Consider the following 70,548-nt stretch of genomic DNA (forward strand, 5'->3'; position numbering starts at 1 on the left):
TGGAAACGTGTTGGGCCAAGGAACACATCCTGCCTCTTTCCCTCGCACTGGCTGGAAATGGAGAGAGACGGTCGTGTTTGGTTTAAGCTTCCCGGCAGCAGCAGCAACAGTCAAAGGGGGAAATTCAATGTTTGTCGAGCTTTAAAAACATCTCTGGCTGAGCGGGTGGGGCGCCTGGCGCTTGAGCTTCCAAGCGAGTCCAACTGTGCCGTCCAGATGTTCGCCACAACAGGAGAGAGCGCGGCCCACCATTCTCTCCCGGGATGCGTCCCAACAGTTCCAATCACGTGGTCATTTGGCAAGGACGCTTGTAACATGCTCAGAGGTTCCAACGGCAGAAAGATATTAGCATTTTTGGATATTAGGATTTTTATTTTATTTTTTACAGTAAGGGCACATTCACACATGCTGAATAATGCACTTTCCATCCACTCTCAATGCACTTTAACGATCGTTTGCAAGTGGATTTTGCCGTTTCACACAGTAAAACCCAGTAGCAAAGTGCATTGAAAGTGGATTGAAAGTGCATTATTTGGCATGTGTGAAAACGCCCGAGAGTTATACGACAGTGGAATCAGCTTCCCAGGGAGGTGGTGATCTCCCCCTCACTAGTAGGGTCGCTAGCCTCCAGGCACTAGCTGGAGATCTCCTGCTATTACAACTGATCTCCAGCTGATAGAGATCAGTTCACCTGAAGAAAATGGCCGCTTTGCTAATTGGACTCTATGGCATTGAAGTCCCTCCCTTCCCCAAACCCCACTCTCCTCAGGCTCCGCCCCCAAAACCTCCCGCAGGTGGCAAAGAGGCGAAGCGGGTCAGTGCGTTTCAGATGACTATACTCTTAGAATCCACCACTTCCTGAGAAGTGGTACGTTATCTTATTCAGTTAGTCACCCACTAAGCAGGACTCAACTACTTTACTCACATAAAAATGAGTCTTTTTATTGAATTGCTTCAATGTAATTTAATGTATATATGTGTATATGCAAGTATTACAGTCTTAAAATTCAGTAACAATGTATACTATAAAGCAAGCAAGTTCTACATACTATTCAGTTTTAAAATCCAATACTTATAACAGTTAAAAGTCTGATTTAGTTCAAAAATTCTGGTTCACAATATCTAGAATAATATATTTAAATCCATACATACCCAATAGCCAATGTTCTGAGACCCTCTGAGAGAGGTCTGAGATTCTAGCCCTTCTGTGCCTTTATTTATACTGTTTAAGTCACCTTCGATGGGCTTGAACCTTGAGCTCGAGCAGGATACAGTTGTACTGCACATGCTCTGTGGCTTCCCTTTAGACTACCATATGAGGACTTCCCCTTCCACCAGGCTATTTTGCTAAACCTTAAGCAGTCAGTTTTGAGTCATGTTTTCTCTATATATTTTTAATTTTACCATCATTCTCATCTCCTGGATAATATGAATAAAATGAACCTATTTATAAGGTTCTACCATCATTTTATCATATTAAAACCCAATATAATGTTACAGTACATTAGTCAGCAAAATACAAGGTTGTAGGACAGGCGTTTTTGAAGGTGATGTCCTTTTGGTACAGGAATACAAGGGGAATTCCTGCATGACACTTCAAGGATAGAAGGCAAACAGTATTCTAGGTCCTTCAAGGATAAAGGACGAGCATTGAGCTCGGTGACATTTAAGTCTTTCAAGGATAAGGTGCAAGCATTGTTCTGGCTTGTCACATTTGTCCTTGGCCAAGAATGCGCAGGCTTGTATCTTTTTAAATGGGCTTTTATGAGCTGTTAGGGTTTTACATTGAACAATTCTGCACATGTACAACATTAATACAGTAGTTTATATGCCCTAATATGTCAAAGCCTGTAACAGAGGGACCTGGCAACCCTACTCACTGGCAGTCTTCAAGCAGAGGCTGATCCTGCATTGAGCAGGGGGTTGGACTAGATGGCCTCTATGGACCAACTCTATGATTCTCTGTTGGCTTTGCGTTACCCAGTTGCCCCCTCCACACACACACACACACGTTGACTCCCTTAAATAGGTGCATTAGAGTAATGCTCCCGTTTTTCAAGAAATGCATTGATGGCGTTTTCATGAGGCTGTTGGAGGGGGAAGAGCCCTGCTAAGGAACAGAAAGACCCTCCAAACCTTTTAGCATTTTTTTAATCTGCAAGAATTTTGTTTTAATTGTCCCAAACCAACAATTCTGGCTGTTTCCGCTGCAGTTGAAATGAAGCATTTCGCCCCACCCCGGCTAAGGAGATTTGCATGGGTGTAGCGCTTGCTGGATCAGGAACCACAGGCATGATTCGGCTGCTCAGGGGAACAGGCGCTCAGCTAGGAATGTGGCCGCGCTGTAATGTGTTGCTTTCAGCAGGATGCAACACGTCCCCTTTTGGTGCAAACGGAAGCGCATAAATGCATTTTTTAAAAACTTGCCTAGAGCAGGGTAGGCACATTTATTTATTATTTATTTATTTGGTTGTTTTCTCCCCTGCAATACAAAAAAAAAAAAAAAACTAGGTCAAGAAATAAGACACAACACCCCCCCCCCAAAAAAAAACAAGAAACAACCAAAAGAGCATAAACCAAAACTAAAGATACGGAAGAAAAGTGTTTGTTTAAAGAAAAACTTTTTTAAAAAAATCTGCCGTGGTGCTTTTCCATGATTGGCCACAAGAGGACAGGCTTGGCACAAAAGAAATCATAGACTCATAGAATCATAGAGTTGGAAGGGACCACCAGGGTCATCTAGTCCAACCCCCTGCACAATGCAGGGAATTCACAACTACCTCCCCCACACACACCCCTAGTGACCAGAAGATGGCCAAGATGCCCTCCCTCTCATCATCTGCCTAAGGTCACAGAATCAGCATTGCTGACAGATGGCCATCTAACCTCTTCTTAAAAACCTCCATGGAAGAAGAGCTTACCACCTCCTGAGGAAGCCTGTTCCACTGAGGAACCGCTCTGTTAGAAAATTCTTCTTAATGTCTAGACGGAAGCTCTTTTGATTTAATTGCAACCCGTTGGTTCTGGTCCGGCCTTCTTGGGCAACAGAAAACAACTCAGCACCATCCTCTATATGACAGCCCCTCAAATACTTGAAGATGGTTCTCATATCCCCTCTCATTCTCCTCCTCTTCAGGCTAAACATACCCAGCTCCTTCAACCTTTCCTCATAGGACTTGGTCTCCAGACCCCTCACCATCCTTGTTGCCGCCTCTGGACACGTTCCTGCTTGTCTACATCTTTCTTAAATTGTGGTGCCCAAAACTGAACACAGTACTCTAGGTGAGGTCTAACCAGAGCAGAGTAAAGCAATACCATCACTTTGCATGATCTGGACAGTATACTTCTATTGATGCAGCCCAAGACTGCATTTGCCTTCTAAGTTACCGCATCACACTGCTGACTCATGTTCAGTGTTTGGTCTACTAAGACCCCAAGATCCTTTTCACACACACTACTGCTCAGACAAGTCTCCCCCATCCTATCATTATGCATTTTATTTTTCCTACCTAAATGCAGAACTTTACATTTCTCTTTGTTGAAATGCATTTTATTAGTTCTAGCCCACTTCTCCAGCCTGTCAAGATCACCCTGCATCCTGGCTCTGTCTTCTACCGTTTTTGCTACCCCTCCCAATTTAGTATCATCTGCAAATTTAATAAGCATCCCCTCTATTCCTTCATCCAAATCATTTATAAAGATGTAGAACAACACAGGGCCCAGCACAGATCGTGGCAGAACAGCCATGTGACATCGCGCCCTCTGGTGGACACGTCTGGGATAGCTACGCTGAAGAGAAGGAGCAGCTAAATTCTGCAATCACAATCAGGTATATTTGCATAGATTGAAACATTTTGTAGAATTTATTCTGCTTTCAAGAGGTTTCACTGTGAGGGCTACAGAGCGGGGAGACATCCTGGAAGCTGAGTCAGAGATTCAGGGGTAGTCATTAGACACAACATACCTGCAGCTTCTTTATTCGTGTTTTCTGAGGATGGGAAGCTCTCGCACTCAGAACCTCTTCCAAGCCTCTACCAGAACCAGTGTGTACCTTCTGGCTAAACCTGTCCTATTGCTTTTCTAGGGAGGAGGAGGTGGAATTCGGTTCATTAGTCCTCCCTGCCAACCGGGGTGTCAAAGTCCCTAAATGAGGGTCTAACTGAAGCGCCTTCACAGTTCCACTGAAATTCCACAGGAATGGATTCCCCGCGCAAAGTTACGTTGGCAACTAGAAGGCTGTCAAATAGGGTTGCCAACCTCCCGGGGGTGGCAAGAGATCTGCTATTACAACTCCAGCCGGTAGAGATCCGTTCACCTGGAGAAAATGGTGCATAAGAATGGGTGCACATGCAAGAGAGAGAGCGATTTCTGCATATCCTTTTTAGAGATATATGGATATTCCTTTTTCTGGGCTGAAAACTCATGTCAGTTTAGGGGTTGTGTTTTGCACACAAATCCAGATTTGGTTTAAAAGATGGTTTCAACGACTGCATACCATTATATCCTGCTCCCCCGCAACGTCTAACATAAGTTGAGTGACCCCATGGGTTGCCAACCTCCAGCTGGGGCATCAATTTCTAACACGCCTCCAGGTAATTACTGCTGTGGACAATGCAATATGTGTACATTTGCCCTGCCTGTGAAAGAATTCAAAAATGCAAATTCTAATTTTTCTTTTAAACTTAAGCATTTTTCAAATTGTAATGGTTGGAATGTCCATGCGGATTACTCTATGTAGGAAAGACGACAAGACAAATAAAATTACGAGTGGGGGAGCACAGGTCACGCATCCATAATAATGTGATTGAAGCCCCGCTGGTCTCCCATTACAAAGCAATGTGCCACACGGACTTACAAATTCAATTTTTTGTTATCTGGCAATATGTATCCAAGCCATATACTAAACAGAACATAGACCGAATCCTTTCTCAGCAAGAATCTCGCTTTATTTTTCTTTTTAATTACAATTTCTCCAAATGGTTTGAATACAGCTTCTGATTATACTTGTTTTTGTAAAATATGATAAATAATAGCAATGACATTTAATGGTAAACCTATTGTATGATAGCCTTTGTGAGAAACTTGGGAACGTATACAAACTGGTAGTTACAGCCCAACATTGGGATATATCTTTAAATGATATTACAACAGCTCACACCTGTTTCAAATGAGCACAATAAATGGTTAACGTCTATGCTTGCCTAGTAAGAGTACTACAAGCTTTCCAAATGAATGTTGAGTTACAACTCTTGTTGGTGTTTAGGTATGTATTGCTACTCCTTGCTATGTAAAATAATGACCGTAAATTTAGAATGTAAAATTATTATTATGTTTGACAATGTTCAGACCTTGTCACAATTTAATTATTATTTATATAGAGATAGATATTCATCTCTCGCCTTTGAAAATATCCCGACGGACAAAGCTTTGGCGAAATAGGAACTTATGCCAGAATCCTATCTTGGGTTATCAATCTAACTTCAAAAAGAATACCAGCCTGTGAAATATCGGGTGTTGAGCTGGGCGCTTTGAAAAACGGCCCTGCGCGTGTCCGCTTGAGCCTCGACTCGAGGCTTTTTTCGCCCTTGAAATTTACACGCATCGGGGCTCAGTTCCTTCCCGGCTTTTTGGCTTCAACATCAACGCAGCAATCACCTTGAGTGAATATTTCGGGACTACCAAATCTAGTGAATGATAACTGGATTGGAATTGTTTCTATCTGAATAATATATTTGTGTTTCAGCCATCAGTGCTGGCTTGTTATTTTGTTCAGTACCTGGAGGCTGGCAACTCTACTTCCCCTGGAGAAAACGGCTGCTGTGGAGGGTGGACGCCACGGCATTGCATCTGTGCTCAGCTCCCTTCCCAGATCTCCAGGAATTTCCCAACCTGGAGGTGGCAACCTGAGTGATCCCTGCCCCAAGGAACTCCCAGGGTGAGATGTTGGGCATGGATTTGGGGGGCCGGGCCCAGTGGATGGAGGAAGGGTCGCCCTTCACTTGTTTGCCCATTGGGAGTTTTGCTTGCTTGCTTAGCCGTGTCTCTCCCCTGCCCATCCCCTAGGGTTGCCAGCCTCCAGGCGGGCCCTGGAGATCTCCCAGAATTACAACCCATCTCCAGACAACAGACAATAGTTCCCCAGAGAAATAGGCCAATTTGGAGGATGGGTCCTATGGGATTCTACCCTGCTGAGGTCTCTCCCCTCCCCAGACCCGTTCCTCCATCGGCTCCGTCTCCAAATCTCCAGGAATTTCCCAGCCTGCAGTTGGCAACCCCATCCCCAGGGCTGGACCGATGCACATCACGGCGTGGCACTAGGACCCAGCCCGGCCTGCACAGCCCTACTTAAGTATTAATGCTGCAAAACCTGTTTGGGACGAGTCTGGGCTCTAGCCGGCATCCCCGGACGTCCCCGTGTTGCCATTAACGCACCGGGCTCAGAAGAGAACGGAGTTCCAGCCGGGCTTCTTCCTTAAGGGCCAGGCCCCATGGGCTCCTACATGGGAGAGGATGCGGCGGTCCTTCTGTCCGGAAGGTGAGTTTGCGGCTTGGGAGTCAAGTGGGGATTTATCCTTGGCGCCCAAGGTTCGAATCAGGAACGGGCTTCTGGAAAGGGTTCCAGTCCTTCTCACGTCTGCAGGCATTTGGGGGTCAGCAGCAGAGAAAAATTATGTAAAGCTCATAGAATGGGTGAGGAAGGAGCAGTTTGTCTTGACAGGACTTTGGAAAAGTTTGGGAGGGCAGTGTTTGGTGGTTCACGGGCAGGCTCAGATTTTGGGGGCTCGGAAATCCCCATCGTAGAGATATTCTGTGTTCCAATGAGCCTTCAAAATATGGAGGACTTTGACGAACACCTGGGAACATCGACAATCCCAGAGAGATTTGAGGAATCTCGCTGGCGTTCGGAAACGAATGGCAGCCGGCGTTGTGTCCTGGATTCAAGTGTCCGACTAGGAGTGGGGAGACCTGCTCTGCCACCAAGCTCACTGGGCAACCTTGGGCTAGTCACTCTACCTCACAGGGTTGTTGTGAAGATACAATGAAGGCCATGAATTCCGCACTGGAGAAAGACAGGATTGTCCCGATAAAGATGGGGTAGATGCTGGCAAGCATTTGACACATTTGGACAATCCAGTGCAGCAGATACGGTGTGTGTGTGTGTGTGTGAGTGTGTCATTTTTAATAAGGTCTTTGACCCACTCAACTCACGCTGAAAGGTTCAAGTGAAGGCAATGGGGGTCTCTTTGGTTTGAAGCTGGCTTCTAGGCCCAGAATCTGATTTCATTCAGTGTTGAGGTCAGTTGTGGACAATGTGGACTGAGCAATGAAGAGTTCCTCTAAGCATATGTAGAGTGCAGCACTGGCCTCGAAACACTGAATATTAGAAGTGGGGTTCCCAGCTCAGGTCAGAAGAAAGCAATTTTCAGTGTTCCCGGAATGCCAAAGGGGAATTCCTGGTGTGGGTTCTCTGCAAAGGCAGCCTAGACATTTTCTAAATATATTTCAAAGCCCTGGTTAGAATTCCCATTATCTGTGAGCCGTGTGGATTCTCCTGCGTTACAAGGAGACGGGATGTTTGAACAGAGGGGGAATTTCTGCTCTCTGACCCAGATCTGTCAGGGAGCATCGATATCTCTGGGGCCCAGGATTCGACCTTCCACGGTGCGTCTTCCCCAGCAACTGCTGAAACGCAGAACGGAACAGTATGGGGACTGGTGAAGGATGGAGGAGCCCCAAGCGCTTTGCAAATCCACTCAGCTTTACAGCAGGCGTTTGCCCACTGCAAGCAGAGAATGACTCCTCGGCCCTCAGGGTCCCGCGGAGGATTGCCTCCCAAACTCAAGCGGTTCCTCCCGGTGGGCCGTACCCTCTGTGTTTATTTCATAGAAATCGCCAACAGATTTCTTGGGGAGGGGGCTCCCGAAAGCACACTCAAATCCGCCAAGGTTGCAAAAATGTCTGCGCCCTCCACGGATAAAACAGTGGTCTGAAATAAAGGAAGTGACTCCAAAAATACTCTTCAAGCGATCTCAGACTGGGAGAGAAAGAGGACAAAGGAGAAACAAGGCGGGCAAAAGAAAGCTGGCAAAGAAGCCGCCAAACCAAACAGCCCAAACGGGTGGATGGGGCAGTGGAAGGCCAATCGGTTTAGTGCCAGAGGTAATGGGAGGGTGCCATGACAGAAAAGGCCCTGTCCTCCATATGCACCCCACCCCGTTTACCCACATATGGGTCAGGGGCTGCTGTTTGGATGGAGGTTGAGCAGCAACTGGTCACTGTGGGCCAAGCTTGGCCTCCGCTGGCCGATATTTTAATCAAAAGACGCAGCAAAAAAAATGCTCTTGACTTGAAATATTTTTTGAGACATAAGGAAGGGAGAGATCCCACCAGTTCAATGTGACTTCTGTGATCCAAGCAAATGGCCTTCCTTCCTTCCTTCCTTCCTTCCTTCCTTCCTTCCTTCCTTCCTTCCTTCCTTCCTTCCTTCCTTCCTTCCTTCCTTTCTTTCTTTCTTTCTTTCTTTCTTTCTTTCTTTCTTTCTTTCTTTCTTTCTTTCTTCTTCCTTCCTTCCTTCCTTCCTTCCTTCCTTCCTTCCTTTCTTTCTTTCTTTCTTTCTTTCTTTCTTTCTTTCTTTCTTTCTTTCTTTCTTTCTTTCTTTCTTTCTTTCTGCCAGCGTGGTATAGTTGTTAAGAGTGGCAGACGCTAATCTGGTGAACCGGGTTGGTTTCCCCACTCCTACACATGAAGCCAGCTGGGGGACCTTGGGCTAGTCACAGCTCTCTCCGTACTCTCTCAGCCTCACCTTCCTCACTAGGTGTCTGTTGTAGGGAGAAGAAGGGAAGGAGATTGTAAGCCAGTTTGAGTCTCCTTACAAAAGGTAGAGAAAATCTGGGTATAAAAACCAACTCTTCTCCCTTCCTTCCTTCCTTCCTTCCTTCCTTCCTTCCTTCCTTCCTTCCTTCCTTCCTTCCTTCCTTCCTTCCTTCCTTCCTTCCTTCCTTCCGCATTTGTATCCTACCTTACCTGCTGGCTCATGGAAGCTTATTCAGTACATGGATAGGGTTGCCAGCTCCAGGATGGGAAATTCCAGGAAATTTCAGGATGGAGCCTGGGGACAGAAGGGTTTGGGAAAGGGGGAGACTTCAGTGGGGTATAATGCCCTACAGCCCGCCCTCCAAGGCAGCCATTCCCTCCAGGGGAACTGATCTCGGCAGTCTGGAGATGAGTTGTAATGCCAGGAGATTTCCAAGCCCTAGCTAGAGGCTGGCCACCCTGCACGTTCTGTGTCCACACGCACATATGTTTGCAGAACTGAGCGCGTGCATGCACTCTGTAACTGAGAATCCCTCACTGGTGGAGGGCACCAAGGTTACGCTGGGGCTGAGGCATTTCTGATTTGGGGGGCCCTGTCTGGAGTATCCAGGGACTCCTCCCGAGGGAGAGACTGTGGCTCAGTGGTCGAACCTCTGCTTGGCATGCAGAAGGTCCCAGGTTCAATCCCCGGCATCTCCAGTTAAAGGGACTAGGCAAGTAGGTGATGTGAAAGACCTCCGCCTTAGACCCTGGAGAGCTGCTGCCAGTCTGAGTAGACAATGCTGACTTTGATGGACCAAGGCTCTGATTCAGTATACGGCAGCTTCATGTGTTCATCTCTTTAGGGGAGGGGCGATGGCTTGGTGGTAGAGCATCTGCTTGGCATGCAGAGGGTCCCGGGTTCAATCCCCAATATCTCCAGTTAAAGGGACCAGGCAAGTAGGTGATGTGAAAGACCCCTGCCAGAGACCCTGGAGAGCTGCTGCCAGTCTGAGTAGACAATGCTGACTTTGATGGACCAAGGGTCTGGTTCAGTATAAGGCAGATTCACTTATGTTCAAGTGTCAACCATTCAAGAAATGGCAGTAGGTGATGTGAAAGACCTTTCTCTGCCTGAGACCCTGGAGAGCTGCTGCCAGTCTGAGTAGACAATACCAACCTTGATGGACCAATGGCTTGATGCTGTATAAGGCAGCTTCATGTTTGGGGAGGGCTCATGGATCAGTGGCAGAGGAACTGCTTGGCATACAGAAGGCCCCAGATTCAATCCCCGGCATCTCCAGTTAAAGGGACCAGGCAAGGAGGTGATGTGAAAGACCTCTTCCTGAGACCCTGGAGAGCCGCTGCCAGTCTGAGTAGACATAAGAAATTTATGAAAGGCCCTGCTGGATCAGACCCAGGCCCATCAAGTCCAGGAGTCTGTTCACACAGTGGCCAATCAGGGGCCTCTAGGAAGCCCCCAAAAAAGACGACAGCAGCAGCATTATCCTGCCTGTGCTCCACAGCACCAAATATATTCAGCATGCTCCTCTGATCATGGAGAGGTGTGCATCATGACTGGTATCCATTTTAACTAGTAGCCACGAATACCCCTTTCCTCCCTGAACATGTCCACTCCTCTCTTCAAGCCTTCCAAGTTGGCAGCCATCACCACATCCTGGGGCAGGGAGTTCCACAATTTCACTATGTGTTGCGTGAAGAAACATTTCCTTTTGTATGTTTTGAATGTCTCCCCCTCCAGCTTCAGCAGATGACCCCGCGTTCTAGTATTACGAGAGAGGGAGAAAGGCTTCTCCCTGTCCACTCTCTCCAAACCATGCATTATTTCATAGACCTCTATCACATCTCCCCTTAGCCGCCTTCTTTCCAAGCTAAACGGCCCGAAGTGTTTTAACCGCTCCTCATAGGGCAGCTGCTCCAACTTGTCCCCTAACTTGTCCCCTGACTTTGAGGTACCAAGGGTCTGGTTCAGTAGAAGGCAGCTTCATGTGTTCAAGAAGGCCTCTGGCCAGCCAGCGGGATCGAGCTCACCCGGCCTGGGCCGCCTGTCAAAACAAAGGGCCTCTTGGCTCCGGGGCCTCCCTTGTTTTTGGACGGAGATGTCAGGCGGAGGATCTCCACCTTGACGGAGTCACGGCACAGATGCGTCAGGACCTGTTCGGCAACGTGTGATTCATGCCTTGGAGGGCTGGAAGCGGAATCAGGAATGCGGAGCTGCAGCAACCAAAGGGACACGCTCTCTGCCGGGGCGGCGTTCCCCAAAGAAGAGGAGGAAATTGTAGGGGCATGCCCGGGTGGAAGTATCCGGCCCAACATTTCTTTTCCAGACAGTGGGGAGGCAGGTATGCCTCGGGAAGGCCGCAAGAAAGGCCTTCTCTTGTTTCAGGGCAACTCGCAGGTAGACTGGCTCTGTGCATGGATGCTCTTGAATTTAGCTGTCATTGTCGACAGGTTGGCAGAGACCTTTTCTGAGTTCACAAATCTGTCTAATCTGTTTTGTTAAAAACCAAAACGAACCTCGAGCGATTGGTCATCCCCGTCCCGCCTTGTGGCAGGGAGTTCGGTAAGGGAACGGCGTGTTGTGTGCAGGAGGACTTCCCTTGGTCGATCTGTCGGGGCAATGAAGACCATTTCCCCCTCTTCAAGGCATTTGGGATGTTTATCGTTAAATAGAAGAAGTGGACGAGCAAACCGAGCGTGGCCCCGTACGTAAAGACGGGCAGGGCTACGAGATAAAAAGGACCAGAAGTGGGAATTCTGTCAAGGCAGTTCTCTCTCCCTGCCTAACAAACACGAACACACATGAAGCTGACTTCTACTGAATCAGACCCTGGGTCCATCAAAGTCAGTATTGTCTGCTCAGACCGGCAGCAGCTCTCCAGGGTCTCTCAGGCAGAGGTCTTTCCATCACCTCCTTGCCTAGTCCCTTTAACTAGAGATGCCAGGGATCGAACCTGGGACCTTTTGCATGCCGAGCAGATGCTCTACCACTGAGCCACAGCCCCTCCCCAAATGGGCGGCAATTCTCCAGGGTCTCAGGCAGAGATCTATTCACATCACCTATTTGCTCGGTACCTTTAACTGGAGATGCCGGGGATTGAACCTGGGACCTTCTGCATACCCAGCATAGACTTTGCGCCATGGCACCTCCCCATGAAGCTGCCTTCTACTGAATCAGACCCTTGGTCCATCAAAGTCAGTCTTGTCTACTCAGACTGGCAGCGGCTCTCCAGGGTCTCAGGAAAAAGAGGTCGGTCACATCACCAACTTGCCTGGTCCCTTTAACTGGAGATGCCGGGGATTGAACCTGGGACCTTTTGCGTGCCAAGCAGATGCTCTAACACTGAGCCACGGCCCCTCCCCTAAACATCATTCATTCTGCTCAGCTGTTAAAAAAGAAGGAACTCTCCCCCCCCTTTGCAGTTGGCACAGGGAAGGCACTCTGCACATGATCAGAGGCCTTATTTGCCAGCTATGTCTCACCTGTTCTTCAGTTGTGAGCTGTGGAGCAAGAAATCCCTGGTTCAAGTCTCACTACAGAGATAGGGTCGGATCCTGGTTCTCGGCTCACAGTGGTGCTTTCTTCGGGTTGCCAACCTCCAGGCGGGGGCTGGCGATCTTCTGGAATGACAACAGATCTCTAGGTGGCAGAGATCAGTTCCCCTGGAGAAAACTGGAGAGGGGACTGCATGGAATTATACCTCTCTGAGGATCCTCCCCTCCCCAAATTCTGCTGTCCTCAGGCTCCACCCCCCCTTAAATCTCCAGGAATTTCCCAACCCATTGATGGCATCCCTACCCAGCACAAGGATCCGTTCCAGCCTCTTGCACTGGGGGAAAGGATCTGTGATCCACGGGGAAACGCTGCCGATCTTGGGGGGGGGGGGGGACCCAACCTATCATCTCTTCAATTATGCCCTTTTGGGCAAGTCACTCTCTTGCATCCCTAGGGCTGCCAACCTCCAGATGGTGGCTGGAGATCTCCTGCTATTACAACTGATCTCCAGCCGATAGAGATCAGTTCCCCTGGAGAAAATGGCCGCTTTGGCCATTGGACTCTATGGCATTGAAGTCCCTCCCCTCTCCAAACCCTGCCCTCCTCAGGCTCCAACCCCCAAAAATCTCCAGGTATTTCCCAACCTGGAGCTGGCAACTCTACAATAAGGGACTCATAATATCAGGCTACCTTAGAATCATAGAATCATAAAGTTGGAAGGTACCACCAGGGTCATCTAGTCCAACCGCCTGAACCTCCTGCACAATGCAAGAAATTCACAACTACCTTATGAATTATGCAGACCCTGCAGGGCTGATGTGGAGATTACTGCAACAATGGGCACAAAGCACATCTGTTAAGCTGCCTGTTGGCAAGAGGTGTCTTTTTTTTGCAAAAAGCAGGAGACAAAGACATGGATTGGATTGATCTGAAAAGCTCTCCCGCTTTCTCTCTCTCATTCTCATTTTGGTTCCTGAAAGCAGGAGATTAAAAATGCATAGAGAAGCTGGGCAAAGATGGTGGAGGAGAGGCGGAGAGCTATGGACTGTTCAGAGTCAGCCCACCTCCGAGTGCCAAGGGTTTGTGAACCAAGAAAAGGAGGCTGCTGGCTCCCTGCCCTGCGTGTGCGCTTCTGGGGGCATCCGGCTAGCCTCCGCTAGAAATAGGATACCAGGCTAGATGGATTGGCAATGCTTGTATTCTGAGATTGGGTCACCTAGCCGAATGGAGCCTCCAGCTGCAGAGGCAGGCTACCTCTGAATCGGGGCTGGTGAATAATTTTCTAGCAGTTAGAGCGGTTCCTCAGTGGAACAGGCTTCCTCGGGAGGTGGTGGGCTCTCCTTCCCTGGAGGTTTCTAAGCAGAGGTTAGATGGCTACCTGTCAGCAATGCTGATTCTGTGACCTTAGGCAGTTCATGAGAAGGAGGGCATCTTGGCCATCTTCTGGGCACGTAGGGGTCACTGGGGCTATGTGGGGGGAAGGTAGTTGTGAAATTCCTGCATTGTGCAGGGGGTTGGACTAGATGACCCTGGTGGTCCCTTCCAACTCTGTGATTCTATGATTCTTTGAGGGCAAGCCGTGAGAGGAGGCTGTTGCTGTCCTGCCTGGATCGTGAGCCTCCCGGGTCACCTGGCTGGCCACCGGCGGAGACAGGATGCTGGGTGGCTAGCGATCCCCTTGCGTTAGAGCCAGGCCAGGCCGCACGCCGGCTGCCTCCCTCGGCTCTGCTGACTTAGGCAAACAAAACCAATCCTCCTGCCCGTCTGGCCGGCGTTGCCAAGGGAGTGATGTGTTCCTTTGCTGGGCGTGCCACTCGACCGCAAGCCTGGGCTCAGCTCTGCCTGCCAGCTGGGGACGAACACCGTTGCTTTGGGGACGCAGGGATGGATGGAGCCGGAGAAATCCGCTTGCCCCAGCTGCCGGCTGGTGCTTTGGTCTCCCTGGCCCTCGTTTCGAGCCGGGCCAAATTTGCCGCGAAGGTAATTGTGGCTTGTTTGCAGGAGGCCCCTTCCGAGGAGTGCCAGGGACGGCTTGTTTGAACGTGGTGTTTAAATTTCTAACCTGCCCTTCATGGGAAGGGTTGTTCAAGGGTGACGGAGAGCCCGATCCAGGCTAAAGCGGCCTTCCAAAATGGACATTAGCAGACCACGAATCCCTGCCTGCTCCACAATGCTGTCTGCTTCCCTGGTGCTCTGCCAGGGAGAAACCCAACTGGTAGAGCCCTCTTGGGGCTCCCACGAAGGAGGAAATCTTCTCTGTTCCACTGTTAGGGAACCAATGGTGCAGCGCTGTTTGGTTGAGGGTGCATTAACAGAACTGAGACCGCCTTGCTGGGAATGAAGGTGGTCTACAAATGCAATAAATAAACTTCATAAGGATCAAAAACAAGGCCAGCTCGACCACTAGGCAAACCTAGAAGTCCAGCTAAAGTGCCAGATTTTGAGGGGCGCCAGAAAGGCGAGAGGGGTCTCCCTTGCTGGCTTGAAGGGAAGTTTGGCCTTCTAGAATCAAACAAGCACCTCTGGTAGGCATACGAGGCAGGGCCTTTTCAGTGGCAGCCCCATGATTATGGAAAAGCCTCCCCAGAGAAGTGTGCCTGACCCCATCGCTCTCGATAGTTAGGAAATCGTGGAAGATGGTTTATTTAGGACTCCATTTGATTAAAACAGGCCTAAACTGTCTTTTTAAATTTTGGTTTTATGTATTTTTATGCAGTCTATTTTATTTACATTGTAAGCTGCCTGAAGCTCCATAGGGAAGAAAGGCAACTGAAAGATGTCTGAAACAAACAAACAAGCAAAGAGAATCTCCTTATCTGTTCAGTCTAATCTTCTATAGCTGCCAAAGTGGTACATGAGGGGCTTTTGAATCTGTTTTTTAATGTCCGCGTGGTTCGTTTTGGATGCTGCACATTCATTCTCCACTTCTCCCTTCTCTCTCTCGATTGAATGGGGGAGCCAAAAGTCCTAGTTTTCCTAGGCACCCAAAGAAACTCAACAAGGTGCTTTGCTTTGGAGGGTTTCTCTGCTTCCAGGGTAGGGTTGCCAACTCTGAGCTGAGAAATTCCTGGAGATTTTGGGGATGGAGCCTGAAGAAGGTGGGGTTTGGAGAGGGGAGGAACTTCAATACCATAGAGTCCACCTTCCAAAGCGGCGATGTTCTCCAGGTGAGCTGATCTCTGTCACCTGGAGATCAGTTGTAATAGCAGGAGATCTCCAACCACCACCTGGAGGTTGACAACCCTATTCCAGGTAGAAAGGTCTTCGTATTCAAAACTCCACTCTTTCCCTGAGGTCAAGGGGCGGAGCTGATTCACCTTGAACCTGATGGAGCTCAGTTGTAGGGTGGCCAGGTCCAGGATGTTTTGGGGGTGGAGCCTGAAGAGGGCGGGGTTTGGGGAGGGGAGGGATTTCAATGCCATAGAGTCCAATTGCCAAAGCGCCCATTTTTCTCCAGGTGATCTGATCTCTATCGGCTGGAGATCAGTTGAATTAGCAGGAGATCCCCTGCTACTACTTGCCCGTTGGCAACCCTACTCAGTAGAGAGGTGGTCTTGATGAGTCTTGATGTCCTTTGGCCTTGCAGGGGTACGAGGAGCCCAGAGAAGCTGGTGGGCCTGGAGCCGAACGGAGAGACGGTCAATATCAGGGACATGGAGCTGAAAGAGGAATGGCAAGACGACGAATTCCCCCGGTGAGCAGAAGTCGGAGAGTATCGGATGAGCCCCGTCGGAGAGTGAGCATGCCTAATTCTGGCCACAGGGCCCACAGGCTGGGGCACAAAGGCCCTTCTCTGTTGTGGCCCAATAATTCAGAGATATACTGCCTCTGGTCATGGAGGCTCTATTTTGTCAAAATCTCCGCTGAGGATTCTGTCCTCCATGCCAGTAGCAGATGACTCAGGATGGGGTTGGGGCGGCATTCTCCCCATCTGTGCCCCTCTTTCTCTTGTCTTCGTATTCAAAACTCCACTCTTTCGCTGAGCCAGAAATTAAACAGGAGTGGAACCTCCATGCTCAGAGGCAGTCCACCTCTGAACCCCAGTTCCAGGAGGCAACATCAAGGGAAGGCCTCGGCCTCTATGCCCTGTTGTTGGACCTCCCGATGAACTGGTCGGCCACTGTGTGAGACAGGATGCCGGACTAGATGGGCCCTCGCTGGTCTGATCCAGCAGGGCTCTTCCGAGGTTCTTAGGGACTTGAGGGCTGGGATTTGCTTGCAAAGATTCGATATTCCCCCACCGATATTCCCCTCGCCTGTAACGGTCGCCTGTCTGCATTGTCAGAAAATAGCACGTCAGTGCTGAACTTGGAGTCGCGCTAGGGTTGCCAACCGCCAGGTAGTAGCAGGAGATCTCCTGCTAATTCAACTGATCTCCAGCTGATAGAGATCAGATCACCTGGAGAAAATGGCCGCTTTGGCAATTGGACTCTATGGCATTGAAGTCCCTCCCCTCCCCAAATCCCGCCCTCCTCCGGCTCTGCCCCCAAAATCTCCCGCCGGTGGCGAAGAGGGACCTGCCAACCCTCACGAGCTAGATTTCAGATTCGGGTATTGCCTTGAAAGCAAATTGAGAAACTTCTCTCTCTAGTCTGGAGATCAGTTGTCATTCCTGGAGATCCCCAGGCCCCACCTGGAGAGGCCACATCGGCCTCTAATAGGAGCGGGGCTTTCTCGGTAACAGCCCCAGAACTTTGGAACTCCCTGCCACATGCAATTGGCACCGTGCTTGCTGATTTTCTGTTGCTTTGGGCAGACTCATTTGTTTCCTGAGGCCTTTTGTTGATCCATATCGAGCGGCTGGATCCTGCCTTTCCATTCCGCTAATGGCAGCGCTTTCCCCAGTGCCAGGATTTTCAAGAAAGCACTACATCGGCAGTTCAGATCCATAGGATCAAACCCCGTAACTTGGCTTCTCAATGGTCTTTTTACCCCCCCCCCTTTTGGGAGAATTGTTGGGTGATGTGATGGTTTAATTGTTTGGATGTTTTTAACGTTCTGGGGATTTTAATTACGGAGGACATTTTCCCCCCCCTCATTCAGTACAATCTAAATTCAAAATTCAAAATATATACATTTTATACATTTTATATATACATTTTATACATTTCTCTGAGAAATAAAATCCAGTGGCTGGTCCAGAAAACCCAAACTCTGCCTCCATGCTAGGGTTGCAAGCTCCGGGTCAGGATTTTTTGCTCCCTGACTCGGGGGGGGGGGGGCAGAGCCTGAGGAGAGGGTGGAGCCCAAAGAGGGCGGGGTTTGGGGAGGGGAAGGACTTCAATGTCATAGAGTCCAATGGCCAAAGTGGCCATTTTCTCCAGGGGAACTGATCTCTATTGGCTGGAGATCAGTTGTAATCCCAGGAGACGGTGGCTGAGACTCTTGGACTCTGCTTGACACCTCTGGACTATTCTTTTGAGTTGATTATTTGTATATTACAGTCACATAGTGCATTCTGTAGTTTGTAGTAGTATATTGTTTATTGGAATTGTTTTCGTATTTTGATGAGTAAATGTATGAATAGCAATAGTAGAGCCTTCGTGTTGCTCTTTGGTTATTAACTAGGTTTATTGCAGCAAAGGTGTTTGTTGGTTATTAACCGTCGGGGGGATGGCAACCCTACTCCCCGCTGTCAACCTAGCTGCGAGGCCATACTGCCTCTTTAGCACTGAGAGCTTTTTCTTAGGGTTGCCAACCTCCAGGCGTCCTGGGATTAATGAGGGATATATTCCTTACACTTTTTGGTTGTTTTTGTCTACGGATCGACTCGAAGCTTGAAAAAATTTGTGAACTGGGAACACCACCGGGAACCCATTGCGTTTAATACAATTCTCCGGACTGTAGACTTACTTGCCTTATTGGAAGCTTTGTATTTATTGCCTTATATTGTGAGCAGTTTGTGCCTTACCTTGTATTGGGACCTTGTCCTTGTTGCTCTGTTGTGGGGTTTTTTCCCCCTTTTTGCCCCCTGTGGGCTTGACTTTTGAATATACCTTTGTTAGCAACCTTGTGCTTTATTTTTGTACTTGTATTGCTTTAAGTTCCAACCTCCAGGTACTAGCTGGAGATCTCCTGCTATTACAAGTGATCTCCAGCCGATCGAGATCAGTTCCCCTGGAGAAAATGGCTGCTTTGGCCATCGGACTCTATGGCATTGAAGTCCCTCCCCTCCCCAAACCCCTCCCCCTCCCCAAAACCTCCCGCCGGTGGCGAAGAGGGACCTGGCAACCCTAGTTTTTCTTGAGGAGCCCGGCGCTGTCCCTGGCTCACTCCTCTCTCCTTCCTTGCAGGCCCCTTCCAGAAGAGATCTCCGAAGAGGACTTTGAAGACTGCAGTTTAGACCTGAGCCCAGGTAAGGCCCAGGAGGGGCTGAGGAACGTTGTCAGCTCCAGCTGTGCCTCCTCCTCTAAACATGCTTTCATTTCTGGCTTCGGTGGTTTGCGCGGAACTCACCCCTGGCTCCTGTCCACCAGGCTTGGTAGCTTTTATCCTGGCCCCAATCCCTGCTCCTTGGGGAAGGTTTTGGAGATGCCTTTGGAATAAAGCAGAGGGGGGCAAATTATGGCCCAGAGGGGACCTGCATCCGTTGCATCTTCTCATCTGGCCTTTGAGCTGCAGCGGCCCGATAGCACAGCGTTGGCTCCTGGGCCGATGCGCCTGAAAAACAGTAAAAACTTTTGGAGGGTCTCTTAAGAACCCTTCACAGCTGGAGAGAAGGCATTTCTGGGTCTCTGCCCACTTTGGAGGGCTTCAAAATAGAGTCTGTCTCATTCGTGACGAGAGAGACAGAGAGAGAAGACTTTCTCTACCACTTAAGGAAGGATCAAACCGGCTTACAGTCACCTTCCCTTCCCCACTCCACAACAGACACCCTGTGAGGCAGAGGTGGGGCTGAGAGAGCTGTGACTAGCCCAAGGACCCCCAGCTGGCTTCATGTGGAGGAGTGGAGAAATCAATCCAGTTCACCAGATTAGCCTCCGCCTCTCACGTGGAGGAGTGGGGAATCAAACCCGTTTCTCCGGATCAGAGTTCACTGCTCCGAACCACCGCTCTTAACCACGACACCCCGCTGGCTCTGATGAGTTCAGGATGCCTTGTAAACTATTATGTCACCCAGGCTAGCCTGATCGTGTCAGATCTCGGAAGTTGAGCAGGGTCAGACGTGGTTAGTACTTGGATGGGAGACCACCAAGGAAGTCCAGGGTTGCTACGCAGAGGCAAGTAATGGCAAACCACCTCTGCTCATCTCTTGCCTTGACCTGGATGGCCCAGGCTGGACGGAGAGCCAGCGTGGCATAGTGGTTAAGAGCGGTGGACCCTAATCTGGAGAACCAGGTTTGATTCCCCACTCCTACACTTGCTGGGTGACTTTGGGCTAGTCACAGCTCCCTCCGAACTCTCTCAGCTCCGCTTACCTCACATGGTGTCTGTTGTGGGGAGAGGAAAGGAAGGCGATTGTAAGCCGCTTTGAGACCCTAAGTAGAGAAAAAGGTAGAGAAAAAGTGGGGTAAAAAACCCAACTCTTCTTCTTCTTCTTCCCCGGGCCTCACCGTTAGGGTTGCCAACCTCCAGGTACTAGCTGGAGTTCTCCTGCTATTACGACTGACCTCCAGCCGATAGAGATCAGTTCACCTGGAGAAAATGGCCGCATTTTCAATTGGACTCTATGGCACGGAAGTCCCTCCCCTCCCCAAACCCTGCCCTCCTCAGGCTCTGCCTCAAAAACTTCCCGCCGGTGGTGAAGTGGGACTCAGCAGCCCTCCGCACCGTGGACCAGGCTGTGCACACACACAGCTATGGGCACCATGGATTGGGAGGTCACAGATGCTCATTTGCTGCCTTCAGTACTCATGGCTGGGAGAGAGCCATGCCCTTGGGAATGCCTCATCATGTACCCTTGCCCATTGCTAGGAGAAATGGGACCCAGATCCTCCGCTCAGTTAGCATGATAAGCACAACCAGCCAGTGAGATAGTCACAGCCCGTTTTTGGGTCACAGCCAGAAGATTTCCGGAGGCAGAGATTCCTATCGAGCTCAGTGGAACATCCATGTATAGAGGCAGACTATCTACGCCGCCACCTTTGTTTCCTGTTTGTACCCTTCCTAGAGGCATCTCACTGACTTGATGATATGGGATACAGGATGCTAGAGGTGCAGGACCTTTGGTCCGATTGAGGAAGACAATTCCTGGCGTTCCATGCGCATAGCAACATGCCAATGTGCTCACAGCACACAAATGCCAGCACAAGGCATAATTAAGACCTGGAGTTCCTCACACAGGATATTACCTGCCCAACAGCCATGCACCAGCTGTGGAGGTGGAATTTTGTTTCCTTCCCCAGCAGGGGCCTTTGCAACTACTACACAGGAGATAAAACTGAGTGTATCCCAGGTTGTGAATAGTTTGGACAGGTGATTAAATGATTCATGGGGGTGGAACTACGTCTCCTGCAAGGCTGTTCAAAAATCTGCATATATGATATAATCTCATTAGCACAGATTTAAGATGGATCACGATGGGTAGCCGTGTTAGCCTGCAGCAGTAGAAAAGAGCAAGAGTCCAGTAGCACCTTAAAGACTAACAAAATTTCTGGCAGGGCACGAGCTTCCGTGAGTTACAGATCACTTCTTCAGATATCAGTCTTCAGATACGTATCTGAAGAAGTGAGCTGTGACTCACAAAAGCTCATACCCTGCCACAGATTTAAGAGGCATCAAATTGTGTGTGTGGGACTTAAAATAAATACAGTGTTTATCACCGATAGCTGTCTGACTAATTTTCTCACTGCTTGTTTAAATGAGCCCTGACCTGGATGGCCCAGGCTAACCTGACCTGGGCAGGTCTCAGAAGCTAAGCAGGGTTGGCCCCGGTTAGCCCTTGGATGGGAGACCACCAAGGAAATCCAGGTTGCTACGCAGAGGCAGGCAAATGGCAAACCACTTCTGCCCACACCTGGATACTGTGTACAGTACACAACTTAACTGACTGGGTGTCGACTAGCACACAGTGACAAAAGTCCTGGGGGTGGACAAAGCAGAAATGAGGACTGTCATCAGGTGTGAAAGAGTGGGGATTGCTCTGTCCTGTATGGTTTTTGAATCCATGAAAAGTAAAAGGCTCGAACTGGTCGCAAACAGCCAAACTGATCAAGGAAAAATGGGCTCCCTGCCCTGCTTGAAACTGGCAAACACCATGCGATCGGAAAGTGTGGGTGTTGTAGCATCCCAAGTTCAGATTGTTTCCAAGGAGGCCTGTTGGTAGGGGAGGGGATGTCTATCAATGGTAATTAGGTAAAATTGTTAAATTGAGCCTCCATCTAGGAAGGCAGTGTACCTCTAAATGCGAGATACCGGGTCCAAATGAAGAACATATGAAGCTGCCTTATACTGAATCGGACCAATGGTCCATCAAGGTCAGTATTGTCTACTCAGACTGGAAGCAGATCTCCAGGGTCTCTGGTAGGGGTCTTTCACACCACCTTCTACCTCATCCTTTAAACTGGAAATGCCAGGGATTGAACCTGGGACCTTCTGCTTGCCAAGCAGATGCTCTACCACTAAGTCATGGCCCCCTCCCCGAATTTTTAAAGGAGTCTCAAAGCGGCTTATAATCAACTGCCCTCCCCCCCTCAACAGGCACTTTGCGAGGTAGGTGACGCTGAGAGAGTTCGGAGAGAACCGTGACTGGCCCAAGGTCACCCAGCAGCAGGCTGCATGTGGAGGAGTGGGGAATTGAACCCGGTTCTCCAGATTCGAGTCCACCACTCTTATCCACTACACCACGCCATAATTCTCTTGTCCTGCCTGTGAATTCTTGTGATGGAAGCATCTGGAAAAGTGGAGGGGTCATAGATTCATAGAGTCGGAAGGGACCGCCAGGGTCATCTAGTCCAACCCCCTGCACAGGGCAGGAAATTCACAACTACCTCTCCCACACACACACATCCCCAGTGACCCATACTACATGCCCAGAAGACGGCCAAGATGCCCTCCCTCCCATGAACTGCTCAAAGTCATAGAATCAGCCTTGCTGACAGATGGCCATCTAGCCTCTGCTTAAAAACCTCCAGGGAAGGAGAGCCTGCCACCTCCCGAGGAAGCCTGTTCCACTGAGGAACCGCTCTGACTGTTAGAAAAACCTTCCTAATGTCTAGACAGAAACTCTTTTGATTTAATTTCCACCTGTTGGTTCTGGTCCGACCTTCTGGGGCAATAGAAAACAACTCGGCACCCTCCTCTGTATGACAGCCCTTTAAGTCCTTGAAGATGGTTCTCATATCCCCTCTCAGTCTTCTCCTCTTCAGATTAAACATACCAAGCTCCTTCAACCGTGACTGGCCCAAGGTCACCCAGCAGGCTGCATGTGGAGGAATGGGGAATTGAACCCGGTTCTCCAGATTAGAGTCCACCGCTCATAACCGCTACACCACGCCATCACTCTCTTGCCCTGCCTATGAATATCTTGCTGGTCTGTTGTTGTTTTTTAATTGGCCTGACCCAGGGCTCTTCTGAAATTCTTGTGATGGAAACATCTGGAAAAGAGGAAGGGTCTCGCCCAAGGAGATGCCGGAGAGTCAGTGGCAGAGAATCGGTTCCCACCCTGTGCTTTCCCCCACCTCTGTCTCCTCCACAGCTGTCACCCCCAACACCCTGGAGCTGTGTGGCCGTCGGCGAATGAAGAAACGCCTCCCCGCGCCGGATCTCGGCGAGGGCTCGGTGAAGTCCGGCGAATTCCCGCCGCACACGCCGGACGGCAGCCTGGACATCAACGTGGACGAGCTCGAGACGCCGTCCGATAGCGACCTGCAGGAGGGATCTGAGAATGGGCACGAGTACGAATGGGAAGGTGAGGGTCCGAGGAAAACCCCTCCGGAAGGGTACCCACCAGGGGACGGGTGTCTGTCCGGTGCGGGATGCTGATGGAAATATTTGTTCACAAGGGGGGTTGCTTCTGGGAAGAAATCGGTTTTCATCCTCACACCTCATCTGACAGATGCGCCACCTTCCAAAGGGAAGTGATAGAGGTCTATAAAATTATGCGTGGTGTGGAGAGAGCGGACAGGGAGAAGCTTTTCTCCTTCTCTCGTAATACCAGAACACAGGGTCATCTCCTGGAGCTGGAGGGTTGAGAGATTCAAAACAGATAAAAGGAAGTATTTCTTCCCACAATGCATAGTGAAATGGTGGAACTCCCTGCCCCAGGATGTGGTGATGACTGCCAACTTGGAAGGCTTGAAGAGGGGCGTGGACATGTTCATGGAGGGCTATCCATGGCTATATTAGTCAAAATGGATACTAGTCATGGTGCACGCCTATCCTCTCCAGGATCAGAGGAGCATGCCTAATATATTAGGTGCTGTGGAGCACAGGCAGGATGGTGCCGCTGCAGTGGTCTTGTTTAGGGGCTTCCTAGAGGCACGTGGTTGACCCCTGCATGAACAGACTGCTGGACTTGATGGGCCTGGGTCTGATCCAGCAGGGCTTTTCTTATGTTTTAAGATGCAGCCAACAGATGCAGCCAACATGTGTGGGGAGTTCCAGAAGCCCCCCACCCCCCGTGTTGCTCGAGCCGCTCGATCCTCCTAATAAGAACATAAGAAAGGCCATGCTGGATCAGACCCAGGCCCATCAAGTCCTAATGAGCCCCTAAGAGTTCAGAGCAATATTCCTAGGGCCGGGGTCCCCAACTTTTTTGAGCCCACAGGCACCTTGGGATGGCTGACACAGCGCGGTGGGCAGATGCCGCCAAAGCAACATTTTTACACATATGTACAGCCAATCAAATCTCAAATGGCCAATCAGATGCCTGGCTGGGCTAAAGCCCCCCCTTCTAAAAACACTTGGCACGTGTCACGAAAGGTGTTGTAGGTTCCATGGCGCCCATGGGCACTACCAGCGTGGCGTAGTGGTTAGGAGCGGTGGTTTGGAGCAGTGTGGTTTGGAGCGGTGGACTCTGATCTGGAGAACCGGGTTCGATTCCCCACTCTTCCACTTGAGCGGCGGAGGCTAATCTGGTGAACTGGATTTGTTTCCCCGTTACTGCGCGTGATGCCAGCTGGGTGACCTTGGGCCAGTCACAGTTCTCCCAGCCCCACCTACCTCCCAGGGTGTCTGTTGTGGGGAGGGGAAGGGAAGGTGATTGTAAGACGGTTTGAGTCTCCCTTAAGTGGCAGAGAAAGTCTGCATATAAAAGCCAACTCTTCTTCTTCTTCTACATTGGGGACATCCCTGTCGTAGAGTTGTCCAACTGCTGCAAGGAAGAGGCCTGTAGCCCTTCTGCGCCCTGAGTGTTGGAGGTTTAGGAACATGATCCGAAAGAGATCATTCCTTGCTGACCCTTTCCGCGGAGGGGATCGGCCCCTTCCCTGGTGAAATGGGGGTCCCGATCCGAGAGCGATGTGGGCTAGATGGCCTGATTGGCCCCTTCCAGCTCTATGATTCTATATGACTCCCCATCCTCAGATGACCTCCCCCGGGCCCAGCGGCTGGACAGCAACCTGTCTGAGAAATTTTGCTCTGACCACGTGGTGGACTTCAAGAGCGAGGACGGGCGGATGTGGCGGATCTTCCGGCTGGACGAGAGGGAAGAGAAAGTGGACTTGGGGGCCATCGGGCCCTACAAGAGGGTCATCTCCCACGGAGGTACTGGCAGGGAACCTTGGCTTATTGCTTGTGATGATTGTTCCTGGGATAATTTCAAAGGATATCTGTGTTGGTCTGCAGTAAAATGGCTAGACTTAAGCCCAGAAACACCTTAGAGACCAACCAAATTTGGGGAGTATTTATTGAGAGACAGCATGGTGTAGTGGTTAAGAGCGGTGGACTCTGATCTGGAGAACCGGGTTCGATTCCCCACTCCTCCACATGAGCGGTAGAGGCTAATCTGGTGAACTGGATTTGTTTCCCCCACTCCTCCACATGAAGCCAGCTGGGTGAACTTGGGCTAGTCACAGTTCTCTTAGAGCTTCATGTGTGTCCCCAATCTTTCTCCTCCAGGTTACTACGGGGAAGGCCTCAACGCCATCATTGTGTTTGCCTCATGCTACTTACCGGAGAGCTCCACCCCCAGTTACCCCTACGTCATGGAGAACCTCTTCAGGTGAGCGTCATGCCCTGCTTGAGACACGTTTGGTGAGAAGAACTTGGAGCTGGAGAGGGTGGGGCTGGAGAGCCAGCGTGGCGTCGTGGTTAAGAATGGTGGACTCTAGTATGGAGAACCGGGTTCGATTCCCCACTCCTCCACATGAGCAGCAGACTCTAATCTGGTGAACTCTGTTGGTTTCCCCGCTCCTCCACATGAAGCCTGCTGGGTGGCCTTGGGCCAGTCACAGTTCTCTCTGAACTCTCTCAGCCCCACCTACATCACAAAGCGTCTGTTGTGGGGAGGGGAAGGAAAGGTGATTGTAAACCGCTCTGAGACACGTTTACTTAAAGAAAACCAGGGTATAAAAAACAACTCTTCTTTTTCTCTTCCAATGGTACCATTTTTTTCCATGTAGAGCCACTTCCTATTGTTCAGTAGCACCTCAGAGACCAACAAGTTTTTTTGGGTATAAACTTTCGAGATCAGGTATCTGATAAAAGGCGCTTTGACTCTCGAAGGCTTATACCTGAAAAATCTTGCTGGTCTCTAAGGTGCTACTGGACTCGAATCCAGCTCTAAAACAGATTGAGAGTTTCTGCTCTCCGTCTCTTCTGCACACAGCCGCGGAAGGAGGGGCTGTAGCTAAATTCAGGGAACCTTAAATGGATTATTTATTTATTTATCAAAGACATTTCTAAGTCACCTTTCTACCTTGTGGAACTCAAGGCAGCTTAGAATACAAATAAAACAATTATCAAAACACCTAACAACCACGATTTAAAATCTCCAACTAGTACTGCCAATAAATTAAAACAAAGACTGCAATCCTAAGAACACTTTCCTGGGAGTAAGTCCCATTGAATAAAATGGGGCTTCCTTCTGAGTAGATCTTTTTAGGATTGCTGTCAAAAATCTGTGAAAACGTAATCCTAAATAAAACTCCTAAATCGCCTCCTAAAGATCGAAAGTGAGGGGGCCAGGCAGATGTCCCTGGGAAGGTTGTTCCATAACTGTGGGGCTGCCACCAAAAAGGCCCTGTCTCACATGCCCAACAACTGGGCTTCTTTGATGGATGGGACAGTTAGCAGGGCCTCTCCCTGTGATCCTAAATCCCAGGCATGAACATATGGGAAAAGACAGTCCTTCAGATACCCTGCTCCCAAGACCTGTAGGGATTTAATGGATGATAAACTGGATGAATTTTAATAATTCATTAATGTAATAAACCTGCATCGATTTGCATATGAGTAAAATCAATTGTTCCGAAGAAAAACATTCTTGGACTTCACCTGCACTCAGAGTGATGTTGCAGGCATAAGAACAGGCGTTCCCTCTGGGGTGTGTGCAATCCGGGAAGCTGCCTCTTCTAAAACAGTGATAATCAAACAAAATCACAAGTGCTGTATGGCTAGTTCAGTATAAAAATATACAGCAACTGTAGCTAGTGATATAAACTTCAGACTTTATAGTCAAAACGAATGCAAGAGTAATTATCAAAAGAATAACAAATATAAATAGAAACTGAGCACTAACGGTCAAAACCAGAGCTTCATCTATATAAAGTCTCAATCCAAACACAGGAAAAACAATATGAAGACACGATAAGACATCATACAAGGTCAAAGCCAGAAATCAAGTCACTATATAACGTCTCAGTCCACAATTTGGAAGACAAGCATAAAAATACAATAAAGCATGCAACGTCTCAGGCTATAAATGGGAAAGCCAGCGCGCAGGTACGATGAAACAGGGATCCGGTAATTTTCCTGTTTCGAAATATCTTCATCAGTCACGTATAAGCTTGTTCCAGTGTAGTTCCCAGGGGCGCATCTTAGCAAAATTCCCAAACATGGTTGGTGAACTCATAGTACCTGCCATAGGTGTTGGAAGTTCTGGCATTAAAATTCATTTTTAAAATGGCTAATTAATGATGGAAAGCCTTGGAAATGTTGGAGAGCCGCTGGAAAGCAACAGGGGGAGCGGGGAGAAACATGTTTGAATCCCCACTCAGCCTGTTGGTTGACCCTGGGCCGGTCCCCATCTTGCAATCTAACCTACCTTGCAGGGTTGTTGTGAGCACAGAACGAGGGAGGGGGGAAACCAGGTGCAGTGCACTGCGATCCTTGGAAAAGGGGAAAACCAAGGATACAGTACAAGTTTTGGGGTGTGTGGTTTTGATCAAAATGAATCTATTAATCTGGCCAGTTATTTGAATAATGATACCACCTTCACTAGCATTGGAGTCTAATCTTTAGAATCGGGTCTGATTCTCCACTCCTCCACGAGTAGCAGACTATAATCTGGTGGACTGGGTTTGATCCCCCACTCCTCCACACAGGTGATGGACTCTAATCCGGAGATTCGGGTTTGATTCCCCACTCTTCCACATGAAGCCAGCTGAGTGACCTTGGGCTAGTCACCGCTCTCTTAGAGCTCTCTCAGCCCCACCTGCCTCACAGGGTGTCTGTTGTGGGGAGGGGGAGGGAAGGTGATTGGAAGCCAATTTGAGATTCCTTAAAGGTAGAGAAAATCAGGGTATAAAAACCAGCTCTTTTTCTTCATACTTTAATTTCCATTTTTGCTTTCTATATGGATAACATTACAGCTGGCACTAAATCTGTCCTGCAAAGGAGCTCAGCTATTTCAAACCCTTGATTCACCTGCTGTGTTATTCCCCCTCCCCCCCACTGCCAGGTACATCAGTAGTACCCTGGAGCTGATGGTGGCAGAAAACTACACATTGGTGTGTCTGAATGGGGCCACCCCTCGCAGCCAGGTTCCTTCCTTCGCCTGGATCAGACAGTGTTATCAGACCCTTGACAGGAGGTAAGAGGGGGCGGTAGGGGGAAGTAAAAAGAAAATGGAGGCCCCCAACTAAGTTGGGCATGGAGTAGTGGTCTCTGGAGGTGTGGTGGGGGGGAGGCAGTTGTGAATTCCCTGCATTGTACAGGGGGTTAAGAACATAAGAAAAGCCCTGCTGGATCAGACGGAGGCCCATCTTCTGGGCAAGGAGTGGGGGTCACTGGGGGTGTGGGGGGGTGAGGTAGTTGTGAATTTCCTACATTGTGCAGGGGGTTGGACTAGATGACCCTGGTGGCCCCTTCCCAACTGTCCTATGGGGAGCGGTTAAGACGCATAGGGCTGTTTAGCTTGGAAAGAAGGCGGCTAAGGGGTGACATGATAGAGGTCTATAAAATTATGCATGGCGTGGAGAGAGTGGACAGGGAGAAGCTTTTCTCCCTCTCCCATAATACTAGAGCGCGAGGTCATCTGTTGAAGCTGGAGGGTGACAGATTCAAAATAGATAAAAGGAAGTATTTCTTCACACAATGCATAGTTAAATTGTGGAACTCCCTGCCCCGGGATGTAGTGATGGCTGCCAACTTGGAGGGGTTTAAGAGGGGAGTGGATATGTCTCTCTAGTATCAGAGGAGCATGCCTGTTATATTGGGTGCTGTGGAACACAGGCAGGATAAATGCTGCTGCAGTCATCTTGTTTGGGGGCTTCCCACAGGCACGTGGTTGGCCACGGTGTGAACAGACTGCTGGACTTGATGGGCCTGGGTCTGATCCAGTAGGGCCTTTCTTATGTTCTTATGTTCTTCCAACTCTCCAACAACCATGAGTCTATGAGACTGGGCTGGCCTGGGCCACTCCAGTAAGGGCAATAATTAAGTGCTGTCTAATTCAAGGCAATGTGCTAAGTACTGTCTGGAATTTCAAAATAGGGCTGGCAACACATTGAAACCATGACACTGGACTGACCGTCTTGCACATGTAACAGACAGATTACGTATGAAAGACTCGTCCGTTGCAAAATGTAGAGGGTTTTTTTTTTAAAAGGTGTGCAATAAGGATCCCTCTGCAAACTAGAACCTGTTCCCCGTTCCAAATGTGTACCACCTCCTGAGCCTTTGAAAGGTCAGAAATGGCCAGCAGGAGGCGGTGTTAATCCAAAGGTGTCCTTCAGTCACCTAGAATCGCGATTTTCCACAAAGGTGTTTTTTTGTGGTCTGGGGCTCCCGGACAAATTCTCCATTTGGGTTGGATTCTTTGGCCTTTTTCCTGCCACAGGAAATGGCAAAGACTAGGATCAGGAGAGCAAAAAATATCTAGCACATTCTGTTACTGGAATAAATTACCCAAGTAAGAGGAAATCCATAAAAATGTTATATTAAAACAGCCTAAAATTTAAAAAAGAATTAAACGGATTTAAAAGAAAATCTTTTAAAATCCATTCAATTATTGTTTCTGAAATGTGCATGTTTCCACGGGGTCGCTCAAACCAAATTTGTTTAGTTTTCAAATAACCTGAGGTCACCAACTGAATCCTTGTTTCCTTGGTCACAAAAACCCTGTGGCGGGGAGTTCCATGAGTTAACAGTGCCTTTATGTCCCTTTGGCCTCTGTTGCAGACTCCGGAAGAACTTGAAATCGTTGATTCTGGTGCATTCCTCCTGGTATGTCAAAGCCCTAATGGCCGTGTTCAGACCGTTCATCAGGTATTGATTTTAATTATTTACTTCATTTGCACCCCAAATACCTCCGGGGTGGAAGCGGGGGCAGGAGGAAAGGGGTACAATTATAGGACGTCCAATGCTGTTCCTTGCGATTTATCAGTGACTGTTAGGGTTGCCAACCTCTGGGTGGGGCCTGGAGATTTCCCAGGGATTACAAATTTATTCTGCTCTGGTTAGACCTCACCTTGAGTATTGTGTTCAGTTTTGGGCACTGCCATTTAAGAAAGATGTAGACAAGCCAGAAGGTGTCCAGAGGTGGGCAATGAAGATGGTGAGGGGTCTAGAGACCAAGTCCTAGGAGGAAAGGTTGAAGGAGCTGGGTATGTTTAGCCTGAACAGGACAAGACTGAGAGGGGATATGAGAACCATCTTCAAGTACATGAAGGGCTGTCATAGGAGGGTGCCGAGTTGTTTTCTGTTGCCCCAGAAGGTCGGACCAGAACCAACAGGTTGAAATTAAATCCAAAGAGTTTCCATCTAGACATTAGGAAGATTTTTCTAACAGTTAGAGCGGTTCCTCAGTGGGACAGGCTTCCTTGGGAGGTGGTGAGGTTTTTAAGAAGAGGCTAGATGGCCATCTGTCAGCAATGCTGATTCTATGACCTTAGGCAGATCATGAGAGGGAGGGTACCTTGGCCATCTTCTGGGCATGGAGTAGGGGTCACTGGGGGTGTGGGGGGGAGGTAGTTGTGAATTTCCTGCATTGTGCAGGGGGTTGGACTAGATGACCCTGGTGGGCCCTTCCAACTCTATGATTCCATGAAATTATTTCCAGACTACAGAGATCAGTTTGCCTGGGGGAAATGGCTGCTTTGGAGGGGGGGGGGTCTATGGCATTATACCCTGCTGAAGTTCCTCCCCTACCCAGACCCACCCCTTCTGTTGCTCCACCCCCCCCCCCAAAATCCCCAGGTATTTCCTACTCCAGAGCTGACAACCCTAGCGACTGTGCTGTTCTCTCTCTTCCACCTTTGGCTTTTTCCAGTTCCAAGTTCAGCCAGAAGGTCCAGTTTGTAAACAGCTTGGAAGAACTGGGTCAGCTCATCCCCTTGGATCAAGCGCACATCCCTGACTGCATCCGCCAGTGAGTTGGGCCGACTTCTGCTCCCTCCGGATCCCAAGAAGGCAGGGCTGCTCCAACTTACTGAGCAGCAGAAACATCTGGCTGGGGGTTTGGGCAGAAAACTGGGAGACCCCCACCAAGGGCGACACAAGCCAGCGAGGTGTAGTGGTTAAGAGGGGTGGTTAGGCGCGGTGGACTCTAATCTGGAGCACCGGGTTTGATTCTCCGTTCCTCCACATGAGCGGCGGACACTAATCTGGTGAATCAGGTTGGTTTCCCCTCTCCTACCCATGAAGCCAGCTGGGTGACCTTGGGCTAGTCACAGCTCTCTCAGCTCCACCTACCTCACAGAGTGTCGGTTGTGGGGAGGGGAAGGGGATTGTAAGCTGGTTGTCCTCATGTGGTAGAGAAACTCAGCATATAAAAACCAACTCTTCTTCTTCTTCTTCTTCACACTGTTGGGCAAGAAGGGCTGATGGGGTGCAACTGTGCCCCCCATTTGAACACATGAGGCTGCCTTATAGTGAATCAGACCCTCAGTCCATCAAAGTCAGTATTGTCTACTCAGACTGGCAGCGGCTCTCCAGGGTCTCAGGTAGAGGTATTTCACACCACCTACCTGCCTAGTCCCTTTAACTGGAGATGCCGGGGATTGAACCTGGGACCTTCTGCATGCCAAGCAGATGCTCTACCACTGAGCCACGGCCCCTCCCCACTACAGTCCTTAACTTAGCATCTTTCTATTTCCCCCTCCCCCCCCCCCCCGGCAGAGTGGATCGATCCAGGAACACTTCTACAGCTACTGATGGATGACATCGGCTGCCCTTTCTTGGAAACCGATGAATGTTTTATGTTATGTCAGTCTTTTATTTTTTTTAATGGATTTAAAAGGCCCATTCTCATGACTGATCCTTTTGGAAAAACGAAGACCCTCCTCTTTAAATAGCACCTTTTTAAAAACAAAAAAGAAAGAATTTCAGCCTGAAGGGTTGCGCCGAGGTGTCCAGTTTAAAAAAAGCAGAGCTGTTGGGGAAGGAAGGAGGTAACCTGGAGACTGAAAAAGGGAGCCCTGTCTGCACATGCTCAGAGGCACGCTTCTTTATGCTTACGGTGGAGGCGTTGCGGTCTTTGGAGGAAGCTTTGCTCCGGGTGCGGCCAACCGAGAGGAAGCGATCGGAGATGAGGGCCGGGGCCTTTCCCGTGGTGGCTCCATCTTGAACGAAGGAGGCCAGTCTAGGAACTTTCAGGAAGATGGTATAATTATTTTCTGTTCTAGAGGGCTTTTGTTGGTTGCTCCGGTGGCTGCTGATGTTATCTAATGTTGAATTTGCTGTGGCTTTAATTTTTTTTTTTTTTAAAGCAATGTCTTTTGTGGAATGCTTAGCTGCCAGGAGTGGGTTAATTGGGTGGGTTGGCAGGGAATTATATGTTATAATATGCAAAGGAATGAATAATATTAAACATTTATTGCCAGAAGCATTAAACAGACACAGCCCAGGTCCAGAGACAGACCGGTGAAGTCTAAGGCAGATAGGAGGCAAGTGAGAAATGGAAAGTGAGGGCAAGTGAAGGCAGGGCCATGAAGGCCGAAACAGGGAGCGGAGAAGGAACAGCAAACTCAGTGACTCAGCCCTGGGGCGTGCTGGATCCGATCCCAGTAATCCCAGCCGGTATCGAGTTCAAGAGGAAAACTTGTCACCTCCTCAAGAATCTGAGGATAGCAAGGGTGGCAGATCTTCCTCTTGCCATGCAGCTGGGAGAGATGACAAATTTTGGGTACATATCGCGAGAGAGACAGAGCTGCCTGTGGAGCCTGACCCACAGAGACTTTCTCCCTACACCAGCTCCATTGCAACGAACAGGAGCAAAGCTAGGACTTGGTTGACTCCAAGTAGAAGCCTGTGCAAGAAAACGTCCTGGTGGATCATGCCCCGCTTTTAATTAGTGGGAGGGGAAGTGCTCCTCAGATTCCTCCCCTTTGGCAAACCGAACTCATGAACACGCATGAAGCTGCCTCATACTGAATTGGACCCGATTTCATTGCGGCTTAGCATGTGGAAAGCAGCTGTTCTCCAGATTAGAGTCCACAGCTCCAAACCACTGCTTTTAACCACTACACCATGCTGGCGGGGTCATTAGAATGGTAACCAGGCAAAGGAAGTCTGTATCTGGAGGGCAAGAAAGAGAAGGGAGAGATGCTGTTGCAACTCTGTGCATGAGTTCGTGCCTCTTCCCCACCACCAAGCCTTGACATGTATATTACTTGTAAATAAGCAGCTACTTCCAAAAACCCACAAAAAACGCAAAGCCATAAAGCCCCGGTGCTTCCTCGTCACAAAGAAACAGAGTCTGCAAAAGGTGGCCTATGAAATTTCTTATTTGTCCAGGGAAGCAAGGAGTACAGGAAAACCAGGGGTGCGACAGGCACTTTGCCTGGGTTTATTATTGTATAAACGAAAGCATTATAAAAGGTATTTTGTTGCTGCATGAAATTAAAAAGAAATGGTGAAACATGATGGTTCTTGCCTCATTTCCTGCTGCCTGTCAGCCGTGCAAATCACCTCCTCTGACTGCCAATCATCTGTCACAGCAACATTCATGGTTTGCTTTCTTAAACATTAAAAACATAAGAAAGGCCCTGCTGGATCAGACCAAGGCCCATCCAGCCCAGCAGTCTGTCCACACAGTGGCCAACCAGGTGCCTCCAGGAAGCCCACAAGCAAGACGACTGCAGCAGCATTCTCCTGCCTCTGTCCCACCTAATATATTCGGCATGCTCCTCTGATCCTGGAGAGAACAGGCATGCATCATGACTAGTATCCATTTTGACTAGTAGCCATGGATCGCCCTGTCCTCCATAAGGACATCAGAAAAGCCCTGCTGGATCAGACCCAGGCCCATCAAGTCCAGCAGTCTGTTCACACAGGGGCCAACCAGGTGCCTCCAGGAAGCCCACAAGCAAGACGACGGCAGCAGCACCGTCCTGCCTGTGCTCCACCGCACCGCTCCTCTGATCCTGGAGAGAATAAGGATGCATCATGACCTTGCAAGAGTTCTGACGGTTGGGGTTTTTGTGTGGGTGGCATTAGAATGATAAAGAGAAGCTACCTTTTTGCAAAACGCCTGGAACTTTGGACACGGTGTCGCTGAACGTGTGCAGAGTACCTTCTCCCCCAAAGAAAATTTCTAAAAAAGGAACTAAGGGCAGAATGTTCCTGAACAAGCGTATGCAGTTTTTTTTTTTAAAAAATGAGAACGTTTCCTAGACAGCTCAAGAAGGACATGCAATCGTGTGATTGTTCAGTCTGGTCTAGTTCAGAACGAGCGCCACTCAGAGGAGGATGCCTGTCGCACCCCTGGGTGAGTTGCTCCAGCTTATTCTGCAAAGCAGTAAGCGTTGCCAGGCTGAGTTGCAGAGTCCTAGGTATGCTTCTTGCCTAACCTTGGCTACTCTCCCGTCTTACTTTTCATGGCAGATCAGGAGAAAGACCATCAACAGAGAAAGGAAAAGGCTCGGCCTGTGCCATTTCAGCCTGGCTATCAGGCAGCTATTAAGGGGCACAGGAGCTCTGTGGAAAGGGGATCGGCTGGCAGCGGGCTGGATAGTGAGCGATGCTTCTTTCTCATGAGCTCAACAACTGCAGTTCTCTGGCACACACACAGAAAAGGGTCCTGCAGAGTCCAGGCATCAGTTGGGTTGCCAGGTCCCTCCTCGCCATCAGCAGAAAGTGGGGGGCGGCGGAGCCTAATAAGGAGGGGTTTGGGGAGGGACTTCAATGCCATAGAGTCCAATTGCCCAAGTGGCCCTTTTCTCCAGGTGATCTGGTCTCTGTCGGCTGGAGATCAGTTGTAATAGCAGATCTCCAGCTACTACCTGGAGGTTGGAGAAAAAAGGCACTTGGTACTGGCAGGAAGTCGGGAGAAAATAAGTACCAAAACAACGTAAATGCAAACTCAGTTTAGTGCAGTTAGAAAAGTGCGCAAACAAACAACAGACCCAACCAATGAACAAGATAAATACGTAGCTCTCAAGGAGTCTTCAAAACGTCTTCTTAGGTATTATTAAACAAGTCCCAAAGGCTTCGTGCAAGAAAGGTTCATAAGGAAGACGTTTTGAAGACTCCTTGAGAGCTACGTATTTATCTTGTTCATTGGTTGGGTCTGTTGTTTGTTTGCGCACTTTTCTAACTGCACTAAACTGAGTTTGCATTTACGTTGTTTTGGTACTTATTTTCTCCCGACTACCTGGAGGTTGGCAACCCTAGGCATCCAACGGAGACCTCGGGTAGCTGCTCTGTCAGCCCCCTTCCCGTCCCCCATCCTCGTGCAAAAATCATTTTAAGAAAGAAAAAGAAGGAAAGAAAACCAGACCCGCCTTTGCACCCCCATCTGAAGTCTGGCGAAGCGCGCCTGGACGCGTGTCGGAGCGCTCCCGCGGTCGCCGGTCTCTGAAACCCGCTCGAGCCGGAGAGAGGGCGGGGCCGTTTGCAAGACGCGTGTCCTGGGAGGAGGGAAGCCCTGCCGGCCCCGCCTGGAAGCCCCCCCTCCGGTTCCCCCCGGCCAGCTTTCCGGCCGCAAACCCCGCGACGCCCGTTCCCACGCCTCCAAGCGCGCTCGGCAAGGGGGAAGGCAAGGCACCGCCGCCCGCAGCGACTGGCCCCCAACCAGACGTTGCATTCTCCCTGCACGACGCGTGCCAAGCCGCCGCCGCCCTCTTCCCGCGCGCTCGCACGTGCGAACCGCCCGGCATGCGCGAAAGCGCGCCAAAGCGCCCCGCGTTCCACGCCTTTGTTCCCCCGGCGTTCCATCCCCGGTTGCCTAGCGACGCCCCGCCCCCAAACACCCGCCTCCGGCGTTCCATCCCCGGTTGCCTAGCGACGCCCCGCCCCCAAACACCCGCCTCCGGCGTTCCATCCCCGGTTGCCTAGCGACGCCCCGCCCCTCGCCCCAATGGTCCGGCCGGTTCGGAAGTTTCGCCTCGGTCCGCTTTTTGGGGGGTGCGGTTGGCCCTCCATGGCCCTAGGGGGCAGCCTCCTGCCCCTCCTGCTCTGGCTGTGGCCAGCCGGCCTGGCTCAGGACCCCCTGCTGGACGAGCCGGAGGACACCTCGGTCACGGCCCCGCCGGAGGTCACCGCCCTGATCCCCGCGGCCGTAGAGGCCACCCTGGCCGCGGGCTACCTCCCCGGCAGCACCTCGGGGGATGCCGGCCACGTGGCACCGGTCACCGCCCAGGGCATCCCCGTGCCGCCCGCTGCCCTGGGTACCCCTCCGGGGAGCCTCGCCCCGCATCCGCACAAGGCCAACATCCTGATCGTGGGCGACACCCGGTACCAGTGGCAGGAGTGGAGTCCCTGGCACTGCAACTGCCCGCTGGGCAGCATGTCCCGGGTGCGGGACATCACCTACTCCATGCCGGGGCTGGCCCTGGACCCCACGCAGTACGACGTCCTGCGCTTCCAGCGGGTGGTGTGCGACTACGGCGTCTGCCACTGCGAGGACGGCCAGTGTGACCGGCTGCAGGTGACCTGCGACGAGGAGGAGAAGCACATCTGCGCCCTGCGCGACATCGAGCAGGCCCAGCGCAGGAAGGCGAAGGACTTCTGGGCCCGGCTCCACGCCGACCTCAAGCGCCTGTGGGAGATCCTCAAGGAGGAGTTCCCGCGGGGGAGGAAGGTGGGGCGTGGGGGGGCTGAGGCGCAGAGGGGAGGGGTGGAGGTGGGTTGAAATTGTAGGCGGAAAGGTACCCACTGGACATTAGGAAAAACATTTTTACAGTAAGAGTTGTTCGACGGTGAAATCGGCTCCCCAGGGAGGTGGTGCGCTCCCCCTCACTGGCGGTCTTTAAGCAGAGGCTGGACGAGCACTTGTCAGGGATGCTCTAGGCTGATCCTGCTTTAAACAGGGGGTTGGGCTAGATGGCCTCTATGGCCCCTTCCAACTCTAGGATTCTATGAGTTCTATGACCGTAATTTGCATGTATAATCGGAATTTTTTTTGTAGTAAGAGTTGGTTGGTGGTGAAATCGGCTGCCGAGGGGGGCGGGTGAGCTCCCCCTCACTGGTGGTCTTTAAGCAGAGGCTGGACAAGCACTTGTCAGGGATGCTTTAGGCTGATCCTGCTTTAAGCAGGGGGTTGGACAAGATGGCCTGTATGGCCCCTGCCAACTCTATAGAATCATAGAAATATAGAGTTGGAAGGGATCCCTGTACAATGCAGGAATTTCCCTGTACAATGCAGGAAATTCACACCCACCTCCCCCCACACACCCCAATGACCCCTACTATCTTGGCCCAGAAGATGGCCAAGATGCCCTCCCTCTCAACATCTGCCTAAGGTCGTAGAATCAGCATTGCTGACAGATGGCCATCTAGCCTCTTCTTAAAGACCTCCAGGGAAGGAGAGCTTACCACCTCCCAAGGAAGCCCGTTCCACTGAGGAACCACTCTTAACTGTCAGAAAATACTTCCTAATGTCTAGACGGAAACTCTTTTGATTTAATTTCCACCCGTTGTTTCTGGTCCGACCTTCTGGGCCAACAGAAAACAACTCAGCACCCTCCTCTATGTGACAGCCCTTCAAATACTTGAAGATGGTTCTCATATCTCCTCTCAGTCTTCTCCTCTTTAAGCTATAATTCTGAGAGGAGGAGGAGGAGGGGTGGTTTGCAGGGTTGCCAACCTCCAGGTGAGGCCGGGAGATCTCCAACTGATCTGCAGACTTATGGAGATCAGTTCCCCTGGAGGAAATGGTTCCTTTCAGGGGTGGTTGCTATGACATCATATCCCACTAGGTTCGCCAGCGCCAGGTTGGGAAATAACTGGAGATTTGGGGGGTGGGGCCTGAGGGCGGGTGGGGTTTGGGGAGGGACTTCAATGCCACACAGTCCAATTGCTACAGTGGCCATTTTCTCCATTGGAACTGATCTCTGTCGCCTGGAGATCAATTGTAACAGCGGGAGATCTCCAGCCACCACCTGGAGGTTGGCAACCTTATATCCTGCTGCGTTCTCCCCCTGGCTCCACCCCCAAATCTCCAGGAATTTCCAAGCCTGGAGTTGGCAACCAAAGGGTATGGCGAGCTCCCAGAATTACTACCGCTCTCCAGACTACCCAGGCACTGATCAGTTTTCCTGGTGGAAATGGCAGCTTTGGAGTATGGACTCTTCAACAAAGCCTGCTGAGGTCTCTCTCCAGGCTCCACCCCCAAATCTCCCGAAATATCCCAACCCAGAGCTGGCAACCCTAGGGGACAGAGCGTCAAGCTAGGGTCTGGGAGACCTGGGTGCTTATCCTGCCCCCACTGTAACACTTGCTGACCATTGAGGCCATTCTCCCTCTCTTGGGCCCGGCCTACCTCACAGGATTGTTGTGAGCATAAAATGAGGACAAGTAGGGGGAAACGCCTCTAGGTAGACAGTTCGATTCCCACAGCAAAGGACGGGGGTAGGCCCAGGCTGTGCAACCTATCAGACACGGCCACAGACGTGACAGGGGCTGGGGGTACCGGCCCTTCTGCCCTAGAGCCCGGCTGGGTTTCTCTAGGGGGGAAAGCCCCACACTCCATCATCCCTTCACTTGCTTGCGCATTGCTTTAAAGAACCAAACAAACAGAGATTGGCACCTAAAGCTAGGAAGAAGCCGGACGAGCAGAAATCGCATTACAGTGGTATTAAAAACCTTGCTTCGTGCAGATCAGAGGAATCCTTTTGGCTGGGAGAATTCGCACGAGGGGGCGTTTCCAAGAAACCCTTCTCCTGCGCTCCAGATTTCGAAGTCACGGCCGACTTCGGGTTTTCAAGGCCAGAGAGGAACAGAGGTGGTTTGCCATTGTCTGCCTCCGCGTAGCCCCCCCCCCCCAGACTTCCTTGGGGGTTTCCCACCCAAGTCCTAACCAGGGCTAACCCTGCTTAGCTTCCAAGATCTGAGACCGGGCTAGCCTGAGACAGGCAGGCCAAGGCAAGAGGGGTTCAGAGGTGGTTTGCCAGGGCCTGCCTCTGCAGGGTCTTCCTCAGTGGTCTCCCACCCAAGTGCCAACCCTGCTTAGCTTCCAAAATCTGACGAGCATCGTGGCTAGCCTGGGCCATCCAGGGCAGGGCTTTCTCCCCTACGACATGGTAAAATACGCACTGCTGCCTGCTTCCAGCACACCCACTCCGTTTTGTCCTCACAACAACCCTGTAGGCAGGCGTGGCTGGGAACAGGCGGCTCAAACCGGTTAGTCGGGACCGTCTTCCAACCTGTCGCTTTCAACGGGACTCACATTTGCAGGGCTGGAGGCAAGTCTGATTCCCATCAGCAAAGCAACAATACTGCAGATTTGTGGACTCTTGCCGTGGTGGCAGGTGGCTTTCTTGCCACAGGGGGAAAATGATCCTATGCAGGCAGCCGTATTTCATGCTCCGCTTTTTTATCACCACCAGCAGCTGTTAGGAGGGGCGGTAATATACCTCTGGGTTTTCATGCATACATTTGCGTTGTGCATAGAAAGCATGTTGCGGCAATCTGGGTGGGGCTGTAGACGGCCCATTAGACACCGGGCGAGAAACTTTTGAGCGGCCGCTGTCTTGATTGGCATTTATCGAGGAAGGCGTTTGTGCCTTCCCTGACTTTACACTCGAGACAACTCAGGTGCCAAGTCTCATTGAAGCAGATCGAGGTAATTAAATGCTTAAAAGCATCCTACTAGGACTCCTGGAGCAAACAGGGCTGATTGACAGAAGACCAACTATGCAGATACCTCCAGCTCAATGCTTGCTTTACAAGGAAGTTGGCGTGGGAAGGGTGAGAAAGTTGCTTCGTTTATACTCCACTCCCCCCCCCCCCAGCGGGAACCCAGAGTGGCTTACAACATTCTCTCCTCCTCCGCTTTATCCTCACAACAACCCTGTGAGGTAGGTTAGGTGGAAAGTGTGTGACTGACCCAAAGTCATCCAGGAAGCATCCCTGGCAGAGTGGGAATTCGAACCTGGGTCTCCCCAGTCCTAGTCCAACACGGTAACCACTGCACCACACTGCTCTGAAGGGCACCACCTTTCAGCTCTTTAACAATCTCCCCCCTCCCCAACATCAGTCCTTCTGTTCCTCACCAACCGGGATAGTTGGATGAAAAGCTCCAGCGGGCAGGATGTGGCCTCCACGCTGGTCTCTGTTGACGTTACGGCACCCGTGGGCCTGGCCCACGGCCACCGATACCGTTTTAGAGAAGAATTTGTCCATTGAAAAGGGCTGTGAGCCCCGATCCTGATTGGCGTGGTGGGACCAGGCGATCTTCTTTCCCCCATGTGCTGTTTCAGCACTTGAAAAGGCGCACGGGTGGGGAAGCAAGAGCATCCTGCCTGCCCCAAGGCTAGGGTTGCCAACCTCCAGGTACTAGCTGGAGATCTGCTATTACAACTGATCTCCAGGCGACAGAGATCAGTTCACCTGGAGAAAAATGGCCGCTTTGGCCATTGGATTCTATGGCACTGAAGTCACTCCCCTCTCCAAACCCCACCCTCCTCAGGCCCCGCCCCCAAAACCTCCTGCTGGTGGTGAAGAGGGACCTGGCAACCCTACCCACAGTGGGCCTCACAGCATATTTAAAAAGCCAATTTTTTCTCTAAAATGGTGTCAGCGCCCACAGGTCAGACCCATGGATGCCGAAATGTCTAGTTTGGCCCTCTGGAAACCACATAGAGAGGATGCCTTTTGCATTTTGGTAAGGGGCTGGTCCCGGAAACCCCATTCTGCTGCCCAAAATGTTCACATTGCTGATTAGATGCTGATTAGGCTAGATGGCCATCTGTCAGCAATGCTGATTCTATGACCTTAGGCAGATCATGAGACGGAGGGCACCTTGGCCATCCTCTGGGCATGGAGTAGGGGTCACTGGTTTACGATGACCCCCAGTAAGGGGGTTTCAAGGCAAATGAGAAGCAGAAGTGGCTGGCCATTGCCTTCCTCTGTGGAGTCTTCAGAGGTCTCCAAGTACCAACCCTGCTTAGCATTCGAGATCTGACAAGATCAGGCTGTACCCTATCATTCCACACACACAGACCCAGTGGCAGCTTAAAGATTAGGGTTGCCAATCTCCAGTTGGTGGCAGGAGATCTCCTAAGAACATAAGAAATGCCCTGCTGGATCAGACCAAGGCCTGTCAAGTCCAGCTGTCTGTTCCCACAGTGGCCAACCAGGTGCTTCTAGGAAGCCCACAAGCAAGATGACGGCAGCACCAATATCCTGCCTGTGTTAATATATTTGGCATGCTCCTCTGATCCTGGAGAGAACAGGTATGCATCATGACTAGTACTCGTCTTGACTAGTACCCATGGATAGCCCTCTCCTCCATGAACACGTCCACTCCTCTCCTAAAGCCTTCCAAGTTGGCAGCCATCACCACATCCTGGGGCAGGGAGTTCCACAATTTAACTGTGTGTTGTATGAAGAAATACTTCCTTTTATCTGTTTTGAATCTCTTACCCTCCAGCTTCATCAGATGATCCCACGTTGTAGTATTATGGGAAAGGAAGAAAAGCTTGGAATTTTCTGGAATTACAACTGATTTTCAAGCTACAGCGATCAGTTCCCCTGGAGAAAATGGCCGCTTTGGAAGGTGGACTCTCTGGTGTTATACCCTGCTGAGGTCCCCCCAGGCCCCCAATCCCGCCTTCCCCAGGCCCCATCCTCAACATCTCCATGAATTTTCCAACCCAGACCTGGCAATCCTATTAAAGACTAACACCATTGATCCCAGCAAGCAGCAAAATCAGTTTCCTTGGGGGGTGTTTCTCATTAATGCTTAACCGGGGTTTGTTTTTACATTTTACACTAAGCTGCCCTACCAACCTCATGGGAAAATGGGGGCAGAGTACAAGTTAGTTTTAAAAAAGAAGGAAATATTGGAAATGATCAACTTGAAGACTTCCTGAGAAAGGAATTGTTGCAGGGCTGCCAACCCTGGGTCAGAAAATTCCTAGAGATTTGGGGCAGAGCCTGATGAGGGCAGGGTTTGGGGAGGGACCTCGGCAAGGTATAATGCCATACGGCCCACCTTCCAAAGTGGCCATTTTCTCCAGGGGAAGTGAGCTCTGTCATCAGATCAGTCGCAGTCCCAAACATGCAGGCCCCACGTGGTGGTTGGGCAACTCTAGATTGTCACCACCTATCCACACTTTCCCTCCACCGTGGTGTAGTGGTTTGGAGCAGTGGACTCTGATCTGGAGAACCGGGTTGGATTCCCCAATCCTCCACATGAGCAGCGGACACTAATCTGGTGAACTGGATTAGTTCCCCCGCTCCTACACATGATGCCAGCTGGGTGACCTTGGGCTAGTCAGTTCTCCCTGACCTCTCTGAGCCCCACCTACCTCACAGGGTGTCAGCTGTGGAGAGGGGAAGGGAAGGTGATTGTAAGCCAGTTTGATTCTCCCTTAAGTGGTAGAGAAAGTATGCATATAAAAACCAACTCTTCTTAGGGTTGCCACCTCCAGGCTGGAAAAGACCTGGACATTTTTGGGGCAGAGCCTGAGGAGAGGAGGGTTTGGGGAGGGGAGGGACTTCAATGCCATATAGTCCAATTGCCAAAGCGGCCATTTTCTCCAGGGGAACTGATCTCTATCACCTGGAGATCACTTGAAATAGCAGATTTCCAGCCACCACCTGGAGGTTGGCAACCCTATCCCCTCTGCTCATACAGGCAGGGTAGGTTTTTCTATCGCTTTAAGCAGCCGCGATACCTGTTTGACCAACCACCTGTGTGTGCACGCGAAAGAAACCACAAAGCCTCAGATCTCCTGGGGCACATTCAGCAATTTTCCAAACTGTTCAGCCCGAAATAGCAAGGTGCTGTGCGGCAGTAGAGGATGTGTTTGCACCTTGAGTCGAGCAAGCGGGATGCTTCATTGTTGGTTTTTTTCAACTTCCGTAGGAAACCAAAGCGAGAAGCACAAGGTGAGAGCCCGCCACCCTCCAAAGCAGAAGCGACGGTCCCCCACCCCCGCATCTCTTGAGACTCCTGTGTCTAGTAAATATTGTTCTAAGAATCTTTTCTCCGCTGTGGTTTTTCGTAATGCAGAAGCAAATTTATTTGTCCCTGGGAGGAAGCATGTGAACACATGAGGCTGCCTTCTACTGAATCAGACCCTGGGTCCATCAAGGTCAGCATTGTCTGCTCAGACCGGCAGGGGCTCTCCAGGGTCTCAGGGGAAGGTTTTTCACATCACCTACTGCAAGGGGACCCAACATGGCACCCACTGACATTTTCCTGGTGCCCTTCAAGTGTTTTTAGGAAGTGGGTGGGGCTCCTGTCCAGCAGGGTTTCTGATTGGCAACTGAAGATCTCATTGGCTGTGCAGATTAATCATAGACTCATAGAATCGAAGGGACCATCAGGGTCATCTAGTCCAACGCCCTGCACAATGCAGGAATTTCACAAACCCCCCCCCACACACACCCTCAGTGACGTCACACCCAGATGTGGAAGAAACAACCCCAAAACCCTCCAGGATCCCTGGCCAATCTGGCCTGAGGAAAATTGCTTCCTGACCCCAAAGTGGTGATTGGCATTTCCCTGGGCATGCAAGGAAGGGCCACGAGAGCCAAACTGATGCAACCCTTCCTGCCCTCCTTCTCATGATCTAGGAAGAATTTTCTAACAGAGCATTTCCTCAGTGGAACAGGCTTCCTTGGGAGGGGGTCATCTCTTCTTGCTTGGAGATTTTTAAGCAAAGGCTAGATGGCCATCTGTCAACAACGCTGATTCTATTACCTTAAGCAGATGATGAGAGGGAGGGCATCTTGGCCATCTTCTGAGCATGGAGTAGGGGTCACTGGGGGTGTGGGGGGGAGGTAGCTGTGAATTCCCTGCATTGTGCAGGGGGTTGGACTAGATGACCCTGGTGGTCCCTTCTAACTCTTATGATTCTATGATCTTCCTTAGTTCACAGAATCAGCCTTGCTGACAGATGGCCATCTAGCCTCTGCTTAAAAACCTCCAGGGAAGGAGAGCTCACCACCTCCTGAGGAACACCGTTCCACTGAAGAACCGCTCTGTTAGGAAATTCTTCAGTTAGAAAACACATTGTTTTGCTGGAAACTGCCATCACAGTTGTTTTGAGCCTCTCTCACTCTTCTTTCCCAGCGTATTTTAAAAAAATTACTCCTGTCCCCTGTAGTTAGAGGGTTTTTTTCCCGCATGTTGTTCTGCCTCCCACAGCGGCCAGAATGCCAAAGGTGTCCACAGGCTCGAAAAGATTGGGGACCCCTGGTTTACTGGATCTGAACACACACAGGAAGCTGCCTTACACTGAATCAGATCCTTGGCCCATCAAGGTTGGTATTGTCTACTCAGACCGGCAGCAGCTCTTCAGGGTCTCAGGCGGAGGTCTTTCCCATCACCTACTTGCCTGGTCCCTTTAACTGGAGATTGAACCTGGGACCTTCTGCATGCCAAGCAGAGGCTCTGCCAGTAAGTCACAGGCCCCTTTCCTCCAAAACATCTCAGGGGTTCCTTGATGAGGAACCGGAGGAGAGAGCTTTCTGTTGCCCTAAGCAAAGTGCAGCACCATTATGGCGTAGTGGTTAAGAGCGGTGGTTTGGAGCGATGGACTCTGATCTGGAGAACCCGACTCGATTCCCCGCGCCTTCACGAGTGGCAAGCTCTAATCTGGAGAACCGGTATCTGAAGAAGTGAGCTGTGGCGCATGAAGGCTCACGTCCTGCTTCTAGAATCTTGCTCTTTTCTGCTGGAGAACTGGGTTCGATTCCCCACTCCTCCACATGAGCAGCAGACTCTAATCTGGAGAACTGGATTGGTTTCCCCGCTCCTACACATGAAGCCAGCTGGGTGACCTTGGGCTAGTCACAGCTCTCAGTCCCACCAACCTCACAAGGTGTCTCTTGTGGGGAGGGGAAGGTGATTGCAAGCCAGTTTGATTCTCCTTCAAGCGGTAGATAGGGCTGCCAACCTCCAGGTACAAGCTGGAGATCTGCTATTACAACTGATCTCTAGTCGATAGAGATCGGTTCCCCTGGAGAAAATGGCGGCTTTGGCCATTGGACTCTATGGCATTGAAATCCCTCCCCTCCCCAAACTTTAGGGAGGCCCTTTAGGCTCCGCCTCAAAAACCTCCCGCCTGTTATAAAGAGGGACCTGGCAACTCTAGTGGTAGAGAAAGTTGGCATATAAAAACCAACTCTTCTTCTTCTTCTCCCGGCTCCATGCTGTTGCCATCCTATGCCAAGCAGATGCCAACAACCACCCATGTCACCGAGGGCTGGGAGCCAGCAGAGAACCAGAGGTGCAACGGTGCTCTCTACGCTGCCCAAAGCAGTCCCTTGGGTGTCTCCGTGGGAGAACCAGCCCTGATTTATCACTTCCAATCTGGCAGCTGGGGAGGGGGTTTGCAAATCACGGGGCACCTTGCCAAGAGGCAGCCGGTCAGGCGAGAACAGGGGCCGTGTCGGAATGCAGGGCCAGGCGGCCGGTTATCTGGTCACACGATCTTTCTGCATCATCTGCTTCCAAACGAATTGAGCATGTAGGCAAAATGCGCCACACCGTCTCATGCCCGCTCGATGGGTCACGGCGTGCAACGTTTAACCTGCCTGCAACCCGGGGATGGGAGGGGACGGGCCTGTGTTCTCAGCAAGACGGAAAAAAGGCGAGGCAAAATGCTGATGGGTGGGGCGGGAAGCAGAAAATTTACTGTGTCCCCAAAAAACCCCTATGCTTTTCACAGACAGCTTTATCAGGGTATCTCGAAGCATGTATCTCCTGGATAGGGCTGCCAACCTCTAGGTAGTATCATAGAATCACAGAGTTGGAAGGGACCACCAGGGTCATCTAGTCCAACCCCCTGCACAATGCAGGACATTCACAACTACCTCCCCCACACACCTCCAGTGACCCCTACTCTATGCCCAGAAGATGGCCAAGATGCCCTCCCTCTCATCATCTGCCTAAGGTCATAGAATCAGCATTGTTGACAGATGAACACCTAACCTCTTCTTAAAAACCTCAAGGGAAGGAGAGCTCACCACCTCCTGAGGAAGCCTGTTCCACTGAGGAACCGCTCTAACTAATGTCTAGACGGAAACTCTTTGGATTTAATTTCAACCCGTTGGTTCTGGTCCGACCTTCTGGGGCAACAGAAAACAAATCGGCACCCTCCTCTACGTGACAGCCCTTCAAGTACCTGGAAGATACTGAGCCCGGCTTGCGGGGATTGAGAGCGGGATATAAATGCAATAAATAAATAGAAGATGGTTATCATATCCCATCCCATAGTAGCTGGAGATCTCCCGCTATTATCACAAAGGGCGGGGTGTAAGCCGCTTTGATTCTTCCTTAAGTGGTAGAGAAAGTCAGCATATAAAAACCAGCTCTTCTTCTTCTAATTATTACAACTGACCTCCAGGCAACTGAGATCAGTTCCCCTGGAGAAAATTACCGAAATAATCCACCCGCTCCCTGGCTCTTCTCGGCCACAGAGAGAGCCAGAAACTTGGCTCTACTTAAAACCAACACAAATCCTCACTATTCCAGCAGCCTGATATTTCTAGATATTTTGAAATACCTGATAGAAATTTATGCCTAGATCTGCCACCACTGTTACATTTTTCTTTCTACTCTCGCTATAGGTTTTCCCCACGCCCCTCTGCCTGGAGAAGCAACTGTATTTTGATCCCCATGTTGTTCTGCTATTCCTTTTGGGGGGGAAGCAGAGAGGCTGTAAACACAGGGGGGCTTGATTTAAGGCAGCCCCCTCGCTTCCCCCCCAAATAAAACCTCACTAGGCAGTGCTAAAGGGACACCAGCGCCAGATGCTATCGAGGATGCTATCAGAGGGCATCCTTTTTTTTGCATGGGGGGGGCACACAAGCATTTCAGGGCAACGGCAAAGGCGGAGACTTTATTTGAGGAAAAGAGAAAACAGCCGTGTTTTCTGAAAACAGCGATCACAATAATCTTTTGACGTTTTTTCAAGCACGGCCCCCTCTGGGAGGGAGGGAAGCCTCGACAAAGGGGAGGGCATCAGAGAGAGAGAAAGTTCTGTACAACCGCTCAGCCGTCCCAAACGGAGCCTTGGCACAGCAGATGCCCACCCCGCAGATTCTGACGGGTTTGTCAGTACAGCAGATTTCTAACGGGAAATTTCCGTGCGCCTGAATCGCTCATAAGGGGAGCAACCCCCCCTCCCCACGGCCCGTTTTCAACACACAGCAATTCCCTTTTTTATTATTATTATTTTAAAAAGAAAACGTTTTTAAGTCGTAGTTACACTAGAATAGCCCAGCTATTCATTCCCAAAGCAACCGTTTCACCAGGCCAGCCGGGGAAATTGGTGTAGCGAAGCCACGATTTTAGAGTGAAGTCGACACATTAGCGGGGAGGGGGCTAGAACCAAGGGAGGGATGGCAGAAGGCAGGAAAGAGTGGGAATGGAGGGGTTTTTTTGGGGGGGGGGGTCAATGGAGGCAGAAGAATGGAAATCAGGAACACAGGTGCAAACACAATTATGATTCTAAATCCGGTTAGCGGTTCTGCCAACATAGTTTCAGGTGGGTAGTCGTGTTGGTCTGCAGTAGAAGAGCTGGATTTGAGTCCAGCAGCACTTTGGAGACCAGTGAGATTCCCAGGGTGTAAGCTCGACTCTCGAAAGCTTATATCCTGGAAATCTCATAGAATTATAGAATCATAGCGTAGGAAGGGACCACCAAGGTCATGAAGTCCAACCCCCTTCACAATGCAGGAAATTCACACCTCTCCCCCACACCCCGTGACCCCTACTCCATGCCCAGAAGATGGCCCCCCTCTCATCATCTGACAGCTTAGTCAGGGTATCTCAAAACAGATATCTCCTGGATAGGGTTGCCAACCTCCAGGTAGTATCATAGAGTTAGAAGGGTCCACCAGGGTCATCTAGTCCAACCCCCTGCACAATGCAGGAAATTCACAACCACCTCCCCCACAAACCCCTACTCCTCCCTCTCATCATCTGCCTAAGGTCATAGAATCAGCCTTGCTGACAGATGGCCATCTAGCCTCTTCTTAAAAACCTCCAGGGAAGGAGAGCTCACCACCTTTTAAGGAAGCCTGTTACACTGTGGAACCACTTAACTGTTAGAAAATTCTTCCTGATGTTTAGACAGAAAATCTTTTTCTTTAATTTCAACCCGTTGGTTCTGGTCTGACCTTCCGGAGCAACCAATTTCGTTGATTTTTAAGGTGCTACTGGACTCATATCTCGCTCTTCGAAAACTTGATGATATGCGCACTAGTGATCTGGAAATGATCAACTAGTGCACGGCAAGGCCGAATTCACACTAAAAACCCTTTCGGCTCTGTGCGTATGCACATTTGGAAACCAGAAAGGTGGTTTTTACAATGTAGTCGTAGCAAGGGTCTGAAATCCATCTACGGCCAAGCGGGGATGTCGGGTTCCGGCCGCCTTTCAACCGTCTTGCATTTTGCTGGACATGCAAAACTAGAATGTAGTTGCAGACGATCTTCCAGCTACCAAGAAAAGATGTCCCATAGGGGGCTTTAGGAGGTGACTCTGGATTCCCCCACCCCTTTTGGTGCACCCTTGGGGGGAGAGGGGTCAGACTTCCTATGCACGAAGCCAGCTGGGTGACCTTGGGCTAGTCACAGCTCACTTAGAGCTCTCAGCCCCACCTACTTCACAGGGTGTCTGTTGTGGGGAAGGGAAGGGAAGGTGATTGTAAGCTGGTTTGAGTCTCCCTTAAGTGGTAAAGGTGGCATACTTAAAAACAACAACCAACCAACCCAAAAATGTGCCTTAGATTAAAAGTGACACTTTCTCAGCAGGGATTTCTTTCAAGGCTCCAGGACAGGCAGAACTCCAACAGGTTCGATTACCCCGTCATCACTCCACCACCATGCCAGGAAAAGGGTCGCCTTTTGAACTGCCGCCTGCCATGCAACTATTGAAAGAAACCTGGGGGCTGGTGGAAGCCACATTCTTAGCAAAATGGGCCACGACGCTAGAGATGTCACAGGTCAGGGGAAGGGAGCCTTCAAGCAGGGTTGCCAACAGACTGGGTAATATGACCCGGCCCTGCTCTTCTGCCTGTCTAAGCACCGTCAGCAAGTGACATTTTTTTAAGGCACACAGCTAAAACATCAGTACCCGCTCATGTTTGCACACCAAAAGTTAGGGTTAAAGGCACGAGCCAGGCTACTGGAAAAGGTGGCAACATTCTCATTAGTTTTACGCTCGCGGGTTTAAGCACCTGGGGAGACAGCTCTTGATGGAAAACATGCCAACAGACTTCCTCCAAGATAAAATCCTTGCCAGATAGCTAGCAGAGGAAAAAAATCTATTGTCCCTGGCTCTGAAAAGCCTTTGCTGAAGTCTGTTGTACAATGTTTAGCTTCCCTGGAGGTTTTTCAGCAGAGGCTAGATGGCCATCTGTCAGCAATGGTGATTCTGTCACCTTAGGCAGATGATGAGAGGGAGGGCATCTTGGCCATCTTCTGGGCATGGAGTAGGGGTCACTGGGGGTGTGGGGGGGGAGGTATTTTGGAATTTCCTGCATTGTGCAGGGGGTTGGACTAGATGACCCTGATGGTCCCTTCCAACTCTATGATTCTATGAACAGTGGTGGCATGGTTTCTTTAACAAAAAATGTCAAAATTGTGAGGTCTTCTGCACAGCACCCAGAAAGCTCTTCCTTGGCCAACATGCCCAGGAAAGAAGAGAAAACCATGGCAGTATCGCATCTATTTGGAACTTTATAAATAGGGCAGTTCTAAGATGGGTTGGACTTGCCTGCTTCGAAGAACCCAGAGCAGGGTCCCAAACACAGTACCCGCAGGCTCCACGGTGCCTACCGATACCTTTCCTGGCACCCGCCAAGTGTTTTTAGAAAGTTGGCAGGGCCAGGTGAGACTTTTAGCACAGCAAAGCTTTTGCTTGGCCATGGGAGATTGGATTGGCTGTGCAGATTTTTTTAAAAAACGTTGCTTTGGCAGCAGCAGATCTTTGCTGTGTGACCGAAGGTAAGCTGCTGCTGCAGCCATTTTGTGGCTGGCTCCGCCTCCTGCGGCAGCCATTTTGTCAGAAGCCTAAAGGCGCCCGCAGGCTCAAGAAGGCTGGGGATCCCTCAGCTAGAGATGATGCGGTATCAGTATCTTCCAAGCAAGGCAAGAGTTAAAGAAGCCCCAAAGAGACCCACAGGAAGACAGAGAAGGGAGTCGGCTTGGCTGCAGTGGAAAAACTCAGGTTGTTTCCGAGGATCTGTCTCAGGGCTTCATACCGTCTGCAGTACCGGTTACCTCTAGAGGGAGGTCGAGGAATTATGCTGCGCCAGGCTGCAAACCTTCCCGGCGCCTGGTTTCCAAGGAACTGAAAGGTCTGACACCAGAAACCAAAATACTTTCTCCAAGCCCTGCCAGGTGGCATTCGCCTCCTCTTTGGCATGTGCGTCCATGCAAACACCTCAGCTGCTATCCGTACGAGAGGCAGGCGGGCGAGGGGGCAAGAGATGACTCGGGCGACTCACTCCGTTGTGGTGGGGGCCAAGTCCCAAGGATCAGCTGTCCTGGGGATTCTGTGGAGCCCCGGACCCTCGAAGACTACAACTCCCAGGATCCCTTGAGGGGGATTCGCAGCAGGCTGCTTTTCCAACTGACCCTTCGGTTGATTCCTGCCTTTCCCACACCCATCATTTGCGTGCAGAGATCGAGTTCAAAGAGACTTTCTGCCCTGCATTAAGGGATGATGCAAACCAGGCTAAAGGGCGCCCAGAGGCCCTTCAACCAACTTTATTTGCACTGCAGCCATGCCGAGAGATAGGAAGACACGAAACCCCCTTATCCTGAGCCTCACCCGTTGTTCTTTCATCTAGCAGGCAACGGCTGTCGGAAATCTCAAGGCAGGGGGTCTTGCCCTGAGCTTGACAACCAGAGATCCGTAAGGTTGAGGGTCCAGGGATCGAGCCCGGGACCCCTTTGCATTCAAAACCACGGTCCCTACCAACCAGCGACGGCTCTTGGCACCAAACCATTCCATCCCGCCCGAATTCAACCAGCCAAGAAGTCAGTAGAGCAAAAAGGTCCTTGGTTGGGAAAAGAGACCCGTTTTTTCCCCCCTTTAGGGCAGATAACAGAGTCTTGACTGACTCCCACCATGACCATTTGTGTCTCGAAGCCCATTGCTAGCGGTAAATGCCGTTCTCTGTGAGTTCTGTTGGCCAAGGCCTCCTTTGCCCCCCAGGGTCAAGCGGCTGAACCTTTCTGCCAGATGCAAGGCAGACTCCAGGGCCGGGTTTGGAGCACCAGTGTTTCGACTGACTTTTATACAGAATGGGAAGATTCCAGATACAGAGTAGGAAGATTCCAGATGTTGCATCGTGTGCGTGTACATATCTCTGGATCGCATCTTGTTGATGTTTCGCAGGGGACTCCATGGCTGTTGAGTTTAGAAAGATGCACAGAGGAGGCCAATCCAGGACCTTTGGGTGCACATAGTGGAAAATCCAAAACCGCAAGCTCCTCTCCTACTAAATAAAACAGGGCACAATCCGCTGGGAAGTTCTCCAGCACGATCGAAACGAACTGGAGCACGTTCCTGTTCATTTTAATAGGACCCGGGAGGAAGGACATTCCCGCGGGTCACATGTCCGTCTCTCGCGACGCTGTTCTTGGCGGCTTCCCAAATCTTGCTGTAGTCTCTGCGTCTTGCAGGGGGGGCTGCCTTCAGTGGGCATAAACGCTTTAGGGGAAAAACCCATCTAGGAACTTCTACAAAAACCCGTCTTGCTGGCTGTTCCTCCAGATGAGAAAAATATCAGCCTAAAACGTGACTCTATGTTTCAGGGGGGAAAATGCTGGAAAATAGTTTCTGTTAACCGATGCCACGATGGTCAGGGATCTCCACCAAATATACGATAGCACAACTTTTATTTTTCACAAGTAAAAACGGGAAGGGTGTGGAAAAACTGGCGCCGGGGTGAATCGGGAGGAAGAAGGGGTGCCTTTAAGAGAGACCTGGATTCTATCGACCCATATTTTTTTTAAGCAAAACGGCAAGGCGTGAAAGCCAAACAGGTTGCCAGTTCTTTGCTTTCAAAATAAAAACCAGAACATTTGGAAAACAGTTTGCATCAGTTACTGAGTGACTCCGGCGGGAGACGTCTCGCATTTCCAACTTGTTCTGACAAGATCAAACAGGTAATTCAAGTGTGGGCTGTTCAAATATATATATATTTCTTTTTTTTTGTTTTTGGTTTTTTATTAATTAGCCTGGAACCTGTAAAAAAGGGAAAAAAACCAGATCAGAACAACTACCAACATTTCCCCCCCAACAATATGATAAAACATCTACACATTTTAAGAAGAAGAGGTGGTTTTTATATGCCGACTTTCTTTACCACTTAAGGAAGAATCAAACCGGCTTACAATCGCCTTCCCTTCCCCTCCTCCCCAATGGACACCGTGTGAGGTAGGTGGGGCTGAGAGAGTTCGAAGAGAACTGTGACTGGCTCAAGGTCACCCGGCAGGCTTCATGTGCAGGAGTGGGAAAACCAACTCGGTTCACCAGATTAGCCTCCGCTGCTCATGTGGAGGAGTGGGGAATCAAACCCGGTTCTCCAGATCAGAGTCCACCGCTCCAAACCACCGCTCTCAACCACTACACCATGCTGGTATAGAAGAAAAAGGAAAAGAGTTGTTTTTTATATGCTGACTTTTTCTGCCTCTTAAGGAAGAATCAAACCGGCTTACCTTCTCTTCTCCTCCCCACAACAGATACCCTGTGAGGTGGGTGGGGCTGAGAGAGCTGTGACCAGCCCAGGGTCACCCAGCCGGCTTCATGTGAAGGAGTGGGGAAACCAACTCGGTTCTCCAGATCAGAGTCCACCGCTCTGAACCTTTCTGAACGCACACTCGGCACTTCCAAAAGGGAACGGAGCCTTGAGCGAAGGGTGTGGGTCCCTGGCTCCTTCACAACGCGCCTAGAATTATCACTCTTAGAGGGGAAGGAACCCTGGAAGGGATTTGCAGCTAGCAGGACACTTACACTGGAGAAGGAGGCAGGAAGCCGCTACAAGCCGCGGGAGTTACTCCACTGTCGCTCTCGGCCACATTTGGATCTCATTTCCTGGACGGCCCCCGTCTGCGTACAGGGAGAGACGGAGAGAGAGGTGGTGAGAAGCCGTCACTCCTGCTGCAGATCGCCAGCGAGGCAAATCATATCTTTAAAGCCATCCATCACGCTGAAAGTCTTCATGCCACAGCTAGGGTTGCCAACTTCCAGGCAGTAGCTGGAGATCTCCTGCTATTACAACTGATCTCCAGCCGATAGAGATCAGTTTCCTTGGAGAAAATGGCCGCTTTGGCCATTGGACTCTATGGCATTGAAGTCCCCCCCAAACCCTGCCCTCCTCAGGCTCCGCCCCCAAACCCTCCAGCCAGTGGCAAAGAGGGACCTGGCAACCCTACAGCTCAGGTTTCCCCAACATGGCTGCCGGTTGGCCATTGGAGTAGGGATGCCAGCGTCCAGGTGGGACCTGGGGATCCTCCAGAATTACAGCTCATCTTCAGATTATAGAGATCAGTTCCCCTGGAAAAAATGGATGCTTTGGAGGGTGACTTCTATGGCATTGTACCCCACTGAAGTCTAGGGTTGCCAGGTCCCTCTTCACTAACAACGGAAGGTTTTTTGGGGTGGAGCCTGGGGAGGGCAGGGTTTGGGAAGGGGAGGGACTACAATGCCATAGAGTCCAACTGCCTAAGGAAGCCATTTTCTCCAGGGGAACTGATCTCTATTGGCTGGAGATCAGTTGTAATAGCGGGAGATCTCCAGCCACTGCCTGGAGGTTGGCAACCCTGCTGAAGTCCCTGTCCTCTCCAGGTTCCACCCCCAAATCTCCAGGAATTTCCCAACCTGGATCTGGCAATCCAAACCCCCGATCCCCCACGGGTGGCCAGGAGGGACCTAGCAACCCTGCAGATTTGATTGACTGTACAGTTTTTAAAATGTCCTTATGGCAGCTATTGTTACCACAGCCCAAGAATCTTCACTGCGTGACGGACGGTAATATGTGACAGCTTTGTGGCTGGCTCCGCCTCCTAAGGCAGCCATTTTGTGGCAGCCATGTTGTGGCTGCACCCACCACACCGTGTCCGAATTCCAAAGGAGCCCCGCAAGGCTCAAAAAACTGGGGACCCCGGCAGTAGGTGATGTCAAAGACCCTTTGTCCGAGACCTGGAGAGCTGCTGCCAGTCTGAGTAGACAATGCCGACCTTGACAGGCCGATTCAGCACACGGCAGCTTCATGTGTTCACGTGCGCGTCCCCCCTTTGCCCTCCTTCAGCTTTTAAAAGCACCATTTAATTAACTGGGCAGGAACAAAAATATGGAACAGTACAGCTTGTCCTCGCAGCGACCCGACCGCTCGGCAGGAAGAAAAAGCGGTTCTGCCGCCCAGGTCACCAAACTCCACTCTCCTCCCATGGGCGAGTTTAGAATTGGCCCTCGGTACCTTGCAAAAGGTGTATGCGCTCTGGGATAAAAAAGAGAGAGAGATTTGAAACAACTAACTCTGAATTTCAATCATGCAGATCACAGCTATGTGCATCTTCTCTGCATAATTTATTCTGTTTATACTAGTCACTGGGCGGAAAAGAGAGGTATGGGAAAGCAGTGGGCAGTTATACAAGGCCGGGCGTTTCCAGCGCTGGCACCGAGATTGCGGAAATCAGTTCCCAAAGGGGCCTGTTCCGTCTCATCCACGACATAAGAGAATCGTGGCAGAGGATCTCTGAGGCTAATTGAACTCATGAACATATGAAGCTGCCTTATACTGAATCATACCCTTGGTCCATCTAAGTCAGTATTGTCTACTCAGACCGGCAGCAACTCTCCAGGGTCTCAGGCAGGGGTCTTTCACATCACCTATTTGCCTAATCCCTTTAACTGGACATGCTGGGGATTGAACCTGGGACCTTCTGCGTGCCAAGCATGTGCACTACCACTGAGCCACATCCCCTCCCACACAATAAAACAGCAATGAAAAAAACCCATCAAAAGTCACAATTTAAAAACTCCAATTTGGACTGCCAATAAATAACATTAGTCAAATGCAGTCCTAAACAGTCTTCAACTGCCTTCTGGAGATTGACAGTGAGGAACCAGGCATACCTCCCTGGGGAGTTTTGTTGCATAATCTTGGAGTCGCCACCAAAAAGGTCCTGTCTTGTGTGCCCACCAGACAAACTTTGATCTGCCAAGCAGATGATCAACCACTGAGCCACGGCCCCTCCCCTGTAGAGGCTGCCAGGTCTCTCCAATGGGGGGGGGGGGAGCCAGATCCAGGTTGAGAAACTCCAGGAGATTTGGAGGTTGACCCTGGGGAGTCAGGGACCTCAGTGGGGTACAATGCCATAGAATTCACCCTCCAAAGCATCCATGTTCTCCAGGGGAACACATAAACATATGAAGCTGCTTTATACTGAATCAGACCATCAAGGTCCATCAAAATCAGTATGGTTCTCTCAGACGGGCAGCTGCTCTCCAGGGTCTGAGGCATAGGTCTTTCACATCACCTACATGCCTGGTCCCTTTAACTGGAGATGCTGGGGATTGAACCTGGGACCTTCTGCATGCCAAGCAGATGCTCTACCACTAAGCCACGGACCCTCCTCACCCATGGTCCATCAAGGTTAGCACTGTCTACTCAGACTGGCAGCGGCTCTCCAGGGTCTAAGGCTGAGGTCTTCCACATCACCTAGTACCTGAACCCTACCTGGAGATGTCGGGGAGTGAACCTGGGACCTTCTGCATGCCAAGCAGATGCCCTGCCACTGAGCCACGGCCCCTCCATCCAAAGGCAGGATACAAGTTATGAAATAAATACAGAGGGCAACTGAATAACTCCCCCCTGCACACAGCCTTAAGGACTAGAAACTTGCTTTTTAAAAAGAAGCAAGATTTTCAGGGTTGTAGTGCGTTGCCTTAGTGAGATAACCTTTATGTACATTAACCAGAGGGACTTAAAAGCAGAGGCACACCGGTTTTGCGGCTGAGGCAGGCTGCGGCACGTCGGGGAACCATTGCCGCCTTGCTATAAATAGGCCTGTGAAATCTCTTTAATGGAAACTCCACCACCATTTAAGAGGCAGACTTGCTGCACTCTGGAGCCGTTTGCTTCCTTACGTCAGGGGCAGTTGTGGTCACTCCCTGCCGAAGTCCTCTTGGGCCTGAGTTCCCAGCGTCCAAGGTTTTGAAATGAGTTGGTAAAGAACTCAGAGCCAGTGTGTGTGTGTGTGTGTGTGTGTGTGTGTGTGTGTGAGAGAGAGAGAGAGAGAGATCTGTGGGCAGGTAAACATGGAGTGTTTTAGAGGATCTCTGGTGAATCTGGGGCTTTATATATTTCTTGAAGCTGCTAGCAGGCAAACATCCTCCTCACACCTCTTCTGAGCATAGCAGGTTTTAACCTAAGAACATAAGAAAAGCCATGCTGGATCAGACCCAGGTCCATCAAGTCCAGCAGTCTGTTCACACAGTGGCCAACCAGGTGCCTCCTGGAAGCCCACAAGCAAGATGAGTGCAGCAGCATTGTCCTGCCTGTGTTCCACCGCACCCAATATAATAGGCCTGCTCCTCTGATACGAGAGAGAATAGGAATGCATCATGACTAGTATCCATCTTGACTAGTAGCCATGAATACCCCTCTCCTCCATGAACATGCACCACCCCCTTAAAGCCTTCAAAAGTTGGCAGCCATCACCACATCCTCGGGCAGGGAGTTCCACAATGTAACTCTGCGTTGTGTGAAGAAATACTTCCTTTTATCAGAGAGAAATGTCCTACCATGGGCAGTCCCTCATTCGCCATGTCTCCAGACCCGATGTGCGTCAGGTGAACAAAATTCATCGGCTCCCCTATCATGCTGCGGTCGATCCGCCGCCTCTTCTTCTTCTGCAAAGACAAGCCGAGACGGGGTAAATTTATTTTTTTAGTTATTGAAACATTTATGCGCCGCCTTTCTCTCTTGTGGAACTCAAGGCTACTTACAATAGAAATAAAACATTGTCTAATGAACGCATGAAGCTGCCTTATACTGAATCAGTCCCTTGGTTAATCAAAGTCAGTATTGTCTACTCTGACCGACAGCGGCTCTCCAGGGTCTCAGGTAGAGGTCTTTCACATCACCTACTTGCCCAGTCCCTTTAACTGGAGATGCCGGGGATTGAACCTGGGACCTTCTGCATGCCAAGCAGATGCTCTACCACTGAGTCACGGACCTTCCTCACCCATGGTCCATCAAGATCAGTATAATCTACTCAGACCGGCAGCGGCTCTCAGACAGAGGTCTTTCACATTACCTACTTGCCTAGTCCCTTTAACTGGACATGCTGGGGATTGAACCTGGGACCTTCTGCGTGCCAAGCATATGCACTACCACTGAGCCACATCCCCTCCCACACAATAAAACAGCAATGATAAAAACCCATCAAAAGTCACAATTTAAAAACTCCAATTTGGACTGCCAATAAATAACATTAGTCAAATGCAGTCCTAAACAGTCTTCGACTGCCTTCTGGAGATTGACAGTGAGGAGCCAGGCATACCTCCCTGGGGAGTTTTGTTCCATAATCTTGGAGTCGCCACCAAAAAGGTCCTGTCTTGTGTGCCCACCAGACAAAATTTGATTGGTGGGACAGCCAGATGGGCCTCTCCCTGCGATCTTAATTCCCAGGCAGGAAGTAGGCAAGAAGATCCCTCAATCCTCATATCCCAGTCAGAAAGTGGGAAGGGTGTTGTGAAGAATGCTTGTAAAGGATGCAAAGGTACCATGCAACCTGTAATCAGCTCCATTAGAGCAGGGGAGAAACGCTTGGGGGGGGGGACAGAAAATTAGCATCCGTAGCGAGATAAGAATCCTACTGCATTAGTTTCCCACTGCATTAAGTCAACACATTTTGCAACTGTGAATTCCAAAAAACTAATTATGCATTTCTGCCCTCTAACAAAACCTTCTGCATGGCAAAGAAGTGCAACCTTCAGCGCTGCTATGTTGCTAGGAAATATGCCCTGGAACCAAAACAGGGCAGGCGTTCCCTAGGAGGAGTGGGAGTGTGTGCGTGTGTGTGTGTGTGTGTGGGGTTGTCAGTGAATCTGATGACTTTTCGGTTCCCTACTGTTGCTTGGCTCTTCTCGGTCCTGTCTGGCACCTGCCATCAACTTTGAGTGTAATGAGGTCAGCCTTGGCGGGGGAGCTCGGAGAGAAACTCCCGTTTCTCTGTTCCTCCCCAATCCAAGAGTGACGCATCTCAAATGAGTCAGCCACGCTCTTTCTCTGTTCTGTTTTTTTGGGAAAACTGGGCTGCCACTGTTGGGAGGAAGCTTTTCAAAGAACGTCGGGAACAGGAAAAAAGGAGAGGAAGTGGATCAGCTCATCGGTCCTGGGCTTCCAACTCTCGTCAAGGAGGTGTCATTGGTGGGTGGAAAATCCTGGAAGTTGAGTTTCAGAGGGTAGCCATGTTATTCTGCGGCAGAAGAGCTAGATTCAAGTCTCGTAGCACCTTAGAGATCAACACGATTTCCAGGGTATAAGCTTTCAAGAGTCAAAACTCCCTTTTGTCAGACAGAAGTAGGAATGATTCTATGACCTTAGGCAGTTCATGAGAGGGAGGGCATCTTGGCCATCTTCTGGGCATGGAGTAGGGGGTCACTGGGTGTGTGTGTGGGGAGGTAGTTGTGAATTTCCTGCATTGTGCAGGGGGTTGGACTAGATGACCCTGGTGGTCCCTTCCAACTCTATGATTCTATGAATGGAGAGTCCCAAGTCATATTTATCTCTTGGAATGGAGTAGGGGTGAGGTAGTTCTGAATTTCCTGCATTGGGTTGGACTAGATGGCCCTGATGGTCCCTTCCAACTCTATGATTTTATGATATATTATTATTTTATTCACTTCATTTATATCCCCACCTTTCTCCCCCATGGGGACCCAAGGTGGCTTCCATCATTCCCCTCTCCTCCATTTTATATTCACAACAACCCTGTGAGGTAGGTTAGAGTCAGAGCTTTTGGCTGGCCCAAGGTCATCCAGGAAACTTCCATGGAGGAGCGGAGATTTGAACCTGGGTAGCCCAGAGGGTAGCCTGACTTTTAACTGCTACACTGTGCAGACTCTCCCTGTCAGAAGGGGGGAGGGGTGTTGCAAAGAACGGAGTTGGGATGGAAAAGCACAATGTAAATCAGCTTGATAAGAATCACAGAGTTGGAAGGGGCCATAGAGGCCATCTACTCCAACCCCCTGCTCAATGCAGGATCAGCCTAGAGCATCCCTGACAAGTGTTTGTCCAGCCGCTGCTTGAAGACTGCAGGTGAGGGGGAGCTCACTACCTCCCTAGGCAGCCCATTCCACTGCTGAACTACTCTTACTGTAAAAAAAGAAATTCCTAATATCCAGCCGGTAACTTTCCGCCCATAATTTATACCCATTATTGTGATCCAGCATGGTGTAGTGATTAACAGTGGTGGTTTGGAGTGGTGGACTCTAATCTGGAGAACCGGCTTGGATTTCCCACTCTTCCACAGGAGCAGCGGATGTGATTCTGGTGAACTGGGTTGGTTTCCCCACTCCTCCACATGAAGCCAACTGGTTGACCTTGGGCTAGTCACAGCTCTCTTAAGAGCTCTCTCCCACCTACCTCCCAGGGTGTCTGTTGTGGGGCGGGGAAGGGAAGGCGATTGCAAACTTGTTTGATTCCTCCTTAAGTGGTAGAGAAAGTCGGCATATAAAAACCAACTCTTCTATTCTCGGCTGCCAACAGGAACAGCTCCCTGCCCTCCTCTTAGCGACAGCCCTTTAAATACTTCAAGGGAGCAATCACGTCCCCACTCAACCTCCTCTTCTCCACATTGAACATTCCCAACTCCCTCAGCCTTTCCTCGCAGGGCTTGGGTACAGCAGTTGAGTGTTTAGCTTTAACAAACGTTTAATTTTTTTAAAATGAGAAGGGCTTAACTTTTGCCTAGAAAGTCAACCTTGGCCCTAAAAATATGTACCGGGGCCAGACCTTTGGCCCCTATTAAGCCCTGAGAGCACTGACATTAAGCCGTGTAAACAAACCCTTCCATGAGCCAGAGTTAATGGAGATATTTCAAGAAAACGGGGGAGGCGAGTACAGTGTTTCTTGGAAAGTGCGTAATGCTGTTTTTTTTTTTTAAGGCTTCCAGAAAAAAAACTGCGAGAAGCAACAGGGGGACACAACCAGGCAGACGTGGGCCGAAATGGAAGGGCCAAGTCAAGGCGGCCCCTGGCGTGGAATCGATGTGATCCAGCTGGGCGCCGAAGAGAGGGGAAGGCGTGCCGGGGGCCAGAGTACAGCTCTGCGCCCGGACCAGTTCACTGCATTCCTGTCATGTCTGCCCAAGTGAGCTTGAAGTGCTGGCAAGTTGGCAGCCGGTGCCCACAGATTCCTGCCCCTGGCACTCGGAGGAGGAAGAGGAGGGGGGAATGGCCTTTATTGCCAGAGAGGGCACAGACAGAGCTGACTGGTGTGGACGGGGGAGCCGTCGGTTCTTTGTCTTCTCCATCACGCCTCACGGAGCCTGGCAATTGTGTGAAACGGTTCCACATCTCGGGGGAGTAAAAAGAGTTTGCCACCCACCAATTGTATTGCAGTAGAAAAGTGCAAGAGTGCAGTAGCGCCTTAAAGACTAACAACATTTCAGGCAAGGTATGAGCTTTTGTGAGTCACGGCTCACTTCTTCAGATACCATTAAGAACATCAGAAAAGTCCTGACCCAGGCCCATCAAGTCCAGCAGTCTGTTCACACAGTGGCCAACCAGGTGCCTCTAGGAAGCCCCCAAGCAAGACGACAGCAGCAGCATTGTCCTGCCTGCGTTCCACAGCAACTAAGATAACAGGCATGCTCCTCTGATCCTGGAGAGAAGAGGCACGCATCATGACTAGTATCCATTTTGACTAGTAGCCATGGATAGACCTATCCTACATGAACAGTTGGTTTCAGGTAGCCGGCTCAAGGTTGACTCAGCCTTCCATCCTTCCAAGGTCGGTAAAATGAGTCCCAGCTTGCTGGGGGTAAAGGGAAGATGACTGGGGAAGGCACTGGCAAACCACCCAGTAAAAACAAAGTCTGCCTAGGAAACGTCGGGATGTGACATCACCCCATGGGTCAGAAATGACCCGGTGCTTGCACAGGGGACCTTTACCTTTATTTATATGAACAGGTCCACTCCCCTCTTTAAGCCTTCCAAGTTGGCAGCCATCACCACATCCTGGGGCAGGGAGTTCCACAATTTAACTATGTGTTATAGCTGATCTGATCTCTGGGCAGAGGTAGAAAAAGAAGAGGAGGAGGAGTTGGTTTTTATATGCCAACTTTCTCTACCACTTAAGGGAGAATCAAACTGGCTTGCAATCGCCTTCCCTTCCTCTCCCCACAACAGACACCCTGTGAAGTAGGTGAGGCAGAGAGAGCTGTGACTAGACCAAGGTCACCCAGCTGGCTTCATGTGGAGGAGTGGGAAGACCAATCCAGTTCACCAGATTAGCCTCTGCCGCTCATGTGGAGGAGTGGGGAATCAAACCCGGTTCTCCAGATTAGAGTCCACTGCTCTTAACCACTACACCATGCTGTGGTTGTAGTGGCTAAGAGCAGAGGACTCTAACATGTTGTGCTGCGCATGCTAAACCTCTCCCGGGTGGCTGGGCTCTGTGAATGAAACCAGCACCATTGAGCAGTAAAGAAAACAAAACAAAAGACGTGTTCCCCAGAAATCTCCTCAGAAATGTAGAGTGGGCATGGGGCATTGAAATAAAACAAAAGTCCACTGGAACTGACCCACACTGTTTATTGGAATATGATCTTCCGTGAATCACAGCCTACTTCGTCATATCTGAGGAAGTGAGCCTGTGACTCACAAAAGCTCATCTTCAAAGAAACACTGGTTGTCTTTGAAGTTACAGATGAGCGTTTGTTTTATTTTGCTATATCCAGCTAACACACTGTCCCGCTGCTAGTCATGAGACAGTGAAACTACATCATGCGTCTGAGGCAGAGACTGCATCGTGACTGCCTCTCCAAAGAGCTGGGGACCCTTTCGTTCACACGTAACGTGGAGAAATGCCCTCCGCTCGAGAATTCAGCCCAATCACTGAGCCACTGGGTCTACCCTCTGCGTATGAAGAAGAGTCGGTTTTTTTATGCCGACTTTCTCTACCACTTAAGGAAGAAACAAACCGGCTTGCAACCTTCTTCCCTCCCCCTCCCCACAACTAGTTTTGCCAAGTGCCAGGTGGTGGCGGGCAAACCCCCGCCAATCCACCTGGCTGCCCACTGACCAGCTGAGGGTCGACGGGCAACGTGTGCATGCGTGCCTGCCTACCACACCACGTCTCTTCCGGCTTACACCGGCTTACAATCACCTTACCTTCCCCTCCCCACAACAGACACCCTGTGAGGTAGGTGGGGCTGAGAGAGCTGTGACTAGCCCAAGGTCACCCAGCTGGCTTCACGTGGAGGAGCAGGGAAACAAATCCAGTTCACCAGATTAGCCTCCACCGCTCATGTGGAGGAGTGGGGAATCAAACCCAATTCTCCAGATCACAGTCCATCACTCCAAACCACCGCTCTTAACCACAACACTATGCTGAGATGGAACCGGACTGCAAACTCACAGCTGACAGAAAGGAAGGGGCTGAGGGATAAGCCACTAAGCTCCAAGCACAGAGTCCTTTAGTGCTTGCAGATGCTAATGGCTCTGGCCAAGTAGAACAATAGGTATACACCTTGCTAGGACATTCAGATCAACCCCGAGGGAGGGCGTTCTTGAAGTGGAGATTATAAATTTTGAGGACATGAAGAAGAACTCTCTTATCTTTTGGGCAGGGAGGGTCAAGTCACAAAGGATGAAGGCTTTGGCGAGGGACTATATCTTGTCCATCTGGCTAGGGACAACGGGAGAAGTCCATTGCGGAGAGCAAAAGTAATGATGGACTTTTAAATGCTGCAACTTCAAGAATTACTAGCCTATCCTAGGTTCGAGTTTAGTTAGAGACCAAGCAGTGTTTCGGGGTATAAGCTATCAGGTCAAAAGCTTATACCTCTGAAAATCTGGTTTAACGCATAGTTAAACTGTGGAACTCCCTGCCCCAGGATGTGGTCATGGCTGCCAACTTGGAAGGCTTTAAGAGGGGAGTGGACATGTTCATGGAGGAGAGAGGTATCCATGGCTACTAGTCATGATGGATGCCTAGTCCAAATGGCTACTAGTCATGATGGATGCCTATTCTCTCCAGGATCAGAGGAGCACGCCTATTATCTTAGGTGCTGTGGATCACAGGCAGGAGAATGCTGCTGCAGTCGTCTTGTTTGTGGCTTCCTAGAGGCACCTAGTTGGCCACTGTGTGAACAGACTGCTGGACTTGATGGGCCTGGGTCTGATCCTTTTCTGATGTTCTTATGGTTGGTTTTTAAGGTGCTTTGTGTGTTAAGTGCCGTCAAGTCTCTTGTGACTCCTGGCGACCCTATGAATCAATGTCCTCCAAAATGTCCTATCTTTAACAGCCTTGCTCAGGTCTTGCAAATTGAGGGCTGTGGGCTTCCATCTAAGGTGCTACTGGACTTGAACCTAGCCATTCAAGAGAAGACTAACACAGCTGTCCTGCAAAACTGACCTATCCTAATTGAACACAGTTTAGGATACGTACCGAGTGTAGAAAAGTTTTCACCTTTTCTTCCAATCCTTGCTCAGTCTAGTGCTTGAACAAACTGTACCGTGTGTGCTCTTTTTATTTTCGCTTGATTAAGGTTTCTTACAAATTGAATATTCTAAGACTGATCTCTGTAGCCACACCATGTCTATTTGGTCTTGAGATCTAAAGCATGGCGAAGCGGAGGGGCAGCGGTTACTGAGGATAATAGCTTGAAATGGCCGAAGTGCAATAGATTGTCCCCGGTCTAGCTTGGAGATAGCGAGAGATGCAGCAATTAGGTGAAGCCTCCACATGGCAGGGCAGGTACAGTGCTGGGAGTGCACATCTGTCCAGCAGGAGATGCTCTCAAGTTTTCTGGTGGCAGCAGTTACTATTTTATTTATTTATTTGATTTTGAACCTGCCCTTCCTGGACAAACCAGGCTCAGGGTGGGTAACAACAATAAAACCATAGGTTGTGTGTGTCTGTGTGTATATATACACACACACACACCATTGAAAACATCTAAAACAATAATATACTGACTCACGAATTATTAAAATGGCGCACAAATTAATATAGTACCCACTGCAGCATAGTAAATGTCATAGCCAAGCAGGCAGGCCACCCCCCTATAAATACACCAAGTGTAAGAAAAGAAGAGGAAGAAGAGGAAAAAGAAGAGGAAGAAGAAGAGTAGTTAGTTTTTAAATGCCGATTTTCTCTACCTCTTAAGAAGAATCAAACCAGCTTACAATCACCTTCCCTTCTCCTCCCCTCAACACGTCCCTTGCGAGGTAGGTGGGGCTGAGAGAGTTCAGAGAGAACTGTGACTAGCCCAAGATCGCGCAGCTAGCTTCATGTGGAGGAGCGAGGAATAAAACCCAGTTCTCCAGATTAGAGTCCACCACTCCTAATCTTTACACCACACTGGTTGCCCATCCAAATATTAACCAGGGGTGACCCAGCTTAGCTTGTGAAAGGCCTCAGCCTGAGACCCTGGAGAGCCGTGGCGGTCTGAGTAGACAAGACTGACCGTGATGGACCGAAGGTCTGATTCAGTATAAGGCAGTTTCATGTGACTGTTGGTTTTACCAAAACCAGGGAGAGTGAAGCAAACACAGGCAGATAAAGGTAGATAAGGTGGAGTAGATAAGATAGAAAGGAATGTGTGTTGTGTGAGTTACACCCAGTCAGATTGTCACCCATAACTACTCACCGGCTGTGGTTTCTCTACCACGCAGCACCCCAGCTTGTGCCAAAAATCGCTCATATTCGTCGAGGATTCCAGCTTTCCAGTTGATGGGTCGGTCTCCTTGAAGATTCTGGTAATCCACTCTCTTTCCCAGGCGGCAGCCACACCACGCAGCAAGGGTTCACTCCCCTCAAAGTCGTTCGTACTCCTGGATCAAAAATTCAAGCACTGGCCGGCATCTCCAGGACCACTCTTGGGTTCAAAACAACAGCGTTACAAAGAGTGGAAAATTCCTTCCAGCTTCCAAAACAGAGTCGCTGAAGAAAATGTCCTTCTTCCCTTGGGAATTTGCTTGAACAACACCTACAAAAAGCAGAAGGGGGTGGGAGAGAACAGGTTAGGAGACCCATTTGGAGAAAGTTCTGCTGAGCAGAGGATGGTTTTAGACCCTCCAAAGATCATCAGAAGATAAGTGTCGGGGCCATGGGTTCAGATCCCCTCTCCACCGTCAAGGTCAGTGGGCAACACAAGGCCAACTATTCTCCCACAGCCTAGCCTTCCTCACAGGGTTGTTGTGAGAACAAATACGAGGGGGAACCACGAAGGCTGCACTAAGACCCCTGGAAGAAGGGTGGGATAAAAATGTATGCATAGATTAAAAAAAGCTAACCTCTTCATTAAGAAGATAAGGACATAGAAAAGCCCTTGGAGAAAATGGCTGCTTTGGTGGGTGGAGTCTAGGGCATCACATTCCTGCTGAGCGCCCTCCCCTCGCTAAACCCCACCCTCCATTCCCCAATGTCCAGGAATTTCCTAAGCTGGAGTTGGCAACCTTAGTCACGGATCCTGTCTGAAGGACACTGTGTCAGACTAGTACTTGGAATGACCGAGTTCAAATCCCGCGTTCAACCACAGAAGCCCGCCAGGTGACCTTGGGCCCATCACAATTTCTCAGCCTAGCCTACCTTACAGGTTGTTCTGAGGAGTAAGTGGAGGGAGGGAAAGATGTAAAAAGCTGCTTTGGGTCCCCAGTCAAGGAGAAAAATGGGATATTATTAAAAATACATATTCATGAAGTTTGAGCTAGCAACACAAATGCTAAACCCACATAGAGTTTCTTTTCTCAATAAGCGGAAACTGCAAGCGAAAAAGATTTGGAACCGCACATCTTTTCGTTGGGGCCACCTGTCAGCATTTCAGGAACCAGGCAAGGCTCGCGGACCATATTAAAAAGAAAACGAGGAAGACCGTCGCAACCCTGCACGCCCCCCCTCCCAGCTTCTATCATTCGCAAGTTTCCGGTGTCAAGAGGCTTATTAAAAAGCTTCCGACATCTCTCTTGCAAAGAGCCCCTCTTGCTTACTCACAGGTGTTGCAAACAAGGCCGGTTTCCTTCTGAGAAAAGATTAGACCACAGAGATAAGGAGGAGGGTTTTTTTTATGCTTTGGAAAAACAGAAGCCGTCACTGCAGATAACAGAATACCGGGATTTTTCACGCAACAGAACCGGGGGGCATTTTTAAAAATATGAGAGAGAGAGAGAGAGAGAGAGAGAGAGAGAGAGAGAGAGAGAGAGAAAGCCCCGCTCCTTCCCACTTCCTCCTGTTAAAAGCCTTGCCAGAGCGGGTTTCAAGGGTCACCAGCCGTCTGGCATTTCTGAAGTTTTCGCTGGGGCTTGCGTCACGAGACAAAACCGGAAAGCCACGACTGACTCAGAGAGTGAAAAGCCTTAATAACGAAAAAGGAAAAGGCAGCCATTTGCCTGGGTCAAAAAGAGTCCCAAATCCAGCAGGCTGGAGAAACCAAGCTCCTCCATGATGCGACGTTAGGTTAAGGTGCTGAGCGCAGATCTGACCCACATTCAGTGCTAAAACTCGCTGGGTGACCTTGGGCCAGCAGCGCTCTCCCAGCCAAAACTACCTCGCAGGGTTGTTCTGAGGATAAAACAGAGACAAGAGGACCACGGACGCCACTTTTTAATTTTTAAAAAAATGCAACAATAACATTAATAACAATAATAATATGAATCGAAACCATAATAAAAACTGAGATGACTACAAATGATACAGAAGGAATCAAACCATGATCTCCTTTACAAATAAAAAAACAGACATATTTATGCCCAAGAAAAGGAAAAAATGTCTCAGTAAATAAATATAAAGCACGGATGCCACTTTGAGCTTCTTGGAGGAAAAGCAGGATTTTTAAAAACGTGATAATTATGTTGAATCCAATGTGCAGGTTTTACACTAAACTCTGAGGGGGCCCCCCCTCCCAGAATGAAAACCTCCAACGCTTCACTTGCATTGGCAAAACCACGCACAGTTGGGCCATTTCCTCCGAAAGCACGATTCATAAATCGGAGCAAATTTATTTTTGCTGCTGATCAAAAAATTCTACAGCATTAACGTATGAGGATCTGGGTTCTACAAAATGTTTTGATTCCGAAAATTTCATCCCCTCTGCAAGTTATTAAACACAAGATTTTGCAACTTTGGAGGGTTTTGCAATTGTTATAGGGGTGGGAGTGATCCTGGTAACAACTGCATCGCTTTGAAGCCTGGGTGGTCGATGGCCAGGGCCAGTAGGGGAGGGAGGGCATCTTGGCCATTTTCTGGGCATGGAGTAGGGGTCACTGGTGATGTGGGGGGGGGGGGAGGTAGCTGTGAATTTCCTGCATTGTGCAGGGGGTTGGACTGGATGACCCTGGTGGTCCCTTCCAACTCTACGATTCTACGATTCTAAATGGCCGTTTTGGCCATTGGACTCTATGGCATGGAAGTCCCTCCCCTCTCCAAACCCAGCCCTCCTCAGGCTCCCACCACGCGGGAGATTTTTGGGGTGGAGCCTGAGGAGGGCGGGGTTTGGGGAGGGAAGGGACTTCAATGCCATAGAGTCCAATAGCCAAAGTGGCCATTTTCTCCAGGGGAAACTAATCTCTATCGGCTGGAGATCAGTTATAATAGCAGATGCAAAATGGCTGCCAAAGGACGGCAGAGCCAGTTGCAAAATGGCCACCAAAGGAGGGCACAAAACGGCCAGCCCAACAGGCTGAACCCCCCCCCCCCGAGAGAGCTCAAATATAGGAGACAAGTAATAGGCAGCAGAAGCAAGAAAGAGCAGACTGCAGGTGTGGATGCATCTTTTTCAGATTTTCAGATGGGCTGGAGCAAAAAAACAACCGCCTCTCTGCACCCCTCCACCCCACCCCACATAACACACTTAACCCGGGTTATAAATAGCCTGTACTTTCCAGGGGGTCCAGAGGTTAAGCTTTCCTTCTGAAATGCCAAAAGGAGAAGTCGGAAAAATGATTACGGGTGGATTTACGGCTCCCGCTATTTCCCAGGAACTGAATCAGCCGCTCAAAATACATTTGCAATAACCTAAGCCGGAGGAGCCCTCAAGACACACTTCGGACCGGCATCTCTCGCCACGGGCACCGCAGACCAGAGGGTTTTTTCCTAGAGCAAGAGTCCCTGATCCTTTTGAGCCTGTGGGCACCTTTGGCATTGTGGTGCAAGGTGGCGGGCACAACCACAAAATGGCTGCCAAAGGAGGGCAGCGCTAGCCCCAAAATGGCTGCCAAAGGAGGGCAGAGCCAGATGCAAAATGGTTGCCAAAGGACGGCAGAGCCAGCTGCAAAAGGCCACCAAAAGAAGGCAGAGCCAGTTGCAAAATGGCCACCAAAGGACTGCAGAGCCAGCCGCAAAAGGCCACCAAAAGAAGGCAGAGCCAGTTGCAAAATGGCCACCAATAGAAGGCAGAGCCAGCCGTAAAAGGCCACCAAAAGAAGGCAGAGCCAGTTGCAAAATGGCTGCCAAAGGACGGCAGAGCCAGCTGCAAAAGGCCACCAAAAGAAGGCAGAGCCAGTTGCAAAATGGCCGCCAAAGGAGGGCAGAGCCAGTTGCAAAATGGCCGCCAAAGGACGGCAGAGCCAGCCGCAAAAGGCCACCAAAAGAAGGCAGAGCCAGTTGCAAAATGGCCACCAATAGAAGGCAGAGCCAGCCGTAAAAGGCCACCAAAAGAAGGCAGAGCCAGTTGCAAAATGGCTGCCAAAGGACGGCAGAGCCAGCTGCAAAAGGCCACCAAAAGAAGGCAGAGCCAGTTGCAAAATGGCCGCCAAAGGAGGGCAGAGCCAGTTGCAAAATGGCCGCCAAAGGACGGCAGAGCCAGCCGCAAAAGGCCACCAAAAGAAGGCAGAGCCAGTTGCAAAATGGCCACCAATAGAAGGCAGAGCCAGCCGTAAAAGGCCACCAAAAGAAGGCAGAGCCAGTTGCAAAATGGCTGCCAAAGGACGGCAGAGCCAGCTGCAAAAGGCCACCAAAAGAAGGCAGAGCCAGCTGCAAAAGGCCACCAAAAGAAGGCAGAGCCAGCTGCAAAAGGCCACCAAAAGAAGGCAGAGCCAGTTGCAAAATGGCCGCCAAAGGAGGGCAGAGCCAGTTGCAAAATGGCCGCCAAAGGAGGGCAGAGCCAGTTGCAAAACGGCCAGCCCAACAGGCTGAACCACACACACACACACACCCCAAGAGAGCTCAAATATAGGAGACAAGTAATTTTTAAAAATACATCGGGAAAGAGGAGTGAGACAGCATAAAACCGATACTGTGGTGGCAGCTGCTGCCCCAACGTTATTTTCATCTACACAGCCAATCAGATTTCATGACCAACAAGACGTCCTGCTGGGCAGGAGCCCCACCTGACCCCCACCCACGGTCTAAAAACACTTGGCGGGTGCCATGGCTCCCATGGGCACCATGTTGGGGACCCCTGTCCTAGGTGGTGGAAAGACCTCCTCCGTGTGCACTAGGGTTGCCAGGTCCCCCTTCGCTATCAGCGGGAGGTTTTCAGGGCAGAGCCTGAGGAGGGCGGGGTTTGGGGAGGGACTTCGATGCCGTAGAGTCCAATGGCCAAAGTGGCCATTTTCTCCAGGGGAACTGATCTCTATCAGCTGGAGATCAGTTGTAATAGCAGGTCTTCTGCTATTACCTGGAGGTTGGCAACCCTAGTGTGCACGGCTCCGCCTTCTTTTGCAGCCATTTTGTAACTGTGCCGAGCCTTGCGCGAGAACTCCAAAGGTGCCCACAGGCTCAAAAAGGTCAGGGACCCCTGGCCTCGGTGAAGGTCCCTCATTGCTAAAAAACCGTTATAAAACTGGGAAAGTTCCCTCCCAGGGACTGCTTACACAACGCTGTGGCTGGAAGGAAAAACATCTCCATGCGCACGCGCATGAAAGACTTCGGACACATTCCCTCCGACGTCACATTGCTTCGTACAACTATGAGCACTCCTGAATTCCCGCCAGCTCCGGCAACAGTGCTGGAAGGGCAGGGGGTATTGTTACTTTTACCTACTCCGGCAAAACAGGAAAAGCCAGATTTTCTCCACCCTGCTTCGCCGGGGGTCAAAAAGAGACGCGGGGCCAGGCCATGTCCTTCGGAGCTTTGGGATGGAGCATCGCCTCCGTCCCCTCTCCGTTCTCAAGGTTGGAGTCACCTCCGCCAGCTGCGTCCCTCTTCCTAAGCCAACCTCAGCACAACCCCCCCCCCCAAAAAAACACCTTAATATTTGATAACCACTCCGGACTTTTAAGACTATTGTACGACTATGAGATGTGGATAACTTTATTTATAGTAGGCTGAAAGAGAACATCCCCTCATTTAAGAGGGAAACACACACGGGGATTAGTTTCCCAT

General features: G+C 50.2%; 2 protein-coding genes across 2 annotated transcripts; one reads left to right on the top strand and one right to left on the bottom strand.

Moving 5' to 3' along the window:
* Positions 1-6,488: 6,488 nt before the first annotated feature.
* Positions 6,489-31,793, top strand: BNIPL (BCL2 interacting protein like). The gene is made up of 10 exons (XM_056853912.1): positions 6,489-6,535; positions 15,897-16,004; positions 18,604-18,665; positions 22,947-23,159; positions 24,776-24,955; positions 25,310-25,412; positions 28,092-28,223; positions 29,813-29,899; positions 30,903-31,001; positions 31,751-31,793. The coding sequence occupies exons 1-10, from the start codon at positions 6,489-6,491 to the stop codon at positions 31,791-31,793; spliced, it is 1,074 nt and encodes a 357-aa protein (XP_056709890.1).
* A 21,209-nt stretch (positions 31,794-53,002) lies between these two features.
* Positions 53,003-64,993, bottom strand: CDC42SE1 (CDC42 small effector 1). Its single transcript, XM_056853914.1, has 3 exons — positions 64,877-64,993; positions 56,796-56,903; positions 53,003-53,096 (listed from the first exon to the last, which is right to left on the bottom strand). The coding sequence occupies exons 1-3, from the start codon at positions 64,928-64,930 to the stop codon at positions 53,025-53,027; spliced, it is 234 nt and encodes a 77-aa protein (XP_056709892.1). The 5' UTR covers positions 64,931-64,993; the 3' UTR covers positions 53,003-53,024.
* Positions 64,994-70,548: the final 5,555 nt, after the last annotated feature.

Source organism: Euleptes europaea, chromosome 7, assembly GCF_029931775.1.
Source record: "Euleptes europaea isolate rEulEur1 chromosome 7, rEulEur1.hap1, whole genome shotgun sequence".
Lineage (NCBI taxonomy): Eukaryota > Metazoa > Chordata > Lepidosauria > Squamata > Sphaerodactylidae > Euleptes > Euleptes europaea.

Bases quoted from the DNA above. Each gene is read 5' to 3' on its own strand.
- BNIPL (XM_056853912.1), top strand. From the start codon at position 6,489: ATGGGCTCCTACATGGGAGAGGATGCGGCGGTCCTTCTGTCCGGAAG. The intron at 18,666-22,946 runs GTAAGGCCCAGG...TCTCCTCCACAG, and splicing joins CAGTTTAGACCTGAGCCCAG to CTGTCACCCCCAACACCCTG. The intron at 28,224-29,812 runs GTAAGAGGGGGC...CCTCTGTTGCAG, and splicing joins TATCAGACCCTTGACAGGAG to ACTCCGGAAGAACTTGAAAT.
- CDC42SE1 (XM_056853914.1), bottom strand. From the start codon at position 64,930: ATGAGCGATTTTTGGCACAAGCTGGGGTGCTGCGTGGTAGAGAAACCA. The intron at 56,904-64,876 runs GTGAGTAGTTAT...TTGTCTTTGCAG, and splicing joins TGGTAGAGAAACCACAGCCG to AAGAAGAAGAGGCGGCGGAT. The intron at 53,097-56,795 runs GTAGGACATTTC...CCCTGTACGCAG, and splicing joins CGAATGAGGGACTGCCCATG to ACGGGGGCCGTCCAGGAAAT.